The 72,089-nt window shown below is 32.1% G+C and overlaps 6 protein-coding genes across 6 annotated transcripts; 3 read left to right on the top strand and 3 right to left on the bottom strand.

The window, feature by feature from the left end:
* Positions 1-18,204: 18,204 nt before the first annotated feature.
* LOC131847938 (WD repeat-containing protein 36) lies at positions 18,205-26,802 on the bottom strand. Its single transcript, XM_059197666.1, has 8 exons — positions 25,683-26,802; positions 25,086-25,255; positions 23,759-23,995; positions 23,142-23,324; positions 22,486-22,681; positions 19,871-19,949; positions 19,369-19,531; positions 18,205-18,925 (listed from the first exon to the last, which is right to left on the bottom strand). Exons 1-8 carry the CDS (start codon positions 26,624-26,626, stop codon positions 18,222-18,224), a joined length of 2,676 nt encoding a protein of 891 aa, XP_059053649.1. The 5' UTR covers positions 26,627-26,802; the 3' UTR covers positions 18,205-18,221.
* An 810-nt stretch (positions 26,803-27,612) lies between these two features.
* On the top strand, positions 27,613-32,817 carry LOC131847951 (uncharacterized). Its single transcript, XM_059197680.1, has one exon. It carries the CDS (start codon positions 27,613-27,615, stop codon positions 32,815-32,817), a length of 5,205 nt encoding a protein of 1,734 aa, XP_059053663.1.
* Positions 32,818-33,669: 852 nt separating this feature from the next.
* LOC131847944 (splicing factor 3A subunit 3) lies at positions 33,670-41,800 on the bottom strand. The gene is made up of 11 exons (XM_059197672.1): positions 41,534-41,800; positions 41,328-41,375; positions 41,006-41,164; positions 39,458-39,530; positions 38,925-39,016; positions 36,583-36,804; positions 36,027-36,187; positions 35,560-35,688; positions 35,252-35,444; positions 34,269-34,470; positions 33,670-33,845 (listed from the first exon to the last, which is right to left on the bottom strand). The coding sequence occupies exons 1-11, from the start codon at positions 41,627-41,629 to the stop codon at positions 33,712-33,714; spliced, it is 1,509 nt and encodes a 502-aa protein (XP_059053655.1). The 5' UTR covers positions 41,630-41,800; the 3' UTR covers positions 33,670-33,711.
* A 451-nt stretch (positions 41,801-42,251) lies between these two features.
* LOC131847942 (glucosidase 2 subunit beta) lies at positions 42,252-44,450 on the top strand. Its single transcript, XM_059197671.1, has one exon. The coding sequence runs from the start codon at positions 42,350-42,352 to the stop codon at positions 43,925-43,927; it is 1,578 nt and encodes a 525-aa protein (XP_059053654.1). The 5' UTR covers positions 42,252-42,349; the 3' UTR covers positions 43,928-44,450.
* Positions 44,451-45,094: 644 nt separating this feature from the next.
* LOC131847945 (probable ATP-dependent RNA helicase pitchoune) lies at positions 45,095-57,520 on the top strand. The gene is made up of 9 exons (XM_059197673.1): positions 45,095-45,782; positions 46,515-46,664; positions 47,367-47,531; positions 52,461-52,596; positions 53,439-53,601; positions 54,001-54,153; positions 54,553-54,720; positions 55,359-55,536; positions 56,510-57,520. Exons 1-9 carry the CDS (start codon positions 45,533-45,535, stop codon positions 56,512-56,514), a joined length of 1,368 nt encoding a protein of 455 aa, XP_059053656.1. The 5' UTR covers positions 45,095-45,532; the 3' UTR covers positions 56,515-57,520.
* A 545-nt stretch (positions 57,521-58,065) lies between these two features.
* LOC131847940 (probable ATP-dependent RNA helicase pitchoune) lies at positions 58,066-65,511 on the bottom strand. Its single transcript, XM_059197668.1, has 11 exons — positions 65,294-65,511; positions 64,426-64,497; positions 64,211-64,342; positions 63,420-63,680; positions 61,662-61,811; positions 61,146-61,310; positions 60,796-60,937; positions 60,308-60,467; positions 59,885-60,037; positions 59,486-59,656; positions 58,066-58,433 (listed from the first exon to the last, which is right to left on the bottom strand). Exons 1-11 carry the CDS (start codon positions 65,397-65,399, stop codon positions 58,104-58,106), a joined length of 1,842 nt encoding a protein of 613 aa, XP_059053651.1. The 5' UTR covers positions 65,400-65,511; the 3' UTR covers positions 58,066-58,103.
* Between the last annotated feature and the right edge of the window lie 6,578 nt (positions 65,512-72,089).

Here is a 72,089-nt window from a genome sequence, read left to right as displayed (position 1 = left end):
TGATCACTTTTAAAACAGTTTCACGTAGTTATTGATGTAAAGAAAATTATATTTAAATCTTTTTTAAAGGAATGAATGTACAATTTCACAGAAAAATTGCTTTAATTGAGGCGGCCTTTCGTGCGGACAGAACCTTTAAAATTAATCTATGCAAACAATAGTTTTCAAATACGGCGAGCTAAAAAAACATGGTTATAGACATTCATTTAAAAAAATGTTCCCAGTGATACTACCCCGCCTACTACAATACAAACGACCCGCATACCTACCATTTTGACATAATTGTTATTGACATTTATTCAGTAGGCTTATCATGACGTCATATAGTCTAGGTATTGATACCCTAAAATAACGCTCCAATTATTTATTTTCATCACTTTACATTGCAGCACGTTTAGATTGTTTAGTTTTGTATTATTTTAATATTACATATATTTGTAAGACACAATATCTGCGTTCTGTCGTAAGAGGTAAGTAAAGTATATCGCTGTATATGTAATATGTATTTATCCATACCTGTCATGTATCATATGTAATTGTGCTAACAGTATACGCTAACGGGGTGTCAGTAGAGGATGTAATGTGTAAATATAATAAATGTAAGTGTAGGTCAATTGAACAGGACTGAATTACTACCTAACCTAACTTCATGCTCAACCGTCATCACACACACTGATGTCATACCAGCGTACACCGTTAGTGAAGACGAGTGGTCCATTCTATTATCATCCATGAAAAATAAATCCCATTTAGCTAAAAACTAACTAAAACAGAATAAAACATTTATTCTGTTCGTAGAAAAACAGTATTTTATAATAATTGAACGCTTTTTTTACTGTGGCACTTTATGAACGTAACTCGCAAAACCATGATTAATAATTTGTTGCTTGTTTGTATGAATTTATGCGCGCTAAACTCAGAAACGACTTGGTGCGGTTTTTATAAATGTAATTTGATATTTAGTATTAATCAAAAACAAGCACTTAAATTTAGTGCCTATATTTTATTCCAATCGTAGGCTACTTTCGTCATTTACAGAAAAGAAGCAAGAGTACCTATCTATCATCACTAAAATGCGTTTGTTTTAGTAATTTAAAACGTATACCTAACACAGTGCAGTATACATAAATAAAGTTTCATGACAAGTCTACCATTATCTGAAAATATATGCATTCTATTATGTAAATTAAAGGTTCGTTGTTTTTGGGTGAAGGGTTCTATTTAGCTTGCAATCCGCCCTCGTGTTTTCCTAGCACAATCCATTAGCACCGCACCAGTTATTACTTTGCTGTGTCCAACACAAAACTGACATTTGCACTCGTCGTATAACCACAATCCCATTGAAAAGCCGCGAGCTCTTTTCATACTGCCGGAACAAGTTGCATCTAGGTGTTATTGGACTGTTTAGAAACATCTACAAACAACTTTCTTCTCCAACAGTTACAGGTATATCGGTTATTTGGTAAAATATCGACAAATCTCGTATTTTTTAATCCATTTATATTTAACCTGTGATCAGTTCATTATCAATTGATTTAATATCAATTGATAATGAACTAATCACAGGTTGATTACCTTGAGAAAAATTTGTTAACTGACTATAAAATTGGACCTGCTCAATGAACAATATTTTTTGTATAACTGGACTGGCAAACAAACTAATGATAGTAAAAGCCTCGGCATTGATTTTCGTGGGATTTAATGCTGGGGCTTCTTATTATAAATGTTAATAACTGTAATTTTACTGTCATATCTCACACCCCAACTGAAACATAACCAATTAATCAAGTGCCTGTGTTGTTGAAATAAGTGAGATAGAACTGCCCATGCAATTGACTTGTACGAAATCTTCGTCACGTAACTAGTATCTTCGCCACTACTGATTGAATTCAACCATCCTTGTAGCAATCGATAGACAAATTACTGTAATACATTATTCGTACCAGAGACTAAATGTATTTTCTCTAAGTGAAATGTGCTGTGCTCACATTAATTTTGTTACTGTTCCTAGCCAGTCCTACAATCTCTAGTAACTATCTCATAACAAATAAATAGCACTTCAGCAATAACGCTCCATTTGCAATAAGATCATATAATATTAGTCACACATTATTTTATGCCCAATAACTTATACGACAGTATCAGAATTCTCTGAATTTAATGAAACAGTAAGTAAGCGTCTTACGCAAATATTATCTTTCTTGTTGCCTTCCAGGGCAGATACCTGGAAGGTAAGGTAAGGCTAAAATAAAATATAATATTACCGCTTGATGTTATTTTATAAACTCTTTTAATATTTATAATTTTTACCTCAAATACTTCCTCCTACGTAACGGTGCGGTCTTTGCTCCTTGTCTACGATTCTAAAAAGCATAAATCCATTATACAAATGGGCGAAAACTGCGCTGTATCAGCTTCATAATTTTCCCCTCACTCAATTCTTTACGTTGAAATACCGCACTGTTCTTTCTTATTTCAACATCAATCTTAAGCAATTCGATTTAAGGCACACAATTTCGACGAAATACCTATATTGTATCGACGAAAGAAATTCGTAATCTCTTAACGTTGCGTTGAATAATTAATGTCTTGTGTATTGAATAGCTTTACGTAATAGCAAAATAACAATATAAATATAATACTTGTAATAAGTTTGACAATAAAATATTATTACAAAAACGACATCTTATAGTAAAAATACCTATTCGTGTACATACTTTGTAGGAGAGAATCAATTGCTTTATAATTAGATTTATTTTATAAATACTTACTTATTTATTCTTTTTTGACTATACTATTCAGTAGTCATATATACGTAACGTATGGAATCGGTTAAAAATTATGATAATGATTAATATAATAAATACGATGCACAAAAGTCAACAGAATAATAATCTCAAATGATATCTACATATATCTAAAGCTTGTTCACAGTAAAAGAAAAAAATAGCAACGTATTTGAATGAAAACGCAAACGAATAAATCTAGTGTTACCACGATAGATTTATTCATTCCCAATAAAGCATATAAACAAACAGTAATTATAGCCAATTAACGATGAAACCGCATAGGCATGAGAACAACGCTCGTTTATATATCCAGCATAAATTTATAATGTTTTTTTAATGGTTGATTATGGTCTACATTAAGACATAGCTTTTTGACATATACCCAAGTATGTAACATGTACCTAATATATTCTTAAAAAATATTATTCAATATCTATAAATGTAATGTATTTATCGTTCTGTTTATATGTTGTTACATTTTGTTTATCATTAATTATATTTGCACAGCCAACAATTAGGTATTCTTCTTTCACTACCTATGATTGACAGGTAGAAAATGTCATATGGTCTACCAAATGTACTATATATCGTATTGTGTGCATTGAAGTTAAATATAAAAAAATGGATAGTGTATATTAGTACAGTAAATTATTACAAACACACATAGGTTTGACAGAATAGAATAGCTACATGAACCGTTATTTGCATGGGTTTGTAAATAAAAGCCTTACATAAAAGTAAGTAACAATATATGTTATAGAACAAAATGTTCCAGCAGTACCTAATCTAATATCACGTTTCAGAGATAAACTTATCTGCTATCAAAGTTAACGTTTTATATCACTCTAGCTTATGTCCTAGATACGTGACCCGTAAGAGATTTTGTAGACTGAAATGCTTACGCATAACCGCAATTTTTATTTCCTTTTGCTTATCGTGATATTGTCACAAACCCCTTATAATAGGGGGGAAGGTTTGGTAGTAACGTGAACTAGTGGCCCTATTTCTAGCAACGTACCATGTCAGGATCGGTGCTTCTTCGTGGTTAATTCCTGGTGAATTCATAGCAATGGACTTACACACCTTACAACATCCACATTCTATTCTCAACCAGTTCTTTACGTAAAACGTTAGCGCAGGCGGATACAACATTCCATCATCATCAATAAAAGAACCCTTACAATTACTCCCTATAATAACTTTTTAACAATTTCAAGAAATATTCCAATTTCTTCTTATTTCTTCGATGCAATACTATTTTATCTCTAACAGACGCGGTATGTGTATACAGTATCGGAGCTATAGTATGTACATAGGTGAATATCGGAATATATTTCACTCTACATAGGATAACAAAGTACTGGTAATATTTAAAAAAATAATGAACTTGATAGTTACAAAAAGACCGCAGTATCATTTAAAAATTCAAATCACCGCAATAAAAAAAATGTTTACCGGAGCTTTACTAAGTCGATGAGAGCGCACAATAAAAACGTTTCATTTATTCATAACCCGTGAAGTCCTAACTTGTTTATACGAACAGAAACAAAGCCGTTTCACAGTAAACGGGAACAACGGTGGCTAGTGGTTGCCGTTGCAAATCAAATTACAACTTTTACATTACGTCCGTTCCTAGATTCATTCAACAGATAAACTTGTGAGGCCTTTTGCACTTAAAAGTTCGCCTGGGGAAAACTGCGGCCACATTATATCGCTGAACGAATTGTTATTGTTTCTGAAGGAAACTTAAACTGACACAAATTATATTGGGACAAAACAAAACTGTTACTTCCGGTGTGAATACGCATCAATTCGTAGCTTCATTGACATGAAAAACAATTTTGGTTTTCTAAAGTAATATTAGTAAAATGAAAGATTTTTGTTTGTAACTGATAGACAAAAAAATACTTAATTGAATTTGAACATTAAATGATCTACACAATAAAGATATAATATGTATTATTGAAGGGTCTGTTTATAATCTTAAAATTAAAATTCAAAGTCGAACTCATTTATTCAGATTGGACATTGCAGTCTCTTTTTTATCATTATCCGTCCAGTTCGGCTAGCTACTTCAGTTGAGAAGAATTTATGTTTACACACAATAAAATCGTAAAATCGTGACGTAGCGAAAAGTATTTGTGTTTTATGCTTTCACGTACAAATAGCTGGAGGAATAAATGTGTATCAACATACGTATACCTACTTTGAAAAATACTCTCCGATAGCAAAAAATAACAAATTGTAGGTACTAATTATGGCAATACGCCTGTAATTATATTAATTTGTTTAAAACAGAAAAGTTTACAATAATCCCATCTAAATATGTAATTGATATCAACATATAAATAGGAATATGTATACTCTGACAGACTAACTTATAACAAGTGGTGGCTTTAGACAGAACAACACCTTGGAGATCAAAGGTAGGCAGTAATCTGTGCTAGCACAGAGACGGTCATTGCTATCTGTTGTCAGATCTCGCAATAAAGCAAAAATTGATTATTCTGGAACAAACCGTTGTTGGTTACATGAATTATAAATATGTAAACACAGAGCTTTTTCCTTTTTCCAGTTTGTTTTTTTTTCTACATCCGCGTTCTGTTTACACTTCCTGTATTTAAAAATTTAATCTAATAACCATTTAGTAACTACTGTCGGGTATTGGTTTATATATGTAGGTGCGAATGGTGACCTGTGGTTATTTTAGCCCATATTGAACTACATATATCAACATATTTTTTGAAAATTTCGTCTTCATCCCCGAGACTTTATTAAGTGAAACTAGCAAATACACACCGCTTTGGTTTTACGATTTTATTATATACACACATAAAAATCGAAATGTTTATATATACAAAATAAGGCAAATTATGAGTAATAGAGGTGCAATTAGAAAAGTAACATTTATTATTATGAAAAACAAAACTAGAATTTATTTATCTAAAAATATACAAATAATCTCACGAGTGTAATCCCTAGGGGTTTTCAGAGGGATTAATTAAATAATATCGTTATGGTAAACACAACACGCTCCACGCCAACCTCGATAATCTGATACAAATCATACGTACCATTGATACGTATCTCTGTAAAATATACAAATTATGTTAAATAATAACGTATTCGTGCCTTCAAACAGAATTCATGAAAATAATTTCCATGTGCACTTTTTATTATTAAAATTCAATCACACTCTTTCATTTATCTCTTTGTGAAACGCGCGTACCTACAGCTGGATTAAAGCCCTCTTATGGAATCATATTTTACCATTTCCACTTTCCAACTTTGTGTTTATATTGAATTAGGTACGCTGTAAATGTTTTTTTAGTAATCTAAAATTTCACTAACTATTTAAGCTTATTTTATATCTAGTATATTTTTTAACTTTTAATATAATGCTAATATTAGTACACTCTACAAAATGTACTATCGTACATTAAATATTTACTTATTATAATCACTATCATCATTCCAGTGCTTAATACAGAATATAAAGCTATTCCATATATCTACTCATAATCTGCACCTAACACAAGAATCGGATAAATATGTTGAAAATCCTACTACGCCGCCCTTACAATCGTGAACATTGTCTTGACATGTAATACCGAAAGTAATTTTCTGTGACTAATATTAATTTTAAAGATAATAAAAAAATGCCTCACCCTCGTTACCATGTTTCTTCCCACACGAGGGAATTCAAAACACCATTAATGTTACTCAGGGTAATCATGAATATTCCATTGGAAAACCCTTTTAAGAGATAACGTTCTACAAATGCTTTTAAAAAAATATTTCTAAATAATTTGCGTAAAAGCTGATTTTTTAAATTTCCTATTATAGGTACCTACGTGCAATCACGTAATTTTAAAATAAAAGACTAAAACTTTAAAGTTAGTTGATACAAAGTTAATGAATTAGATCAATAACAGCATTAAGTATGTAACTATGTAATATTATGTTATCTGTGGTAACTAAATATTTTTAAATGAAGTTAAATTTGCAGTTGCATTTTCAACTACTATGTAGAGTAATTTGAAGAGAAACCAAGAACTAGGTATATTGAGTTTTATGCAGTGGTCCTAGGAAAACAAACTATATATTACAGAAGTATAATAAAAACAGGTCGATTTAAAAATAAAATCTATTGTGAACAAGCATGAAAGAGTAAGATTAAATTCATCTTGAGAATGGAAATGAGTGTTAATAATTCTGATTTATGAGTAAATATTGTTTCCTCATATTTTCAGATTATCATACGTTGACATCAAAATAGCTGAATCATTTAGACTCATACGATAGGAATAGGTTTATCATTGAAAAGCAGTGAAATTCATTTTTATTTATGCTCATAAATCACAAAGTCACACCCAATTGTTGTCTATAAAATAGAACGTAACGGTAAGTGCTATTAAACTGTAACAACTTATCTGGTGTATTATTAAATATAATTTAATTTTAACTTTTCCAAATGATTTAAGTGAACAGAAATGCAAAAAAATAAATAAAAAGGAAGGCTTTATTGAACTTGTGGAAACGGAAAGTTTTCCAATTGATAATAATTTCCATTGTGATGCAACACAAAGGCGAACAGGAAAGTATGAAGTTCTGAAATAAATTCTTAATTTAAGAGCTGACTGAACGCTATCTGAAAGGAAAGTCGGGATTAGAAGAACAAAGACCACCGCTCAGCTCACTGTGAAGCTTAATTTTTTGTTGACTTCTGTTTCGCTCTTTACTGTTTGTGTAGATCGCGGACTCTGGGAAGTTTGTTAATGAACGCCACGCCAAAACCACTGTAGTAATTTGTTTAACAAAATTATTGATACAACCGAAAATTACCCCGTAGTATGTAGGTCAACTTTCTATGGGATTTTCATTTGTTTCATTTTACCTCACCCTTCAAGGAATTGTAAATATTGAACCATTACTGAATCAATCAATCAAATGATTAATCAAACCAATGAAACAAATAAAAATTTATATTATTTTGAGCTGAATTGAAAAATTATCATAGATACATAGATGGCATTCCTATTACTTTTCTTTGGAAAGCATTATTAGTATGAATATTTGAATAAATTTTCATTCTATATTCCAATTATATAAATATATATTGGGTCGACAAGTCCATAACTAAAAATATAAATAAACAAATAAATTTGTGAACAAAATGGGCATAGACATGGCATTAGCCAAATTAAGTCATCTTAATGTCGTGATAATTTTTTTAGTATGTCGTGTGTAAGGTTTTATTCAATTTAGTTGTATTTGAACCGTAAAAAGCCAATTAGAATATTTAGTTTCGGAGTGCAGTGCGGAAGCGCTACCGGCCGTAAATTTGAGTGGTTCCGTGTCGGCCGCCACCCGATTACGTACCGATTCCGAATGTACCTACTGACTGATATAACAAATGCATATAAACTACATACAGTTGTTGACCATGACTCAATATAAGAATAAACTGAAATAAATCAAAATACATAGATGATAAAGTACCTAACAGAATAAATAAAAAATGTCACCGAGTCTACAACCATTTTTAATTTTAAGAAGATATTCATTATAGTAATATAAATTCGCAAATCAAATACTTAAGCGGATTAGGTTACAATACCATCTTGTTGATGTCTTTAAACCTAACCCTTTTTATGAGAAAGAAATAAATTGACCAGATTTAATCAAACCTACATATGTAATATTTACGATTTTTTTCTACAAAAAATCTTTATACAAGATTGAAATAGAATACTAACAATGGTACTCTATGAATTAATAAGTAATGTTAATAAATAAATGTGTAAGAAATCTTTAGATTTATCTACAGACAGTTTTGATACTTTTTACTTTTATGTTATACTAGCTTTTGCCCGCGGCTTTGCTCGCGTTAATTTATGCCCTTAGGGGTGGAATTTATCAAAATCCCTTCTTAGGAGATGCCTACGTCATAGTAGCTTTATGCATGCAAAGTCTCAGCCCGATCGGTTTAAAATTGACAAAGTTTCATGCAAATTGTCATCCCATATTTTATCCCCTTGGGGGTAGAATTAATCAAAATCCTTTTTTAGCGGATTCTTACGTCATAACATCGACCTGCATTCCAAATTTCAGCCCGATCCGTCCAGTGGTTTGGGCTGTGCGTTGATAGATCACTATGTCAGTCACCTTTGAGTTATATATATTTAGATATACCTATATACTGACACCAGGGAATGTCTTGTTTTTATAGTTGTTTATATATACTATCTAGTTGTGTATATATATATATATATATATATATATAATAATTATTGAAATAATCTGTATATATTAGATTAGATTTCAAAATAACATTAAGTAAAATCTGAGTTTGTAAATTAGACAATATAATTTTATAACATTAGCATACTAGTGTAAATACGAACATCTGCTAATAGGTACTAGATACAAAAAAGCAAACAAATTCCCTTACCGCTCTCGCTTCTGATCATTTCTATCGTCAGAAGATCGTAAATGAAAAGCCCAACTTTTAATTAGTGGTATCTACTAAATTTGTATTCTGATAACTTTATCGCCCTACGCCTTTTTGTTAGTTAAGATTGGCTTTGTAGTGGTTTTGTATTCACTACTCCTAGTCTTTTGTCATTGTTGTTTGCATCGTAAAGGGATTTCGAATAACGTACCTACATTCTGTACATAGAGTACATACTTAAATATATTAGGAAAATATACCGTCTTTCCTAAAGTACATATGGCATTGTAAATGTAATAATGATTACATTAATTACTATTATAACATAAAGAAATATACTATTGTTATACCAGATGCGATAGTCAAAGATGACACACACATCAGATGTGAATTTGGTGGCGAATACAATACTTGACATTCCCACATATCGATGGCGAAATTTAAATCCATATAAATATTTATTAAAATAAAAATTGTACACTTTCCTTGGAAACCAAAGTCAGGAATAGTCAGTAGATCTTTATTGACCCAATTTTTACCGATATATCTACTAGCTTTAATAAATGAAAAATAATTCATACAACGTCATGTTGATATGTCTGCAAAACATGTTTCTATGCTTTAGCGTTCTGAAATTCCACTTAAATGTATATATATCTACACTAGTATTAAAAAGAAGAAAGATTCGTATTTTTGTATGTTTGTAAGGAATAAACTTAATAATGAATGAACCAACTTTAAAAATTCATACTCCATTAGAATGCTACATTCCTCGAGTATCATAGGCTATATTTCTTAGTAACTCGCAACTCATCCCGGCTTCGCACGAATGTGTTACAAATATTTAAATTTCTCCGCTTGTTCTATACTATTATATATTAAACGTATATTATACATACAACCTTTCTATTGAATCACTCTATGTCGGTATAGCTGAAAACTGCATTAAAATCAGCATGAAACCCTACTAAAACTTCAATAATTTGTCTGCGAAGACGGAAAGAGTCGCTAGTTTATAATAGAACACGATGAATTTACTTGGCATATAGCATATGTAGATACATATCATGTGCATATATATATCAAAACATCACACATATTATGTAATCTATTAGTTGTACCTAAATGGAAGATAGCTAAGCCTTCGGTCATCTTACTAATATATCACCTAAAGCTATGCAAATTACATTTCCGTCCGGCGTACGATGTAAACACAACATATATGTAGGTACATCCATAGTAGAGCTATATTAAAGTAGACAGATACTATCTAACCAATCTTGTCCCCATGTCTTACTGTATAATATTAATTTATTAAATTAATACAATTTAAAATTGTAGACACTTGGAACATATTTCGGATCGCTATTCATTTTAAGATTTTCGGATAAAATTAGTTTCCGATAGAATATTAATCCGAATGTGTGTTACATTTACACGTTATATGAAATTTTCGTTCCAAATTGATAAAAAAATATAGTAGATATATATTTTTTTCTCTTATTTCTTCCTTTAATACTTGAAGAATACCTATATGTAGATTGTGTAAAAAAATTAGGTCAAAATATAGTTAATCTAGAATACATACATACAGAATACTTTTCAGCTTAATTCATGCGGACAAAGCAGTTAGTTAGAGCATGTGAATCTTATAAATTCGACAGTATGTCTGTCGGTGTTTTACATTTACATTTTTAAGTTATAGCTTGTTTGATGGCGCAATGATTTTTAAGAGCACATCATGAATTGTTTATAAATTTACAGGATTAACATGAAAAAAATATGATTATTCATCCGTTCGCAAAAAGTCCCTTAGTCTTTTACGAGATTTTAACCAAGAGAAGAATTTCCCAGGAACACCACGCAAAAAACTGACAATTGAATTTTAAATATATTATTTATCGTTACATTTTACATTAAACTCATAAAATTGTTAACATTGTACAAGAACAACATATTATAGTTTTTCGAGAAAATCTATGCATTGAAGAATGAAGTAATGCAGAAACGGACGTACCTACGTTAAAAAAACATGTTTTATATCTATGGTAAATAGGTATTGTACATAAATAATTTACTAATAACATTCGCTCAAAAGGTACCTATTTACTTTGCGATTTACAAATATGCAATAGCCACTTTATTAACTTCAATGCTTAAGCTTGCCAAAGCATTCACGATGGCCAATATTTAATCTTAATTACATATATTCTGGTTGGACTACGGAGCACTATTATATATTCTGCTGTGGACCTTGGTTTGAATTTTTTAATTAAAATGGAACCGAACGTTTTCCCAAAAGAGTACATGTCAAAGTAAATTTCTCGGTAAAAACCTGTAAATATTGTCAACACATTTCAGGTAATTCCAAGACCTAATTCATATAGGCAGGTTAAGGTAATCTTTTCCAAGTTCGTTACCATAACTTTAACCTAATCATCATCCACTGTTGAACATCTCTTTATGTCACCATAAAGATCCATGTAGAGTCTGGACACCTTTATCATAAATTCCTTGAAACGTTTTTGATGTCGTAATTTTACCTCATAGAATATTATCTTACAGTACGATAGCTTGCACGGATGAATAGAGACTTTTATTAGAAGCGTAAGAATAGAGGATAAACAATAATCCCATTTAATTTACCAACTGTACTCTATTTCTTAGCGTCGTAATGTAATCAAGCATATAAAAATAAAATTGTATTACTATATTATTATAAATATACACTAAATGATAATCAGTTTATATGCACATATATATAGGTATTTTAAACTCGGAAGCTACACTTACCTATGTCTATTACAATACCTAATATAATTAAGTAGAAATAATTAAGCTGATGATACCTAAACACGCTTTTTCCTATACTGTTAAATATTATCAGGCCTAACAGCGATAGAAGATCGCTTTCTTGAAATAAGAAACTACCTGAAATCATTATAGAAAATCGCATTTATAGCATGATCGTATTACCATATAATCACTATTGGACAGTGCACTTAGACGCGAGACCGAGAGCCGCTCGCAGCTGTTACGTTTTCCCATTACCTAGTGGAATCTACGTCGAAGATTATGATTTTATAGCTAATATTGTATACTGTATTACATTGCTTCTAAATTATAATCTTCATTCTATTGCAGCGTAATCCGCTTAAGAAAATTACTTTTAAAGCTTAAATCCTAGGCAGCGGTATATTACAAAGACTTATCGTATTTTTTAAAAAAAAACCTAGCAAAGTTAAAAAAAAATTACCAAATTTTCACAAGGAAATAAGTAAAGAAATCTTTAACCTTAAAAAAATGAAATAGCGAAGACAGCTCTTATCAAACGTTCTCTCAAAGGCTCAATCCGCTTTTTATATTTATAGTAACAAAAAGGATGTTGATATGTACCCATCCCCGGCCCTGGCAGTTGCACGAAGCGGCTATCAGTGGGAGCTTTCCGATGGACAAGGTAAACTCTCCACTGTTTGTTTTTAATTAACCCAGAGTCAACAACCGGCATTGGCCCATACACTTTTCATTAAACAATTCTGTTGCACTAAATATTGATTCATGTTTGCTTAATGTAACATCGAGATCAAAGCAAAAAAGCGGGTCTTTCATTATAAATAAATCGATTTTAAAGGGTCAGTGAGGGATTTAAGAGAATATTACTTTTCTGACCCCATAAATGAACGAAAAGAACTTGTTGTATAGCTTTTTATTACTTGAAATGCATTGTTGAAATTGAACTGATCGGACTTCAATCTGAAAATTCTTATTCTGCCTAATGAATATCTAAATGGTGATATGGCAAAACATTTTCATATCTGTTAATAATTGCGTCTTCAATCAATTCAATCGACAGTAGGTCATTCAGTAGGATACTGAATGATGCATCGGTTTTATTGAACGTTTTGGCTATTAGGTTACTAATGTGATTAAGAATTATCTTATTTTGTGTTATTTGATAATATTTTATTAAACCATAAATAATTAATTTCTTTTATACTTCCGTTTTTTGGAAATGTAAACTTTTACTCTTTTAAAAGCCAAAAGTGTGTCTGTCTGTTTTTTATATATTCATAACGATTAAACAGATCTTAATGAAAGATATTATATATTGTAGATATTAATATGAGGCCAGACATAGGCCATCTGTTATCTCAAATTATGTGAGGGATCTGAAGATGTACCAGCAAAAATATTCTAAATAACACACAAAAATAACAATTAAATTGAGAACCTCATCCTTTTTTTGAAGTCGGTAAAATGGAGTAGTAGTAGTAGTATTATATCGGCTAGTACGTACATAATCTTTAATCCCACAATGCTAGGCTCTAAACTGCTGCACCGCCTAAATCGTCACAATAACGATAATAAGGTAATAAAGGCACAGGTAAGGAATAAATACTAACAGGTAAGTATTGAAATGGGACCGTCCGTTTAATATTGAACTTATATTCCCTAGTGGACAGCCGACCGCAGAATGTCTCCCAACCCACCCCCGCCACTTTGCGAAGATTCAGCTTTACAGTGAAAAAGTTAAATGGCCTGGAATAAAGCATCGGTAATAGAAAATGGACGACACTCTTCATTTCCCTGTTCGATATTCACACCAAATAATTTATCAGCATTAATGTCGAGTTCGTTTTTTGTTTTAAAATATCAGATAATAGGTACGTACCTACCTAAGATTTTATTTAATGGCCGCCATATCTTTATAGTTATAGTTATCTCTGGTAGCATTAAAAGAGGATGCACCCTATTGAGATCTTATAGCGCTAATTGAAAAAAAAAAACAATTTGGCATATAAAAATAGTATAGAGTGAGGTACGAACTTCTTAGCATTCCAGCATGGATTCACAATCCGGGTGCCGAGTTCATCGTGTTGTAGGGAAACTTCTGGAAGATCCCGAGACCTGTGACACGGGTGTAGGTTTAAGGAGCCTCTTTCTAAATTTTCCAATGTATATCAACACTCACCTTCATTACTCGTGTCGCACTTCCTGCCAACTAAACCCGATACGAAGTTTATAATGCTGATTTGGATACTCGTTTTAGTTGGTACTTACTGCCGATCTGAACATGCGAACGTCACGCATCTTGTTGGATAATTATTCATTATATATATTAGTAAAAACCACAAGTAAGAGAACATCATTTAGTAAGTACCTACCTACACATTTTAAGACTTGTTAATGAAAAGCATCATTGTTTGATTGGCTTGCTTCGCTTGCTCTGACTTCGTTCGTCCTCTAGGACTTGATTAATTAGACAGTTTCACAATTGTTCTAAAATTAAATTACTTAATATATAGGTACTTTGGATAATATTCTCATACGAAGTGAAACACATAAATCCTTCCCACTACGCAATTTGCGTAAATTGTTCACACTTAGATAGAAACGTCCTTTACATCTATGTTTCAAAATGAATTGTGAACATTTAACTTTTTTGTAATACTTCTCGTTCTCACACATGTAAAATTCTAATTTAACAAATCTGAGAACTAGAACTATTAGAATCTATATACACCGCACTTGTATATGTAGATACTAAATTTCAGTCAACTCTATCCAGTCCTTGAAACGTGATTGAATAACACACATCTAAACACCTTTAAGAAATTTCAATTTATAAATCACAGAATTAAATTCATTCATAGTACATTTCCATGTATCTCTACTTATCAGTTCTTTTTTATTCCAAGTTACATATGCGTATTCATTATTTACCTGTAATGTAATGTATATAGATACCATAAAATGTAAACAAATATTAGTACACCGCTCAATTTCAATACATCTAGGGGAGGTGGTGGCAAGATGGGGTACTTAAGCTTTAAAGGTCTGTAATATAAAAAATTACATAGTGAAACAATCATATTTATTTTTTAAATAACAACTAATTATTATTATTCTTATATTTGGTGTCATTAGGAACTTTAGGTAACACATTTGAGAGAAAAAAAAATAAAATAAAAAAAAGGTGTTTTGCCCCGTCTTGCCCCATGGTGCTGGTAAGATGGGGTACCCCCCTGAGGTAAGATGGGGTGATGAGAATGATCCTATGATCTCTGTAGAACAATGATTATTCGAGCTGGCAGAACACGTAGACATGGATGACTTCATCATCATCATCATCATCTTATTTCTACGCAGCTATTATGAGTCCATCTTCCACTTAATGAGCATGATATCCACCCTTCAATGGAAACGGAACAAACTTCATCACAATACATACATGGTGCTTCACTTTCATCTTCAGATGTTGAAACTCTTCATTGTTTTGCTGTTTTCGGTGATCGGCTATTCTTCTTTAATTTTTTATTTTGGTCTTTTGTAGGAGTTTTCTTCTGTTTTTTTTTATATTCATCTTTTCTCTTTTTAGTTTCTATTTTCTATAGTTTTTCTGTTCGGCTCTGTTTTTTTTGTGGGCGATGACTTCTAATTCTTTTTTGTAGGAGGCGACGTGATAATTGCTGTGTGTCCACGCTTTTTAGCAAACGAGAGAATTTCCTTAGGAAGCCTTAACTTTTCTCTCTATAAACCATTTTTTCATCCAAAACCGCTTGAACTCTTCGCTTCCCGCATGGATTCTTCGGATCACGACCGACGACGTTAATCGTAGAATCATTCTAAAAAGACAAACTCACAAAAACGAACTCATTTTTTGGAAAACAAACTAGAACCGAATTATTCTCATCAGTTACCCCATCTTGCCTGCAGAGCCCTTTTATATAAAAAAAAAAAAATAAAAACAAAACAGTCAATAATATTTAAAGAACACAATGACTACTTTTTTATAGATTAGTTTAGGCATCAATCACAACAACACCTCACCAGCTAACGTTATTTAACAAACCACAGTCACGTGTTAAGCCAGAAGAAAATGTGATAAGCAAATTGCAATAAAACACTTATTTTGCATATTTTCGACACTGTGCACTTGTGAACCACTAAACACACGGCGACTGATAAGTCTCATGGTGGCGCGTCGCACGATGATTGAAAGAGCGTGATTGATCAATTTGAACTGTAAATTTTGGTGGGTACCCCGTCTTACCCACTACCCCATCTTACCTCCATCTCCCCTACATAATGTAATAATAAATAAATAATAACAGCGTTGGTAACATTACTTTTTGTTCTATATATGATATAAAATATGAAGCAGGACAGCAGCAGGACATCGTAAAATACTGGTAGGTATATTCAATAATGAAATAAAAATTATCAGTCATACCTTCTTAAACAAGTTCAAAAAGATACACATACACACGTGGCAACTGCCATATGACATAAGTTATACGAGTACATATTATAACTACAATGCTGTGAGCGTCCCGGAAATTAACATTTTCTAAAGCGTTACCAATTGAAAGCGCTTACATATTGAAATGACTTTTCCAATGCTTTTGTTACCTACCTACATCTTTATATTGCATATGAATCAAACTTGCTGAGTTCAGGAAAAATGATACATATTAATAAAACGTCTTCGCTTTTACGTTATTTGCTTAACACTCGATCTAAGCTCAATAAAGGATCGCTAAAGATAAGGTGGAATTCGATAGATATTCATAATGCAAAGGAAGCACAATCAGATTTTCATTGGAGCTACCGAGGTCGACTGCGAAAGAGGGAGAAATGAATACTTATTGCGAAAATGAAGCGAGCCATTAATGAACGGAGCTCTGGCGAACCGATCGGTCGCGATTTAATTCCCTTGGAAAAGTATTCAATAAACGCCGCAAAGACCCTCTCGCGGATCATCCGCAAACAGGCGGAAGCCAATGAATAAGAAAAATTGCAGCGACTTGAATAAATATGAATTTTTAAAGGGCTCTCAGCTTATACTTTGTCTAAATAATTTCTTAGATGAATAATTTCATTACGTATAGTTTTAAAGTGGTATAGAACATTACCAGTAGGTATTAGATAAATTATTATTTTTGATATGAAACAATGGTAGACACCGTTCTTAACATAAAAAATAAGTACATATACGATAACTTAACAACTAAATGATTGTTATAGCTATTGTCCTGTGTCCTACGATTTCAGTCCATGTGTAGATACAAAATTTAGAAAAAGTAGTTTGAAGGTACAGAATATAGGTATATATATTATAGAAATCCGTAAATATTTCTACACATCACGAAAAATATTATTATATAAAAATACGACAGACAAGATTATTCGTATCGACTTTTATAAAAACCCACTTCTTCAATGTTCACAATAAGAAGGAATCATCTATTACGGTCTATTGTGAAGAGTGCTGCTACAATAACGTTTGGGTTTTTTCTTTATAAGATACTAAGGTATAATTTAAGCCGAAAAATGTTTTTCACCCCTGATTACATTAAGAAGTAGAACATGACAGGTGCTCCGTTTATAAAGAAACCTGCATAAATATGTGAGCCTGCATAAAAAGGTCTGCATAGAAATTCAACAACTATATAGAAAGCGCGATCAATAGGCCTACACACACAAACATCCGTTAAAAGTTTGCCTAATTTACTTTTTTAACTTTTATAACGATTGTTTACAATTACAAACATTTTCAGTCGATTTGTGATCAGTGCGTTTGTACAGCATTAAAATATCAGGAGTTTTTAATACTTAATATTATCTCGTTTATATATTATATATTACTGATTTTTATCAACCCGCCATCAAAGAGATTTTTTTAATACGATTGTACTTTTTTTTATGAATTACACTACAATATGAATCGAATACATTATGAATCGATTTAGACGACTTTTAAACCTTAACTCTTTACTTTCATATAAGTTAAGTAATACTTTTTTATTTTTACATATATCATTATTTATGATTTTAATTTTTATATTATTATTTATTTACTTATTGAAAATATTTATTGTAGACACAAATAACTTTATTAAACTATAAGCAAGAGACAAAATAAATAAAAATTAAAAGGGATATTAAAAATAAGTCAGAGTATTACACATCTTTTATTACATATCTTTCAAAGTTTTAACAACACAAATATTATACAGCAATTGATTCTCTAACTTAAGCCACGCTTGCGTGATAGTTTCTTCCACCGACGTCAAAGTATTCCGTAAGTCTTCGTTTTCAGATATAATTTTAGTATGTGTCTTTAAAAATAAACCCAGATACGCTTGTGCAAGTTCAAAATCTCTGTTAGTAGTCAACATTGTGTTTAACATAATAAGGAATTGATTCATCACTTCTATGGAACCCCCAGCGTCCGGCGCCATACTCGTCACTTCAACTTCAATAGCAGCTGGAGCGAGAGTTTTGAATTTGTCTATGCATTCTCTATAACCATCGTCACTATTGCAGCCTACTAATTTCTTACCAAATGCCGTTAAGGTAGACAAGGCATCAGGTATCAATAATTTTGTATCACTATTATTATTTCTTTCTTTATCTAAATCAAATTCCAGTTGTAGACTAGGTATCGTAGGCAAAAAGAATGGAGCCGATTTGGGTATAGTTAAAGATGTTTTGGGCTTGTTTTTCTTTTTAACGATGTCGAGTTGTAGAAGGTTTAGCCATTTAGACGTGGATTGATTTGACAGTGTTATTAATTCTTCACTAATTTGTTCAGGAGACTTGTATTCTAGTTCGTCGCCGATATCTAATACTCCTATGTCATCTATATCAGGTTTCTCTGGAGCTGTAGTTGGTAACCCTAAAATGTTAGTGAATAAGTAAAAACTATATTGTTTACCTCAAAGAAAAATAGAGTTAAGATAGAATAAAATATATTTAAAAAGAGATAAAACTTGTGCAATTAATTTACAACTAATGGTACCCCTATAGAACCTGACGACATATAATTGTAAAGTTAAACCTAAAAAAACGAATACATTATTTAATACGATTGAGGAAGTGGTCATGTAATAAAATAATAATATTTATTTGCTAATAGTACTTTAAGTAAAGTCACTATGGCGTTTATCGTAAATTTGAATCGATAAAGGTTGATTCGAAATTCGAAAAGTTGATTTTGGGCAATTTAAACTGCACTTTGGGATTTTATGACCGCGGGTACCTATAAAAGCACTAAGGTAATAATCTCTATAGATATAGAAATTGAGAAACTATAATAAGAAACTATAACTAAATACTTACGTAGAACTGGCACATCGATAGAAAGTCTATCGATGGGTTTTAAGAAGACTTTTTCATATAAAAGTCTGTTAGCCCACAGAAATACTCCTAATTCTCCAACATGAGTCGTGGCCAGAAAGTCCCCTGTTGGTGATATACTTAAAGAGGTGCAAGGGCGTTCGACCTACAAATGTGAATTAAACATAAAATACCCAAATAAAAAAGGGGTTATATACTTTCTAGAACAGCAGTAGAAACATTTGTCACATGGACTATCCATGTGACAAATGTTTCTACTGCTATTATTGTCAAACTGAAAATAACAAGTAAAACTGAAATACTTGAGTTAATTGAATAATTTATAACAGTGTACGATCAAATTTGCTGTTTAGGTTCGTACCACTTTCGACACAAACACAACAAAAGATACTGTAACGCATATAATATTCAAGGAGGGGCAGCAACTTTTCCCTGGATACCCCTCCAGGCGGGTACCCAGTTTAATACCTTATTGTTATCTTACCGAAAATATATCAACAAGCTGCGCACTCGGTATGTCCCAGGTACAAACAGTACAGTCCATAGATGTACTAATCAACCACCTGCGATCAAAAAAACACACGCTAATATTTTTGTTTAAGGAATAATAATCTCAGGACAATTCACAGCTCCAGCGCCAGCTAGACCCACATTAAGCTAGTGAAAGCTTGTGTTATGGGTACGAGATAACTGATACAAATACATAGATAATTTATTTTCGTAAATACATACGTATAATACGTAGAAAACAACCAGATCGATACAAACAATTGTGATCATGAATGCAAATGTTTGTGCCGCACGAGGAATCGAACCCCCGACCATCAGAGGTAAGGCGGTGTGCTAAACCGCTAGGCCGTCGATAGAAGATTACATACTATTGCTAATCTCAATAATGGCTTATTCAATTTCAATGCGATTTTGACCAATGTATTCTAGCAAGCTTTCAATAACATTTAGTGTTTGTTTTATTTTCATGGGTTTATAAAGTAAAAAAGTTATAAACTATTGGTATTTCTAATACCAGGGGTACGATGTCGCAGACTCAACTAGTCATTAATAAACCTGGTCGAGGAATAAATCATGAATTGCGGCTACTTTACTGCCGAATAAGAACTCATTCATTATAATCGATTGACAGGTAGACAGGAAACACTTCCTTTGAGACGGGTGCGAGCTTGTACATGGATGTTGAAATATACTAATATTTTTTATAACGTAACAACACCATTAATAACTGTACGATTGTTTTGTAGAGTACATGAAATCAATTAGGTACATTTTACTGACAAAATACGTTATTGATAGATTTTTTATGTAACTGGAATGGTGCAGACAGCTCCAAGGATAGTTTAAATCAGACTGAGTGCATGAGTACGTACATATATTACCACTACCATGGTACATAATTCTATGCCATTTTTGAGACCTAACGTGTCTGAAATTTCACTACCATATGATCCGATCACACTTCAAACGGAAACAGTTTAGCTAATAATCTAGTTTAGCTAAAAGTACGCTTGGTGGGAGAAATGAGGTACAGAGACAGAGATGCCCTTTTTTTATGGACTACACTAATGCTGCTGGCCACAGCTGGCCTTTACAGCTTCAGCGGACGATAGGGGGCGAGTGCAGATAGCACTCCAAAGCCGCGGAAGGACTTATGGAGCGGCTGAAGGCCAACTCCCGTCTGACGGATACGACTTTAGCCTGAGGGGTACTATTAAGGGTTCGAACCTCGGCTCAGGCCGTCATAATTTCGATCCCCGTTTGAATTAAACTTAAAATAATTAAAATAGACAAATCATAATTTGACGGCTACGGTGGTCTAGCGGTTTTGCACACCGCTTTACTTCCGGCGCAAAGGATTCCTCGCACGGTGCAAACATTTGTATTCATGAGTATAATTGTTTGTTTCAGTCTGGGTGTTGTCTATGTATATTAAGTACGTATTTACATAAAAATATAACTAAATATATATATACATATATTAGTTGTCTAGTACCCGTAACACAAAATCGGGTTACTATGGGACTAGATGGCGCAGTGTTAATTGTCCAGGGTTATTTATTTATAGTACTAATACTATGCAGAGCCAATCGAAACATTCGGTTCGTTTTAAAGGTACAAAATATTCAAAACAGATATTAGGTAAATGAATGAACAGAATTAATAATATTGTACAAAATAATTGCTAGGAAATAAGGGCAGCAATGTTAACTTCATATATTCGGAACGAAATCAAATTTTATTTACGCACGTGGGCACACATTGGGATGCACGCACGAACGCACATAGTACCCCACGTCATGAGTTATAAAGGTGTTTTGTTACACCTTCCGTAATACAATTACGACAAAAAGGTATTATCTGGTATCTCGAATGCTGAAACGCTACATGTGTTTTGTGATTAGTTTGAATTACAAGCGATGTATGTGGATTGTCAGAAACCTAGTCAAAGTTAGATAGTACAAAATTTGAAATTTTTTTCAGGGCTTTTTGAGAACTGGGTTGTTACCCTACATTTTGGTTCTCAGAGGGTATAATTATATCAGAAATATATTCTATGATGCCCATTGTACTGCCGTCAGATAGACTACTATCTTGTTTGCTAGTCGAAGACGTATATAAACTACCACATAATAAAAATGCCTATATTTTATATCAATAATTCCCAATACATGATATTATCAAAAAATGAGAATGCTAAAAACATTATTGTAAATACAATCTTCTTGTTACTGAATAATGAAAATATATGATTATTCCTATAAAAGAAACAAGCCTATTTATTGATGAAGGTAGGCAGTGAAATTACACGATAAGACGCATGACATCTTTATCCTCCGGACTGCATGTCTTAGATCTTAGATGTTCGGTCTTAGAAAAAAAAAACAAGCCCATTTTGTAATTCATGCAACGCATAAGTGGTATAATGGCCAACATATGATAACGTAAAGTCCGTAATGCTGATCATGTATATACGCGATTATTAACAGTTAACATCCTTTGAGTCGTCAGATTCATTTCAACTAAAGAACAAAATTAAGTTATTACTACTAAAAAAAATTACATGGAAACATATTTATAAAGACTTACCGACTCTGCGAATCGAAGTCAATATCGTTTATAATGTTAGTATGGCCTTCAAATTTCCTCACAACAGTAGTAGTATCTATATCTACTAGAGTAATTGAAAAATCTTCATTTGCGAGGGCCAATAAACCACTCTCTCTGTGACATTTAGTGATACTGACAGTTTCTTCTAACCTCATCACGTAATAGGGTGTCGTCGCTAAAAATTACATATTAATTTCATAATTTGGAATTGCATATAAGTATATAGATAAAAAGTATACAATATTAAACAAGCGTCATCCATTGGATCTTTTTTAAACCATTCATTATGATTTCAATAATAATAAAAATGTTTATTATGGCATCAATGACCCACTTGTTAGTAATAATTTTCCTGATCTACTATTAGTATGGACTTTATTATTTAATAGTAGTCTTAAAATTACAAGTTCTGCTGGTTGTACTTGTTAGGCAGATGAAAGAAAAAAAATCATATTCATTGCATATTTACTAGTTGTGTTATGAAATTATATATATGTAGTTATGTCATACTTGGCCAATTCATGATTTTTTTTCTTTGATTTTACTGATTGTGATGATTCCTTTATAATGTATAATGTTTAAAACGGACTTTCTCTATGATGTGCGTTCTATTGATCTTCATTTCAACTACATACCTGCCTTGAAGTACCAAAATTTAAGTGTATCGTCAGCGCCTGCTGTGATAACTCTTTGATTACAAAGATCTGTCTCTACACCTCGGACAGCACCCTTATGTGCTGGAATGTTGTTGGCACCATAATCGCCTCTGTGTATTCCAGATTGCATATTAAATTTATGTACAGAACCATTACTATATCCTAAAAACAAAGAGTAATCTTAATAATATTATAAACGCGAAAGTTTGTAAGTATGGATGTTTGTTTATCTTATACGCAAAACTAGTGATCGGATTTTGATGAAACGCCGTTTCCTTTCAACATTCATGTTTTTGTGATGATATACATCGGCTTACATGCTATTCTAGTCACATAAAAAAAAGATATTAATTTGTAATTGAAAAAGGTTTAGATTATATTACTAATATATTATGAGTAAAAATTTGTATTATCTATTATACTTTCAGAGTTTATTAAGACAAGAACCATATATAAGGTATTTTCATACCCCAGAAGTTTTATGATACCCCGCAAAGCAGTTTGATCTTGTTAGGAAGAGCCGCACAAAATCTTTGAGAAAGTCTATTTAATAAAAAAATGCGCAATAATAATTCTAATTATGCAATAAATCTTACCAATAATAACAAAATTTCCACAGTGTGTGACAATTAAGCAGGTAGCTTTTGTGCCTTTCTCAAGTCCTTTAGGCTTAAGTTTGTGGTCACCCATACAAGTCCTGTGATAAGACCATGTAGTAGCCAGAGCTATACCCGCATGTAGTGATGCAATGCTATCCCACTGTTTATCTCTTTGCATGCATGAACTTAATTTTTCTATAGGTGGTAAAGCATATTGGTCCACCTGCCACCTTTCTAAAATATAAAAAAATATAATTAGATAAAATCATGAGCACTTTAATATTATAATATAACTGTTGTTAATGGCTTATAACAGCGGTGGGCAGAGAGCTTTTTAATCAATAAACCAAATTAATTTTAAAAATTTTTAGGTTAGCCGCACATAACATAGCAGTTATTACTAATGTACTAAACTTTATTTGAAATAAAGATTACAATAGAAAAAATATAAAATTAATAAAAAGTAAAGATTTCCTATACAAATTTTAAAGGAAAAGTTCCTATTGCATGTTTGAACAAGCTGACAAGTTACTAACTCATCACAAAAAATATTTCTGTTTAGTATGTAAAAAATAGTACATTTTATTAGAATGTAATTATATCTACTTTCTAAATAGTAATTTTATAACAATGTATTGATGGGAGAAAGTAGGTACAATAAATTCAATTATAGTAATGCTTGGTGTACCACATAAACATTAACGGGCCACAAGCAGCACCCAGACCGCATGTTGTTCATCCCTGGTTTATAATACTCTGGTGCCCTCACCTGCACTAATGGTTTATGTTGGAGGGCACTAACAGAGGTTGATAAAATGAGTCATGTTAGCCCATTGTAGCCAATTCTGAAATTAACTTTAATAGTTTCCAGAGGGACTACTTGGAGGTCAACCTGAAGTGGTACATCACTAGCTATTGGGCCACCAGTCTTCATCACTAACGATCCCATCCATTCTAATACTGTAAATGTGGCCGTTATTTTTTCATGTGACTGTGACACATATATATAGAGAAAATGAAGACATGTTTCATATGCAAAAAGAGGGATGTCTCTAACATTTTGTTATATTATGTCCAACTGTCTATTGAGGCACTAAACTAAGAGAATTGGATAAGTCAATGAAAGCTCAACAGGTTACATTTAGTTTTATAATACCTAAAATTTCAAATACATAAAAGAGTCTGAAAATTATAAAAATAACAGTCTGTATAAAAAAAATTATATTTTAAATATATTATGTATTTATAATGTGTGTTGAGTATATTATTTCTTCATCTCTAAGGTTCAAATGACAATATTTAATTTTAGTTTTTAAATACTTACTTTTCTTTTTTGCTTTTTTTCTATCATATGATGCTTTACCCATGCTTTTATTTAATACTTCAGTAACAGTATTCATAATTTGAAGACTTTTGTCAGATCCAGCAGCAAGAAGATATTCTCCTGTAGGTTCACAGTGCTGCACCAATGTTGGAGGTAAAGAAAGTCCTCCTCTGAAAATTCAAAAACATAAATCCTTATACTTAAAAAAATTAATTCTACAGACTTCTCCATACCAAGTAGTAAATCAACTACACATATTTTATAGTAATTCGTTTCATTGTTAAGGTACCAAGAAGCTAACCAACCGTTGTCAGATTAGAGTCTTATTAAAATAATGCTAGTTAAATTATATTGATAATTCTTCTACAATCTAATGAACTTTCCAATAAAAAATATGCTAGCTGACTAAAAGTCACCAATGTGAAGATTTTTTATTACATTTTAATCTTTAACCAATAGACTAATTAATTGTGTTCATATTCACAATTTCTTGTTTTCAATCCTGATTTCAATTTTGATTAGTAAACAAGTAAAAACAATGAAAACAATAGAGCACCATTGATTAATAATTCATAAAACGTAAATAGTATACATTACCTAAATCTCAATAATCTTGCACCACCATCTGGCATATCAAATATCCACAACTTCAATGAATTATCTTCAGAATTAGTAACCATCAATGGTTCAGACATTAAACACTGAAGACCAGCTATTTCTGAGGAGTGAGCACTCTTAACTTGTGACAATACTCTCTTCTCCTCTAAGTCCCACATCACAATATGTCCAGCAGTGCTTCCTGTCACCATCATTGGAGCTCCATCTAACCGAAATGACAAACAGCTAACCTTTCCCCACTCATGAGAAAAATCAACAACTGTCTGATCATAACGCAAATTATGAAGATATATTTTGCCATTTGCCAGTGCTACAGCAACAACATCAACAGCCGGAGCAGGTTCTAAAACTTTTACTGGAGAATTCCAATTACTAAATGTGTACACCAATTTAGATGTACGGACATTCCATAATTGAAGCTGTCCTTGTTGACTGCCAAGCAATATCTTGTTTAAGTATGTCGGTGGATGACACAATGTGGTTATTTTGAATTGTTTTTTGTCGAAATTTAATTCTAAAAATTCCGATTCATTCTTTATATCAAATACTTTAAGAATATTGTCTTTGTCAACAGAAATCAAATGATTGGCGAATGGTAATAATATATGTACGGGTGCATTGTGTCCCTTATAAACATGATTCAATTCACAGCCACGTTTCCAGGCGTAAATATTATTCTCACTGGCAGAGTAAACATGGAAATTGTCTCCACTCATACATGTTATATGACCAGGGTGTACTCCGCTAACAGTTAACAGACGAAAATTGTTGCATCCGTATGTATGGAACCATTTGCCCACACTGGTACAAAGCAGGGTTTCACCTCGTCTTTTAATATATCTTGCAACAAATGGCACATGAGTGCTAACATAACCTAAAACTCTGGTCCCGGTGAATATACGACTACTCGATTGTTCCGGCATCTTAGAGCTTGTGTTATATTAACGTTTAAGTTCCTTAAGTAAGCATTCAGATTACACTTCACGAATAGTAACAATAATAACAATTAAACATTAATTTGGAGAGAAATTATCACATGTAACAAACAACAAGTAAACAAAACGTGACATCTGACAGATTTCACAGAATGACAGATGATATAGAATGATACAGAAATAATGCAATGAATGGTAGCTATCAATCAAATAAATAAATCAAATAAATGTAATACATAAAGGAAACTAAATTTTATTAACTTTTTTTTTTTGCTTTATTGGCCTGGAAATTTTGTTATTTTTTAAAGGGTGTTGGTGAGTCACTACGTAAGATTTTATAATAAACTACCCACACTCTGTTCATAATTGAAATCTAAAAGAGAGGCAATTCAAATATTACTATTTATAAACTTACTACTATTATATATATTATAAACAATTTTTGTACCAGAAAATTTTTTGGAAGAAGGATTCATAAATGATCACAATCACAACAATATCTTCTTTTATTATTTAATTAATTGAGAAATATGAAAACGGTTTTATTATTGAATACCGCATGTATTCTTATGTAGAATAAATACTATAACTATCACATGGTAAATTTATGTAACTATGATGAAACAATCAACCAATATCTTGAGTACCTAGTTATGCACACTATGTCCAGGCATGTGGCGGCGTAGTAGGCCGGGTCATTGGGCTCCGTAAAATAAAGTCGAGCGCTATGAAGGTTAGCTCATCCGTTATGGTTGCTGTTATGAAACCTCTTTTTAGTTTAATTTTTATATTTAAAAAGTAATGTATTATAAAATTATTATTGCAAAAAAGTGACATTATATTTTTCTTTCGGAATTTCCTAAAATATTTTATTTCTATATATAAATCCATTCGTCCTATGTACCTGCTGTCCCAGAACCTATTATCATATATCATATATCACAACATCATCGAATTATCCAATCCATCACATTATGGCGACCGTGAGCGAAATGGACCAGGTACAACTACAAAGGAAAGTGGTACGTCGTCGTTTTACTATGTGCGCTAAAAAAATAGAAGAATATCTAGACAAAAAAGATAAAGTTGGTATGTCTTCGGAGATAATAAATATTACTAAGATTTTCGACGAGCTAACGTTACTACAAAATAGATTGATGGATCTATGGTTGAATATGGAACAGCGAGACGAGAATTTTTTTGATAAGGATCTAGAATCTTCAGAAGCTTACAATAGTCAATTCTATTTATTGAAGCACAAGGTCAGTGAATATTGTAGTCATAACGTATCCCGCTCTTCGGCATCTGACACTGTAGTAAAAGCGGATAGTGATAGTGGAGAGACTTCTCAAAGACATCGTCGCCACTTTCGCCTTCCCAAACTCCAGTTGGCAGGATTTAACGGAGAGATAAAAAGCTGGATACCCTTCTGGACTCAGTTTAAGAGAATTGACGCTGATAGTGACATAGACGACGAAGATAAATTTCAATATCTCTTGCAAAGTATTGAGACAGGTTGTAGTGCCAGAGATCTAGTGGAAAGTTTTCCTCCGTCGGCCGAAAACTACCCTAAGGTGATACAGCAGCTCAAACAAAGGTATGCAAAAGACGAACTTATAATTGAACATTATGTTAGAGAGTTATTAAAATTAACTATTGTTCAAAGGAAAGATAACTGTAAGATGTCCACTCGTACTCTATATGATAAGTTAATGACACAAATTCTAGCTTTAGAGTCTCTTGGTGTCACGCAAGACAAATATGCCGCCTTTTTATTTCCAATGGTGGAGTCAGCGCTGCCAGAAGACATATTGCGAGCATGGAATAGGTATCAAATAAACGTCACTACTGATGATAAAGGTAAAAGTCAGTTGACACAATTGTTACATTTTGTTCGTAATGAAGTAGAATCTGAAGAAAAAATTAATTTATCACGAGGAGGCTTTGCAAACGTGGATCCAGTAATTCCTTCTGCCAGTTTTTTAACTACATCTATAAGGAATAAAGAAAAAACTATTGCACATACTAATAATGAAATAAGAGAATGTGTGTGGTGTGCAAAATCAACGCATAATAGTTCGGAATGCAAGACACCGATCAAATGGAATTTAGAGGAGCGAAAAGATTTTCTAAAAAAGAAGAATTCCTGTCTGATATGTCTTATAACTGGACATCATGCGAAGAAATGTAGGAAATATCCTAAATGCGTCATCTGTGAGAAGAGACATTACCCAATTATGTGCGTAGAATTACAAAAGTCAACAAAAAAGAGTGAAGATGAAAAGTCAATGCTCAAACAGTCGACAAAACAGAGTACTGTTCTATTGCAAACCGTCAAGTTACATTTATTTCACGAAGATCAAGTTGTTACAGTAAGAGCTCTACTAGATTCAGGTGCTCAACGCTCTTTTATTAGATCTGATGTAATTGACAAACTAAAGATTGTACCTACAGGCAATGAACACCTAAGGCACAATTTATTCGGAGGGGTAGTGACTAAATTAGAGAACCACAGATTATTTACGCTAAACTGTAAAAGTCTTGATAACAAATATAAACTACAAATAGAGGCACTCGAGCAAAAGACAATATGCGATAATTTGCCAAAGGTGAAACCAGGTATACTTTTGTCACAACTACAAGCAAAAGGTATAAATATTACTGATTGTGTTGATGAAGTGACTGAGATTTCTTTACTAATTGGTTCTGATGTTTTAGGTTCGCTGTACACTGGGCGATCAGAACATGTGAGTGATAATTTAGTGGCAATCGAGACGAAATTTGGTTGGGTAATTCAGGGACCTACTTCCGGTATGTATTCTATTTTTACTTCAGTACACGCTTGTTCATTTGATATTGATGACTTGTGGAAACTAGAATCCATAGGTATTAAAGATGAGGCGCAAGTAAAAAGTATTAGGAAACGCGAGGAAGAAGTCGAGAATTTCTTTCGAGAAACTATAGTCAGAAATGATGAGGATAGGTACGAAATTAAATTACCATGGAATGATACAGCTGATTTATTATCTCCTAATTATAATTTAGCTTTAAAACGTCTTCATTCAACTACCAATAAACTCAATAAACTAGGCTTATTGACAGCTTATGATGAAGTGTTTGGAGAATGGTTAGATAGTAATATAATTGAAGAAGTTGTAGATGATAATCCGCAAATTGGCCATTATTTACCTCATCAGGTCATTGTTAAAGACTCTAGCCTTACCACGAGAATTCGTCCGGTATTCGATGCGTCTGCAATTACTAAAGAAGGTGTTTGTCTTAATGCTTGTCTCGAAAAAGGAAGTAATCTTATAGAATTAATACCCAAATTACTTATTCAATTTAGGAAGGGCGCTATAGGTATTACTGCCGATATAAAGAAGGCTTTCCTACAAATATCTATTCATCCAGATGACCGTAAATTTCTTAAATTTTTGTGGTGGAATAATCCCAGTAGCGCAGATAGAAAACTAAAAGTTTTTAGGCATCGTCGCGTAGTATTTGGTATTACGACAAGCCCTTACCTCCTGTCAGCTACAATACTGTACCATCTTGAGAAATACGAATGTGAAACGGCCAGTCTATTGAAGAATAGTTTTTATGTTGATAACTGCATTGTTAGTGTGAATAATGAAGTCGAAATGGAGAAATTTATCAACGAAGCTTTAAATATTATGAATGAAGGTAAGTTTGAGTTACGTTGCTGGGTGACTGGTCCTACTCTAGATATAAATCAAACAGACACTTCTGTGTTAGGAGTAACTTGGAATTCACAAACAGACGAATTGTATTGTAAAGTTCCATTTTTAAAACAAATTGATAAAAAACTTACTAAACGAGTACTATTATCGATGGCTCAGAGCATTTTTGATCCAATTGGGTTTCTTTGTCCTACTACACTGATACCAAAATTGTTAATACAAAAGTGTTGGGAAAGGACAATGGACTGGGATAAGGAACTTACTCTCGAATTAGAAAAGTCTGCAAAAGAATGGCTCCAACAAGTATCATCAATTGAGAAATGTCGCATTCCACGAAGATTGAGCAAGTGTAACCTGTCTGATTGTAACAATACCATTCATACCTTCAGTGACGCAAGTCAATATGCTTATTCTGGTTGTGTCTTCTTGAGGTCAGAATATGCTGGTGTAGTAACAGTGCAACTTGTGCTTGCTAAAGCGAGGGTTACACCAGTAAAGCCCATCACTATGCCAAGACTGGAACTTATTGCAGCCTTATTAGCTACTCGATTATGTACAGAAGCAAAATATGCATTGCAATTAAACTGTAAAGAGTACTATTGGACTGATTCCAGCATTGTGTTAGCATGGATTAGACGGGGAATTGGTCTTAATGTTTTTGTGCACAATAGAGTTAAAGAGATTACAGATAGGAGTCACGTAGATGATTGGCATCATGTGCCTGGTGAACTCAATCCAGCTGATCTTCCATCAAGGGGTTGTAATGCTGAAAATCTTTTTAAAAGTCGTTGGTGGGAAGGTCCAGATTGGCTTAAGAAATCCCAAGAACTTTGGCCTTATTGTGAAGTACCTCCTGATGAAAGTGAAGTTAATAAAGAAATAAAGAAAACATGTTTAACTATCCAGGAAGTTTATAGATTTACTGACAGATTTCTTTATTTTGGAAAATACTCAAAAATTGTTAGAACTGTAGCATGGTGTTTAAGATTTAATAAATACGATTGTAATAGACAGAATAAGAAGGATATTACTGCAGAAGAGTATGAAAAAGCAGAAAATCGGTTATTATGTTTAATACAAAGAGAGACATATGGAGATATCGATGAAGTGAAAACAAGACTTAAGTTGGATATATTTAAAGACAGTAAGAATATTATTCGTGTAAAAACAAGATTAACACTAAGTGGTGATACAGAAAACTTCGTAACTCCGATGTTATTGCCTGGAACAAATTCAATAGTGAAGCGACTTGTTCATCAGAGCCATGTTCTTGGTCTTCATGCTGGAACTCAAACTCTAATTAATATATTAAGGGAAGAATATTGGATAGTTGGTATTAGAAAATTAGCAAAAACTGTCGTACGTGAATGCATTATATGTAAACGGCATAACGTTAAAGCTTGTACTGTACCTTTAGCCCCGTTACCTGCTGACCGCGTAACATGTGGAGTACCCTTTGAAATAACAGGAGTTGATCTAGCAGGACCGCTATATCTTAAATCAGGTGATAAGTGCTGGATAGTAGTATTTACTTGTGCTACTTACCGAGCCTTACATCTGGAATTATGTTCTTCACTTAGTACAGAAGAGTTCCTTTTATCCTTAAGGCGCTTCATTGCTAGAAGAGGTAGGCCCAGAATCATATATAGTGACAATGGCACTAATTTTCGAGGGACGAACAATATCTTATCGACCGTTAATTGGGATGACGTTTCTTCCAAAATATCAATCCAAAAAATATCATGGCACTTTATTCCACCTCAAGCGCCATGGTGGGGTGGATGGTGGGAGCGTATGGTTCGTACTATAAAAGAAATTTTGAGGAGAGTTTTAGGCAAAGCTGCTCTGTTAGAAAAAGAATTGTTTACTGTACTTTGCGAAACAGAAGCTGTCATTAATTCACGTCCTCTGACTTATATAGTAGATAGTACTGAAAATTTTAAAGCTCTCACTCCAGCTATGTTTCTTAAGGTAGGCAATACTTCTACGTTTGATTTAAACCAAGTTAAATCACCTAACCTTACTACTCGTTATAGTTATATCGAAAAAATTAATACAGATCTACAACAAAGATTTCGGTCAGAATATTTATCTTTACTAGTACAAAAGAATACTAAAAACGAGAACAATCTTCAACCTGGGGATATCGTGCTTATAGGTTCAGATGATTTGAAGCGCGTTAACTGGCCTTTAGGTCTCATTTTAGAGATATGTTTAGGTGTTGATAATGTCGGTAGGGTAGCACGTGTTAAAACAGCAAAGGGTGAACGTGTTCGTGCACTGCAACGTTTATTTCCTTTAGAGTTATCGAGGTTAGAGAGTATTCAGTTTCCACAGTCATCAGGGTCAAATGATAAAGTCGCAGATCCCGCTCTTGAGCCCGACAATCTTTTAACAAAGACAACACGTTCTGGTCGTCCTGTGAAACTGCCTCGACGTCTAAACCTGATTTATTTTTATTTTATTGTTGTTCTTTAGCATTGCGCACACGCAAGGTGGGGTGTATGTTATGAAACCTCTTTTTAGTTTAATTTTTATATTTAAAAAGTAATGTATTATAAAATTATTATTGCAAAAAAGTGACATTATATTTTTCTTTCGGAATTTCCTAAAATATTTTATTTCTATATATAAATCCATTCGTCCTATGTACCTGCTGTCCCAGAACCTATTATCATATATCATATATCACAACATCATCGAATTATCCAATCCATCACAGTTGCGAACGACTGGTCTGATTACGACTAATTTACTCTTATTTGTTACTTAACCAATTGGTGGTGTATTTCATATTTTGACTAATGAATTAGTGCTAGTTGGAAGCTTGTATTTACATACACATTTCAACTTAAAAACTAAATTATTTAAACGCAAGTTTCTTCATCGTTCTTCTTGTGATGAGAGCTTTCCCAAAGAGCGGTAGAATAAAGGAAATAAATGACGATATTTGAATAAAAGATTTTCTATTCTAGTTTCGAGCCAGGCTTTTCCTGTGTACGCTCGGTGCGAGACGAATGATAAAGGCTAGTGTTACATACAATACAATCTGGAATTATATAAACATATTGTACATATTTTACATGAAAAAAAAATTGATCAGAAGCAATTTTGGTCGGCGACGCCTTTGTATCTTGCATTGTATGCAACAAGCATGTAAGATAGGAAACGTGTCGCAGACGCGTAGTGTCGTGTCAGAAACTTGGTAAAAATATATATCATATATGCTAAGCATACTTGAATAAGATTTTAGCCACATGCAAATAGGTTCGTGTGAGGCAGTATATACTTAGGATACAGAAATAAAAAATAATTCGTAAAGATGTAAATTTTTTATTTATATTGTATTTTTGTACTATTATTGGAGTTTATTCACAAAAGCCCTTGACGTTTTAAATCTTCATAAGTCTTACGATTTACAACATTGCCCAGAGAATCTTCAAATTCCTCATCATTTTCTGCAACAAACCTCTCGTTTTCTTTCTGATGTTTAATTTTTTCCCATACTGTAATTAAAAACATGCAGAAGTTACAAAATTTTGGATGCCAGATTGTGTAATTATTTCGTTTATATAAAGTTTATTTTATAGGAAATCAATCAAATTTAATGATACAGCCATTTTCTTCAAGTGTTGTCATATTTAAACTTAAAACTCTTATAAATTTTGTTATAATTCAATATATAACAAATCAAGCTAAGAATACAAAAACATTATTATAATAAAAATGTAGTAAAGTTGTGGTAAAACTCAGTTAACTTTACCTTGCTTTTAAAGTTAAAAGAGTGCAAAAAATAGTTTCTAGAATCATAAAAATGTTAAATCAAAATGTGTGCCTGGAAACCATTTTTCATCACTGGAATACACAAATTATAAACAATACTTATTAAGTTATTAGTTTGTTATATTTACTATATTTGTTATACTTACATGCAAGTGCATCTTCAATTTGTGTGACATTAGCAAAATGAGCGGTATTAGGTATACCGAGACAACGCATGCCGTGTGCATGTCGCCACTCCGCAAAATGGCGCTGAAATGCCTTCGGCCCCTTATATGTATAGTTGCCACAAATCTCGCATGTGTAGCTAATGTTTAGGCCATGAAGCTTATACAACCAGTAAGGTATAGGCTGCAATAATAAACATAAACATATAATATCATTTTTATAGAGAATCTTACTTTGGACACAAACACTGTAATACTTTGTCACAATTACTTTACTGACAACACAAGGCTTCCAAATTATATCGGAGCTCTATTCATTGCCTAATGAAGCGTCGTTCAGAGGCAAAACACGTGTCGCAATATGCACATATATAATTTAAAAAAGATTATACACCCACCCATATTGTATAATATACCTATACTTTATTAATTTTGGGTTTTAAAAAAACATCCACTCATTATTTCAGAATAACCTATAAAAGTGGGTAATTAATATCAATTTACGATAGTGCCACAACCCTATTTAAAAAATGCAAAGACCTGGTAACATCGGTAATGTCAAATTTGTCTACGGGATTAAAAAACAGGCAATAGATTCAATAAATGTCGGAATTTGATCATTAATTAACGTAACGCTCCTTGTCCAGGTGATCTGGCAACCGCACTGAATATTTGTTGTCACACTTATGCTGATGTTAACGAAATTACACAAAATAAGACAAATACATTAAATAATGAAACATGCTTTTGCAAAATAACAATTAACTCGATGATATAACTCCAAATATATTTATATTTTACCAACACTTATCACATAGCTGAGCACTTACAATGTTGTGCTTATAAAGCTGTAGCTATACTTAACTATACACATGCATGTTGGTGGTTGGTGTTATTGGCAATTCCATGTTCAAAACTGATCTATAGATATAATTACGAGGGAAACTAGTGAGCATAATGTTTACCTTCCCATCCCATCCCAATGGTAAATTCTTTGGATTATATGGCACTTCATCATCATCAGAATCAACATCAACAGTAGCAGACGCGTCACTCTCATCACCGCTGTCATCGCGACGCTCTCCAGCCGCGCGAGCCGCCCTACGGGTTACATTTTCGATAGTGGCTGCACGTGTGCTGCTCACTACATTTGCGAATCTGTTAAAATAAGTTCATTTTCAATTATTAATTGTAAACAAATACTACTCCCTAATCAAGACATACATTATACAAAAAATGCATACACCAATATTCCAATTAATATATGATATACCTGTAAACTTGTGCTTCTATAGCAGAAATATCTTTGTGTCTCTGTTGAGTTGATGCCTTAGCTTTATTTCCACCTTTCTTAGCGACCAAAGACTTGTCCAAAGCTGTTTGACCTTTTGTACTAAATAATCTAGAAAAACAATATAAATTATAAATAAAAATTAAGCACCTTAATATTCTCTGAAATAAAATAAAATATTATTTGCTCCACACAAAATCCTAATTAACTGTGATAAAATAAGTATGGTATAGCTAAAAAAGGAATTATGACAATCAGACCCATATAAAAACTACAAAAACCATAAGTGCAATTAAATTTCTTCCCTTTTGTAGTTGATTTAAAGGCAATAAGATTAAGAGATTACTTAAGATTACCTCAGAGTAAAAGATGTAAACATAGAACAATTTACCCTAACTCTATTTTTATTTTACTAGAATTCATTACATATATAGGTATATATAATATACCTCTGTGCCCTCTCCTCCAAAGTCCCGCCGCACTTAAGACCCAGAGCCATAAGGGCGGACTTTAACCTATCCAGGCCAAGTGAAGCCAATTCTTCCCAAGACGAAAACGCCGACAGATCTAAGTGAGCGCCGACATTAGTCAAGGCACCGCCGGTTTCTTTCTGAAAATATTTTTAGTCTTTTTATTTCCAATTCTACAAATTAGTAACTAATCGACTAATAAACAGTTAGAAACTAGAATTAGAAGTTTTGAATTTTTCTATTGCTTTTGTAAATAGTGAATACATTATTTCCTATCCCCAGGAATTTAGGTATTTCTTATTAACACCTTATTGGAGATAACAACAAAAATCTAAATTCTTAGTAACAGGAATTACGACTTGTGGGACTAGGATGATGACTTAATTATCATATATATATATTTAGAACAGCAACTACTTAAGTTATATGTATTGGACAAATGATACTTTTATACCTAGCATACCTGCTCATACCATTATGTGATAACATAGAATTATATATATCATGTTACAACATCATTAAATTAAACACTTACTGGCCATCCAGGAAAGCTCCCAGTCTCCCACTGTTTGACAAATTCCTGATGAGCAGCAGCCATCTCTTGAGCTTGATCGAGCAGTGGCTTAACTCGACTGACAAAGTCCTTCAAGTAAGTCAACAAAGCCCGGATATAATTTCTGTACTCACTATTCTTGCGCTCCCTTGGAATGTCAAATAAATGGTCAAAAATACTGAGGTATGTTATGTAGTCCACTTTCTGTAAAACAGACAACAAAATTATTTACATAATTTTTTCTTAGAGATATTATATTAATACAATAAAGCTAAAATAAAATTTCTAAGCAAACAAATTCTTTTGTTATCTCATTGTGAAGCGTCATATATATCAATAATTTTAAAACAAAAGATATAAGGAGAGTGTTTACTAGGGTTCATTCCCGGGAATTCTCGGTTCGAGAATTCCCGGGAAAATCATGGGTTTTGTTCCCGGGAAATCAAGCTCGAGAAAAGTCGAGAACTCGAGAAATCATGTACCTATATAGAAATTAATTGCCCTTTGTTTTGTTGCGTGGCGGCGCAATAATTTAAGATATTATCGTTTTTGTTTTCTTTCATGTTAAATTTTTATGTTGTAGAAACTATTTATGTTTACATTGTTTTTTTTTATTTCTAAATAAGCAGCCAAAAATGGTGCTATCATTATAAATATAAGTCTGAATAATTAGGTCCTAAAAAATTGAAATTGGCGTTTTGTAAGGGAATAACCTGAAGCATTTTTTTTTTCAAAATATATCAAAATAAATAATATATAAAATATATTTATTTAATCAAAGTATGTACCATTTCTATTTATGCACTTTTGCCTTTTGTTTTTGCACTTTGGACTGCCCCATCGGAGTGTAATTTTTTCCCTTGCAAGAAGTTATCCAAATTTCGAAAAAAAATGGTAATCTGTTGGAGCAAGGTCCGGGAAGTACGGTGGTTGTCTTAGACATTCCAATTGAAGCTCTTCTAATTTGGTAACTGTCTGTTGTGCAGTATGTGGTCAAGCGTTCTTGGCGATTGACCAGCCTCGGTTGTTTAGCAGGTAGCTTTTCCATCCTGGTTTCTCAATTGCTGACAATACACATTTGCCGTAATCGTCTGGCCAGATTTAAGAAAGCCGAAGTGAACAACACCGGAAATAGTCCACCAAACGTTCACAAGTAACATTTTTTGAGCCAATTTTCGCTTGGGGCAGGATTTGGTTGGTTCGCCAGGGTTTAGCCATTGCAATGAGCGTTTCCGATTATCGTACAAGATCCACTTTCCACCACAGGAAATGATTTGATTTAAAATCCCTTCATTATTATGCCGGTTGATTAATGTAACGCAGCAGGCTACGCGCGTTTGTCGATTTACTCCATTGAATTCATGAGGGACCCACTTTTCAAGCTTTTTCACCTTCCCAATTTGCTAAAAGATTAAAATAGTTTTGTCACTAACACCGCAGCCTGCAGCTAAATCGGACGAGTTTGCGATGGATCCGCTTCCACAATAGCCTTCAATTCTTCATTATCAACCTTGGATTCCGGCCGCCCACGGAGATTGCTTTGCAGGTCGAAATTTCCAGAACGAAAACGTTGGAACCAAAAATGCACGTGTTTTCTTTTGCGAGACCACTGCCGTACACATCATTAATACTTCGAGCCGTTTAGCACCGTGTAGCACTGGTGCCACAGCGGAACTCGTACTCGTAAATAACGCGATATTTTAAGTTTTTTTCATTCATTCATTTTGTATGCTGTGAGTGACCCAAAGTGAATAGCTGTATAAATTTGGAAATGGAATTCCTAACCAAAGAGGAGATATTTGAGATCAAAGTGACCAGTACGACAAAACGCCAATTTCATATGTAAGGATCTAATATTATTTTTCTATTTAAAAAAAAAATTCATTATCTTAATGTTTTTAAATATACTCAATAAAAGTTTAATTTGATACTTTTATTTGAGAAGAAAACCACTGAATTTTTTGACGTTATTGGAACCAAATAATATGAGAAAACGTACGTAAATGTAAATTTCTCGACAACCCGAGAAGACCCGAGAAATTGACCTCGAGAATTCTCGAGACCCGAGAAATTGAAAAGCTCGAGAAATCATGAACCCTAGTGTTTACTAATAAATTGGTGATCCCAAGAGTCCTCACTACTTGAAGTAGTCTCTTTAAATGGGTAAATCTATAGGCTATCTACTAAAAGTTTCATATTTAGATAAGATCTCAATGGTATATCTATATCTCTATCTCAATGAATATTACATGAATTCATCAAATATAATGATAAATACTGAAAACATATGCAAAAATGGAAAGAAATATCAATACTTATCTTACCTCAATACCTTTTAGATTGATATATTTTTCATAGCATTCATGTAAGTCCAGATATTTTCCATAACCCTCTTCATCAGTAAACTCAACAGGTGCTGTAATGTAATACATCAATTTTAATTACTTTAGACAAAGTTAATATTATGTATCATAGTTTTGTATTATTGAATGTGGTAATAACTTATAAATGGACATAACATTAGCAACACAAAATACTTTGCCGCACTTCATGGCAACAATAGGTAAGATGGTTATACCAATTAAAAAAATAATGCATTTGCTCCATTGGTTATTTATCACCCACAGTAAGTGATGCTTGGATAGATACTACTACATAGATACTAGATAGTGTGATCTTTTGAGGTCATTTAGTTGTTGTTTATATGAATAGTCTTCACATGACAAGCAATCTTAGGTATATTTCAAGAATAAAGATTGCAATTCAAGTTTTTGAAATATCTAATTTAATTTTATGTAAATATTCTAAAAATTTACAATTACGAAAATTATTTTATTATAATCATTCAAATACTCACTTGTATAATCCTCTGCAGGATTTTCTCTTAGCTTTGCCAACTCTTCAAATTCTACAGACATTGGCACACATATCTGAAACATACATAATAGATACTGATGTTGATGATGTATAAAACACAATATGTATTATTTTTTAAACTTAAGTTCATATTGCATTGATATTTTATACCAAAGGGAATTGAATGAACTTATTATGTTCTCATTTTTGACTTCATTAGGAAGTCTTAAAATGTAAAAAAGTCTTCTTCATTTAGATTAAATTGCCAAGTAACTAGTACAAGAGCATCTTAGTGTGTGGTTGAGGTCATCTGTTTTCTTTTAAATGTGGTATTTCCAAGTATGATTTCAATTAAGGTAAAAACCATTTACTTCACTACTGTGTCATGGGGTAGTTCAATCTATCTAAACCTAACAATCATTTTTCCTTAAGGTAAAAGTAATATGGTTTAATTTTGGAGTGCAAATATTACTTCATCAATCTGTCATCCATTAGGTACTATAGACTAGTATAATAGTAGTATATTTGTTTATAATATGAGTTCAGATATAGCCTAGGAACAATTATTAATTCAAATAGCTTCCATATATCTGGATAAACTAATGTGCACAGTATTACAAGTAAACAATGATAGTGTATCAGCTATTGTAAGATTTAAATGTGGTGATATTTTGAGTCAACTGTAATGGTGTTACCTACAATTTGATTTAGCATACTTGGTGTGTACTACAGTGGTGAACGTAGTTGGTAATCATGTTCTAAGAATCTATTTAACTTCTTAAATTATTTTATCATTATTCATGTCATTATTTGTTGTAAATACTTCTTTTAGAATCTCACCACATCTTTGCTCCTTCATAATCTATTTACTTCACTTATTAACAATATTTGTTTTTAATTAACATTGTGCTATGTATGGTGTATATGGATTTGACTGTTTTCCACAGTGAGTATTACATATTGACTCATGGTGTTGGTTTATATTTTGTAAATAATGTTAAATCAACTCATTGTCAATTGTTTAAACAGTATGTTAATTCTGCTGCAGCCTTATTAAATGCCTTTTTGTAAGCTGGATGTTAACTAATATACCTCACCCAACAAATATGTATGTAAATGTAATATGTTTTCTATAATGTTTTCTTTTACATAATACAAAAAGTAAAGTAAGTTGTAATATATTTTTACAACTTAGTAAACTCAGTTGTAATATAATTTGTATGCCTGTCATAAATTTAGCATATAAGTAATTTATTGTACTATATATGGCCCTATGTGCGAATAAAGCATTAATAAATTAATAAATCAATTGTCTTTTGTCTCAGTCATACAATTTTAATTGAAGTCATTATTGTTTTTAATAATAAATAAAGTTTTTTAATTCCCACACATAGTTATAAAATATATTATGTATAAAATAACTGAATGAAATAAATATTGGCTTTTTTCTTTGAAAGTATAGTACAACTATAAAAAGTGTAAAGACAAAATTTTAAATACTATGTGTCAATAAATAGGATTCAAATTCTAAATAATACAAAGTCCTCACCTCATTGGGATGTTTCCTATGAAATTCTTTGATTTGTTTTAGTCTAGAATAAAATTCTTGAAACTCGTTGGGTCCTGACAATGCTGCAATTTCCTCTTTTCGAAGACTGTCTTTATCCTCATACAAATCTTTAAGTCTTATTGTAGATTCCACATATCTCTGTAAGAATAACATAATTTAAAAGTCATGATGTTAGAAATAAAACATTACAATATTCAATTCTTTTAAAACAAATACATACTATGTTATTTTTAAACTTAACCAATACGCTGTAATTATTTTATTCTGCATAAATAAAAACAATCAGATTAATAATACTTACATCGTGTAGATTTTTCAGACGATGGTCCCCGTTTATTGTTTCGCGATGCTAAAACAAAATGACAATTACAATACCATACATCATTATTATTATAATTCACATTTAGGTTTGAAAATATATTATAATTTATTTATTGTAGATGTACAGTTGTAACCACAAGAGTGTAAAGTTTATATATTATACATGTTAATAACTTTTCCACTTACTCCTGTCTTTTTATGCAAAATCTCCTTAACCATAGCATCCATTGTACGTTCCCTCTCTTCATGATAGCTTCTTTGCTGTTCTAGGATAGTTTCCATGTTTTGCAAATTAATAGAAAACGATATTTATGTCTAAAACTATCTGGGATCCGGCAAAACGATAAATTCAAATAAAAGATGGTTTTCTGTTAAGTTAAATATAAATAAGTAAACTCAATCACTTTAATTCAGAGAAAAGAAAACACAGCATATACCACAGAGTAAACAAAGTACTCCGCCAGCAAAGATAGACATTTCTGATTATAATGACTGTGGACTGACAATGACTGCCAGGAGCCTATTTTTCAAATTGTCTCCATAAAAAATTCAATTACTTCTTCGAATAAAAGTAAAACGTAGTGGATGCTAACGAATAATTATATCAGCCTTAAATTATCACATTAATGCACAAGACCAATTAAACTAAAATAAAATTATTCCAGTTACTAGTTGAAACTGTTTTAGGCCTGTATTAACTGATAAAGAACTGTACCCGTGAACTCATTTAATTAAATTTATTTTAAAACTTGTAAAATAAATTTGATTAATAATAATATATTAGGTTCCATGATGACCATTTAATGTCGTAATATAGATATTTTCTCCACAGATCAGAATGATAACAAGTTGTCATTAATGACATTACACGTCATTTTACCACAATTTCCTTTCAAATTGTCATATTTCCTCCGTCATTTTAGTCTACATACACTTCATATTCACTACGTTGCTTTTTCTAGTAATTATTAGTGACCGGTCTTTAATTTAACAACTAAAATCATGAATATGTATTTCAATTCGAGTAATCTATTGCATTCAGTCCTACTCATTGTAAGTTCCTTTGTAGTATACGTACAATCCGACGTTCCAAGACCCCGTGGTGTGTCTTTATCTAAAGCATCGTTGTATTCGCCGACTAAAGACTTTACGTGTTTCGATGGGACTGTTACAATACCCTTTAGTTATGTGAATGACGATTACTGTGACTGTTTCGATGGAAGTGATGAGCCGGGTACAGCGGCATGTTTGAATGGAGTATTTCATTGTACAAATGCAGGTCATCGGGCCCAAAATATTCCAAGTTCACGGGTTAACGACGGAGTTTGTGATTGCTGCGATGGTACCGATGAGTATGCTGCACCAAACATCTGTGTGAATACATGTGAAGAACTTGGAAAAGAGGCAAGAGCTGAAGCACAGAGATTAACAGAATTGCATAAAGCTGGTAGTCATTTAAGGCAAGAACTCATAGAGAAAGGAAATAAAAAGAGAAGTGAAATGGCTGAACAATTAACACAGTTAGAAAAAGATAAGGCGGATGCTGAGAAAATTAAGGCAGAAAAAGAGTCACTTAAAAATGAAATTGAAAGTAAAGAGAATGATGCTCTTAAAGTATATAGAGAGGTAGAGGAAATTGAGAGACAAAAGAAAGCTGAAGAAGAAAAGGAGATATCAAGAAAAGAGTCATTAGAGCAATTTGAAAGATTTGATTCTAATAATGATGGGTTATTAACTTCAGATGAGATTTCAACAGCAAATGTTTTTGATAAGAACAAAGATGGGCAGGTTGATGAGGAGGAAATAAAATATTTCTTTGGAGACAGTGAAAGTGTTGATAAGGATTCATTTGTTACTACAACTTGGCCGTTATTGAAGCCATTATTAATGATGGAACAAGGTATGTTTACTCCCATGCAAGATGAAGAAGAATCTGATCCTGATCCCGATGAGGAAACTAACCAAGATGTGGATAATGAAGATCCAGGATCAGAAGATGACACTGCAGATTCAGACCTGCGGGTTGATGATACTGAAGAACATGAAATTGAGGCAGATACACCCAATAAATATGATGAAGAAACTCAAAAATTAATTGAAGAAGCCACAGAAGCCCGAAGACAATTCAGTGATGCTGAAAGAACTGTTAGAGAAATAGATTCAAATATAAGAAACATTCAACAGAATTTAGAAAAGGATTATGGCTTGCAGCAAGAGTTTGCAACACTGGATGGTCAGTGCTTTGAATATGAAGATAAGGAGTATGTTTATAAACTATGTATGTTCCAAAAGGTAACACAAAAATCAAAGAACAGTGGGTCTGAGATTGGGCTTGGAAATTGGGGTGAATGGGCTGGTGACAATAACAACAAATATTCTGTGATGAAGTATACCAATGGAATTGCCTGCTGGAATGGACCCAACAGATTGACTGTTGTTAATGTGCAATGTGGATTAGACACTAAATTGTTGTCAGTCACTGAACCATACCGGTGTGAATATAAAATAGATCTTAGCACACCAGCTGCTTGTGATGAGTCAAACACAGCACAACAGCAGTCTGCACATGATGAACTATAAAGTGTTCACATTTTCACATCTCACTGTGAGGTATTAATAATAATATTAAGTTATTAAGAATCAGTCATTTATTTAGGCAGTTTTTCACTACGGTAGTAATTTCACAATACATGAATGAATTCTGAAATTTTATACCTAGTATTTTTCTGATGATAATGATGTAGTATAAGTAGGAAATAACTTATGTATAAAAATAGAGAAATTATTCAAAAAGATTTGGCTGTTATTTTCTTATCACTTTATTTCTGATACTGTTTAATATCCATCAATGTTTTAAAGACTGATATCTAACACTATAACTTTTTGTTGAAACATTCCTGAACTGAAGGCTGTTTTATTTCAAATACGAGGTTAAAAATTATGTGAACAAAACATTGCGTAATTAATAAAATTGTTTTTTTTTATTAAATAATAGTTTTAATTTTGTACTCATATATGTATAGTAGTGACATACTGTAACTGTTACATGGAACAGTACTTATTTAATCGTAAAGTCGATAACACAAATACATGTAAAAGCACCAACAAAAAAGGCAGCTTGGGAATTATATCTCAATTCCATTATAAAATTTTATTCATTTTTATTTAATTTATGTTATTTTAAAGTAGCAAACAATGGTTATTTCAATATTACAACACACTCCAATTTTATTTATGTACATAGTCTAGCTAATTGGCCCGGCTTCGCCCGGGTGTACATGTATTAAACCTTCCTCTTGAATCACTCTATCTATTAAAAAAGAACGCTTCAAAATGCGTTGCGTAGTTTTAAACAACTTTATTTGTATCAAAATATATACTTAAAATCGTATTTTACTCTACCTCCATGTTCGCAATGTAGACTTCGTAATCGCTGCGTTAATTTAAAAATACTTATGTTGAATTTTGTAGCTTATAAATACTGTATAATACAATTTAGTAACAAAGAAAATGTTACTATGATATTTAGGAAGACGAATTTTAAACTTTCAAAAACAATATCTCAGTTATTGCGGTTCATTACAAAAACTGAGATTAAAACTAACGTGTAGTTAGCTGGTATGAAGCAATACAAGTGCAAACATATTTTAAATATACACACTATTAGAATCTTAAAAAATTTAAATAATATCTTACTTCACAGGAAACCGTAATGATACGTATCATGTATCTGAGATTCATCGTAATCCTCTAGTAGTAAATTAGTGGATACCCCATCAAAATCCGTTAACTGGTTTACACAGAAACAAACAATAATAATATCAGAAATAGTTTAATATTTTTATAAACTAACATCCCATTAAAATATTTATAGAAAAGTATTTAATGTACAAATAAACCTAGGGAGCTTTATTATAGTGTAGATTACTGTTCCATCGTTACCATTTACACTTTTTTCAGTTGTCTTAAAAAAATTCCACCACGTCAGTCAATTGAGATTGAATATAACGTGGAACTAAACGCATTTGTTATTGCTGTCATGTGACTTCTGTCATCAATTTGTCATTGTCTTTTACACAGACTACTGAAATGGAAATAAAAACTAAAATAAACCACAAGATAGGTTACATTTTGTATGGTATCCAAATTTAATTTAATTTATTTAGTTAAGTACTTATTAAAGAAATGGATTCCGAAGAAATAATATCGCAATGCAATTTCTCTATGTTAGAAGGCAAGATTCATTCACAACTATTAATGGCTGTATTAAAATTGGGGTTTAATAAACCCACTAGAATTCAGGCTGAATCTTTACCCTATCTACTACTTGGCAATGATTTAATAGGAGCAGCGAAGACCGGCAGTGGAAAAACATTAGCTTTTCTTATTCCTGCTATCGATCGACTAATAAAATTAGGGTTTAATAGAAAACGCGGTAAGTACAGGTTATAGGGTCTAATATACATATTTTATACTCGATTTCCAAATACGTATTAATTATTATTTTTGTTATTATTTAGGTTTATTATATAACCTTTACAGTAGTAGTACACGATTAGTAACAGTCTTAGTTTTAGTTTATTTTGGTATCAGATAAGAGTTTCGCATAATAATATAATGTAATATATAATTCTGGCAAGATATGTGGATATATTATTTACTTGAAACCTTAATTTACTTATAATTTATGCACGGAACATATCACTAAGTGGACAAATCTTTATTACATTTCTTTAGGCAAATACAATGTATTATTACTTAATTCATTCAATTATTACTAAACAAATGGACAGACATACTGTCTGTTATCACCAGATGTGATAGAGGCATTTCTATTATTGAATATGACACTTGACATTTACCTACATTTAGCATTTGGTATTTAATTAATTCAACATGCCAGAATCTTCTGTCTCTTGAATTTAGTTTTGATTGGATATTAATGTCCAGGTGAAAATACTTTTTCTGTTGATTTATAATTCTAACTAAAAGAAAGAAATATAAATTGACAAGAAAAGTTTTTTTCGTATCAGCCTGATTTGAAGTCATGATGATGTGGCTTTAATTCAGGATAGTAAACCACTGGACATTGACTCTCTGAATTTGATCCACCATTTTAAAATGGGTAGATAAAAGATGTCAAATACAAATAAATTCTTATTTATAGGTCCTGGCTGCATAATAATATCACCAACAAGAGAATTAGCATTACAGACAAATGAAGTCCTCAAAAACCTGCTAAAAGATATTCCTATATCACATTGTTTAATAGTTGGAGGAGAAAAAAAAACAAAAGACATAAAAACATTAAAGAAAGGTAATTAATGAAAATTTTGTTACAGAATTTTTAGTTATTTCTTGTAAAATGACTTTTAATCCTACCAATAAGTATAATTATACTGTTTCATACAGGAATATTGTGTTAGTTCAATAAAGTTTAAGACGATTAAATTTTTAAATTGTTTGTTGATCTACTTACCTGAAGTAGAAAGGTTACATACTTATTGTGATATATTCTAATATTTTATTTTATCATTTCAAAAATATCATTCTATATATGAATCATGATGAATGATTGTTCTATTAGGCACATTGATTGAAGTAGAAAAAGTATAATCCATCACATTTAAAATAAGTATTGTTGCTAAGTAACTGCAATCGGAACGAAGTAAATTATATTTACAACTGTATACGTAATCCACTGAATATCTCTATCATGTTCTAGTGCCTGGTAAATTAGCAAAACAGAACAGTATTTCTATCTCTGGATTTCTTTATGACATTTGTCTGAACATGGTAATTTGTTATTCTTATTTATATTGGGAAATTAATTATGTTTCAATAAATTAAATTAAATTTAATTAATTTAATTATTGAATACAGTTTTGTAATAGAATTCTTAAGCTTAATTTGTCACTGCTGCCTCCATATCTTTTTTTTTTAATTCTTTAAGAATTTATATTATAGTATATAAAATGTAATTACTATACAAGTACTATATTTTATTACTTTATTTCAGGTGCCAACATTATTGTTAGTACACCAGGTCGTCTGTGGGATCATTTGCAAAACAATGAGAATCTAAACTGTGATAACTTAAAATGTTTAGTACTTGATGAAGCTGATAAATTGTTGGAAGCAGGTTTTGAGCGACATATCAGTGGAATTATAAATTTGTTGCCGAGTAAGTATGCTGTGGGTATATGTATATTATAAGTAAAAATATTTGAAACATTTTACTTTAATTACTTCTGAGTAACAGAAATAATAAAATAACAATTATTTTATTTTTTATTTTTATCCTCCAATCGGCTTACCAAGCCTTTAACAGATTGGTTGTGGGACTGTTGACGGGAGAGAATTATACCTCCAGTGAGGAAACTGTCTCATCGGTGAATAAGATCCCATGCATGGAGTCTCTTAAGCCTTCTGCATTGCAATGGGTCTCGTAGTGCTGTTGCAAGGATATTGGTATGCTATAGGGGCCTATACAATCTCTGAATACTCTTGTTCTGTGGTCTATTTCTTCTCTGATTGTTCTCATTCCTGTGTACTCATGCAATTCTGTTGTTCTAATGAATAGAGGTGCAGCAGTTATGGTTTTGAGTGCTTTATTCTGAAACCGTTGCAAAAACTCTATGTTGGAATTCTTTGCTGATCCCCATAACTCGATTCTGTATGTCCAGATTGGCTTTATTATGGTTTTATAAATGAGTATCTTATTTTCCATGGTTACATATGATCCTCTGCCTGTCAGCCAGTTCAGGTTTCTGAGCTGTGCATTCAATTCAACGCGTTTTTTTTGGATGTGTGTTTTCCACGTTTGCTTCCTATCAAGATGTATGCCCAAATATTTTGCCGAGTCTTGATGGGGTAAAATGTCATCTCCAAGTTTAATCGGTGGCCAGTTGTCTTTTCTCAGGGTAAAGGTGACATGTACTGATTTGCTGGAGCTCACTTTAATGCGTCACTTTTCCATCCATTCATGTACCTTATTCAGTAATGTTCGGATTTTCATTGTTGCAAAGTGCGGCAGTGTTATCGGCAAACGTAGCAGATAATATATTATCCCATGTTGGTATGTCTGACAGTGTACATAAGATACAGAATGGGACCCAAGGTGGAACCCTGCGGTACTCGGGCTTTTATATCTTGAAAGGTAGAGTAGGTGTCATTGATTTTGACTCTAAACAATCTGTCCTTTAAATAAGATTTTAAAAGTATGTAAAAGTTGTGTGGAAGGTGTTTCTTCAGTTTGAATAGCAGTCCCGGGTGCCAAACCTTGTCAAATGCTTGTAAATAGCAGAGCAGTATTACTTCTTCTCTAGAGCTTCTCTTATTTTGTTGACAACTCTATTGACTTGTTCAATTGTTGAATGGCCAACTCTGAATCCAAACTGATGTTGAGGGATAATTTCTTTTTCATTTAATACCTGTGTTAGCCTTCGTAAAATTATCTTCTCAAATAATTTCGATAAGGTTGGAAAGTAGGCTTATTGGTCTGTACGAAGACACAAGGTGAGGAGGTTTGCCAGGCTTGGGAATCATGACTATCTCTGAAACTTTCCATAGCTTTGGCACATGTCCAATCCTAATTATACTATTGAAGAGTTGTGTTATACCTACTATACCTTTTTTAGGAAGCTGTTGGAGAACTTCAGCTGTAATCAGGCAGAAGCCAGGGGCTTTATTTAATTCCAAGTTATTTATTTCTTTTTGGACTTCTCGTGGAGAGCAGCTTTTAATTGGAAGAGATAATTGGGAGTCAGCCCTAAGATAGTCAAGTATCTCTTTTTCGGCTTCTTCATCACTGCTATTTGGAGTAAAGACCTCATTTAGGAACTGTCCGAATGCTTCAGCACGTTGTTTGTCAGTTCTAGCCCAAGTATTATCCCTAGTTTTGATGGGGTGTTTCGAAACCTGTGGAGCCATTTTGCTACTTTTAACCATTTTCCAGAGTACGTTTTTAGCTTGTGAATCCCCAAGGTTAGCCAATTTATTTTGTAGGGTCTCTTCCTCAATCTTTTTAAGGTATTTTTTTAGGTCTGCAGCTGCTGTATTAAACGCTTTTTTGGCTTGGCTATGTCGACTACAATGCCACACCCTTCTAAGTCGTCTTTTTTCCAGGATTTTATATTTTATATCCCTGGGTATATTCTTACTACCATGTTTCAATGTGGTAGCTGGTGTGCTTTTCCATGCTGCTATTTGTATTAAGTTTGTTAATGTCATTGCGTAACCCTCTATGTCATCTTCCGTTTTAAGTGGTACTTTCATGTCGAGGTTTTCGTTTAGGTAGTCTCTGAATGCCTTCCAATCAGTTCTTTTAGTGTAGAGGCGCTCCTTAACTGGTCTTTCAATAATTGTGGTACTTATTGTGGCAATTACAGGCGTGTGATCTGAGCTACTGTCAAGACAACTCTCCACCTTTAAATAGTTGTTTGACAATCCTTTATACACAAAGAAGTCCAGAAGATCGGGTATTTTTTGTGGGTCTGTTGGCCAGTGACCTACATATACTAAGCACAGGTGAACCCACATGGTTCACCTGTGCTTAGTATATGTAGGTTATTTTTATCTATACTTTTTTTCATTTCGCGGCCCCTAGGTACGGTCAGTCGTGATCCCCAGTGAACGTTTTTGGCGTTCCAATCGCCTCCACATAAAAACCTATCTCCAAGAGTTTTGAAGTAGTTAGTGACTGCTTCTTCTTTTAATTTATGTTTTGGTGGACAGTATACAGCTGGTACAGCCATAGATCCTCTTTTATCCTGTAGCATTATTGTAGTTGCTTGTATTGGTTCCGTTTTATACTCCTGAAGGATATCGTGCTTGATGTGCTTCTTAATAATTATGGCTGTGCCCGCATGAGCTGTTCCATCGGGGTGGGATGTCGAATATATGCTATAATTTTTTAACCCTTGGTTGTATTGTATTAAGTATGCTTCAGATACAAGGAGTATATCAACATTCTCGTATTCCAATAGAGTTTCCACATCATACTTGTGCGTGACCAGCCCGTTTGTGTTCCAGGTTACTAATTTCAGAGTAGCCATTTCAATGAACAAGTTTGTTGATAACTGTTGTGAGAAGATTCATCATTGTTGACATTTGTTCTAATAGTTTATCTAGCTTTAAAGCTTGTTGTGTGAGTAATATTTCTAAATTATTGTTATGTGTTGCGGGTGCATTATGCATTTTTAAGATATCTGCATAGGATTTTGTTTCTGTGACATATTTATTAGTGTCTCTTGATCTCTCATTGTTTTGATATTGTAGTTGACGTTCAGTCGATTTATTTGATTTTTCTTCATTATTTCGTTTATTCTGTGTATTTACGATGTATGGTTTTGGTCTACTTGATTTCCTAGACAGAATTTCTTTATAGACCTCGCATCCTTTGTAGTTAGCGGGGTGCGCACCTTCACACAATGCACAGGTGGCGGCGGTGTTTCGGTCCTTTTTTGGACAATCCGATGTTTTGTGATCTTGTGCACACTTTACACACCTGAATGGCCGCATATAATAGTTTTTTGAATGTCCATACTGCTGACATCTTTGGCATTGAGGTATTGTGTTTCTTTTCTTAGGCTCTTCAATTACAATAATTTGATTATTAATCGATTTTATTGATTTAGCTGCACCGTTATTTGGGCCAGGCGTGAGGTTAACGAAGAAAGTTGATGTCGGCTTTATTTCGGGACCATACTTAATGTTGATAATTTCCCCTTGGAATTTATTTCCGGTTTTTTCGACTTCCTCGATTATAGCTCTATGCGGAGTTGTATGATGGAGCTTCTTTATTACTAATCGGCAACAGCGTTGATCCTTTCTGTTAAATATGGGCCTATAGGCCCTTTTCACGAACTAGGCTTATAATTTTCTTGTAAGCTTAAATATCTAAGGAATTTATTCTTAATTGATTTTTATTTATAATTTTAATTATATAATCATTTTTATCTGCAACAGTGTTAATTAATTCAATTAATTTGTTTATGTCCTCTATGCCATATAAAATAATAGGTGTAGGTTTGTTTGGATGTTTCTGTTTGGGTTCATGTTCGTCGTCTGTCAGGTCAATCTGCAGCGTGCTGTACCTGTTGGTGGTTTTGATTGTCTCAGGCGATGGCGATTGTGATAACTTTTTTCGTTTGTTAGCACCAGCTATTGGAACTCTTTGCCATTCAGGAGGACAAGGTGTGTTTTTAGTCAGTTCATTAGTCGGTGTTAGGCTTTTCTTTTCTTTTGTTGAGGGAGCTGTGATAGAAGTTTCAATTTGCGGTTTATTTCCGAGAGATTGACTTTTTTGACTATTCACAAACAAGCTTGGGTGGAAAGCCTGTTGAACAAATCCTTTTCCAGTAGCATTCACTGACAGTCATCCATGCCTGGTTACTCACCTCTATGTAGTCTTCGGTAGCTAATTTCACACTCCCTGGCCCGGGTACCAGAGAGCGCCGGGGGTTAGCCGGTTCGCATGACATATCACATTCATTATTTTCCATGTATTCATAAGAGAGAGGTGGGAGCATAGTAGCAGACGTTTCCCAAGCATCTGCCCTCGAACTTTTAGAGGTTATTTAGTTCCTCTTGGTTCTCGATCACCATTTTTATGGGATAATTTACCGCCGCCCGTGACTCGGCGACTTCGTTGACGAATTTTTATTTATGACTGACATGATGTTAAATAGGTATATTTCGTCGTTCTCAGCCAACTTTTTTCATCCGGGCTTGGGACCGGCATCGGGAGAGTTAAATAACAAGTGGGCTTTTTTTTAGAAGTGAAGAATGTTTAGAAATGGAAGATAATCCAATTAAATTGGGATGATAAATTTAATATAATCCTGATTACTATAGTGTGTGAAGTGTATCAGTTTAGACACATTTGTTGATTTAGCCATTACTTTATGAATAAAATAATATGTTAAGTCACCAGTGTTATAATATTTTATTAACTTATATATATATATAGTAGTAGTATATAATATCATAATTATTTATAAAATAAGCTATCTCTAAACATAGTATACATGTCATTTAATGGTGTCTGTAATATGGATTAATAAATTGATGTTTTCAATATGTAACAGGTGAATCTGTTTTTTTTTTGCAGAAACCAGACAAACAATGTTATTTAGTGCAACAATTGATAATAAGGTAGAGAATCTTGCGCGACTGGCACTCAGAAGTGACCCTGTGCTGATATCTATACAAGATAAACAATCTACTGTTACAGGGTTGCAACAGGGGTAATTATTCATAATACATATTACTGTTGCTCTATATATATATATATATATTATTTGTAATATGGATTAGGTGTAAATATTTACTTTTAAGTTTTGTTTGATATTGATAATTTTACTTCTAAAGTGTTTATTGTATATATTTATATATATATACATACATAGATATAATTAGTGTTAACAATCAACTGCCGCGAAATTAATATAATATCTAAAGATTATTAATTTTCTTTAAATTTATAATTTTAGAACACTTCTTTTTATATGTTATTTTTTTATATACATATTGGATTATTGTTTTACCATGGTTTGCAGCTACACGGTGGACTGTATGGGTGTTTAAATCATGAAAAGCTGTATTGATAATTTATTTACCGGTTATACGTCAGTCCATCGATTCGTTCAAACAAATATATCAAATATGCTTGAATGAAAAGTTTAATTATCAACATGTATTGCTTACGCTATATTGAATGTGACGGCCTCATTAGTTTCGCGGTTTAGCAGACTGCTTTACTTCCGATGGTCGTGGGTTCGATTCTTCGCACGGTACAAATATTAGTATTCATGAATATAAATGTTTTTATTGGTCTGGGTGTTTTCTATGTATTAGTACACATAGAAAACACCTAGACCAATAAAAACAATTATATTCATATTATGTAGTTACAAAAAAATCTAAGTATTTATATCAGTTGTTTAGTACCACTAACACAAGTTCTCCTTACCGTGGGAGTAGATGGCGCTGTGTTAATTGTCCAATATTATTTATTTATTAAATATATGTTTGTTGATTAGCTATATTAATTTTATTGAAAAACATTAAATAGAACGTTATATTTCAGATATTGCATATGCCCATTAGAATACAGGATTCCATGGCTATATAAAATGTTAAAGAAAACTAAAAAGCTCAAAGTTATGGTTTTCTTCTCCTCATGTAAGTCTGTGGATTTCCACTATGAATTTTTTAAAGCACATTGTGGAGCATCTGTTTTAAAAATACATGTAAGACTTCATTTTGTTTTTAAAATATTGTTAATTTTCTCCTTTGTCATTGGTTTATTTACTTTTAATTAAGTTATCTACTAATCTCTTAACCTTTTGGTACGTTTATAACATCTATTGATGAGACTGTATCTATTTTTTGTACTAAACTAATTGAAACTATTTTCTATATTATCATAAATATATATTATATTATTATCTACCTACCCTACAAGATATCTGTATCAAGAGTATGTGTGAGTTGACTCTTGTTTCTGATTTTCTATTTAGTTATCTTCATTACGGAGAAAGGGATTGTTGCAATAGCTATGTATTCTATCAGGACCTCCACGCGGTCCCAAAAATATACTAGGTTAATAAAGCTATTAAGACATAACCTTGTATATAATATTTTTTTAGGGTAAACAAACACAGTCGGAAAGGAAAAAAGCATTTAAGAATTTTGTTGAGGCCAAACAAATAGCATTATTTTGTACAGATGTTGCAGCAAGAGGATTAGATATTCCATGTGTGGATTGGATTGTTCAGTATGATCCACCGACTGATCCGAAAGTAAATATGATTACTATCGTTTATATTTATTATTGTTTTTTGCTAAATATGGCATATATCTTAGAATATAAAACTCGATTAGATTTTGTAAAAAGTAGTCAGCGTAAGTACCTCAGTTTCCCCTATTTTAGCCGCTAAGCAGCTAGTTTTGTAAGCCGCTACCGGTGTGAAATGAGTTAAGGCACATTATAATAGTGTCACATGATAATGGAATACCCATAGTGTATGTTACCACCTACCCATAGATAGGGCGTCAGTTTGTTTCAAATTACATAAAAAAAATTGTACTTAGTCAAACTACAATTAAAATCTTTTGTAAGATACGAATTCTCTCTGAAAATGCAGTAACAAGTATAATATTGTAAGTACTTTAGTTAGTAATAATTATTTACTTTCTAGGAATATATTCATAGAGTTGGTCGTACTGCTAGAGGATTAAATACAAAAGGCAATGCAGTTATAGTTCTCAGACCAGAAGAAGAGGATTTTGTAAATTTCTTACGTAAAGAAAAGATTTATTTAGATAAGTATAGTTATTGTGATCCCCAATTAGAAGTACAAGAAAAGGTGAGCCTAATTATTATTAATTAATAAATAAGTACATATACATAGATACAAGTTAGTATTACGAGAGTATTACGACATTGTACTGCTAAATCAAAATAAATACAATCTAATGAACTCGGCCTCTGTGGTCTAGTGGTTTAGCACACTGCTTTACTTCTGATAGTTGCGAGTGCGATTACTCTCACAGTGCAAAAATTTGTATTCCTGAGTATGATTATTTGCATTGTTCTGGGTGTTTTCTATGTATAATAAGTTTATGTAAAAAAAAACAATATTTCTAAGAGTTATTTAGGAACCATAACAAGATCTGCTTAGCTTGAAAACAGTTGGTGCTGTCGCAATTGTATTGCGTAATATTATTATGACACAGTTTTTAAAATAATTTTCTAACTATGTACTTCAGATCGTATGCAGGTACCAAAAAATCTGTGCTAGCTAGAATGTCTGTGTTAGTCATTTGTAATAAAAAAAATGGCATATTAATACTCGTGAAATGTGACGTCATGAACTCCTCTCTCCTTTTCGCATATTGCATAATTCGTCATTTCCTCCCTCCCCCGCCCAGTGACATATGGCTTAAATGCATAATATGTGAATGGCTTCTAATTATCATTTATTAATTTAATATAACTTTACAGTTAGAAGACGAAATACTTAAGAATGGCGTCATGAAAAAACTAGCAAGGCAAGCATTCCTCTCTTATCTTAGATGTTACAAATGTCATCCATTAAAGATGATTTTCAACATCAAAACATTGAATTTGAAGATGACGGCGAAAGCTTTTGGGTTTCGAGAGAAACCCGACGTTGATTTTTGTATCCTTTTATGAATTTCAGTATACATATGACAAGGAAAATTTACTAGTCATACGAGTAGTGCTCATAGTTTACGTTTTGCAATATACGTAATGTTGTGTTTAAGTAAAAACAGAACAATAGGCATACATTTCCCAAAAGGGTTCACAGAGAAATCAAAAGCGAACAAATTTCAAATTAATACAAAATTTATAAAAAGAATGGTGGAAAAGCTGCCAGCAATACGTATATATGCATAAAAGGGATACAGAGTATATTTGTATAGTATAACTATACAGTCCATGTACCTAATTTTGAAATAAATAATTTAGTATTTTTTTCAAATTAACAAACATATTAAATATACGACACAGTTAATAATAATGTACTTCTAGTAAGTACTATTACTAAACAATCAAGCCAAGTGATAATACATACACGAAGACATGAACTAATAGCTAATGCTTAAACGAGGAAAACTTTACTGTAAACATTTTCTATTGTTCTGTAAACATTGAATTTCCAGTTTAGTTAATATCTATTAAATATACGGATTTGATTGTTCAATTTCACATGCAAATGTATCTACTTTTAATCGTATCGTTTTACAGTTCCCCATTTGTGTTACAGAGCGGCGTATTACCTAGTGCTTTACTCACCTGAATTACGACCAAGAGGTCGTGAGTTCAAATATGGTCGAGACAAAAAAAAAACTTTGTGTCAATTTGTGTCTGACCGACTCTCCGGTGAAAGTAACACCGATATCAAACCAAAACTAAACTTCAAAACGACAGTAGGCTCGCGCGTTCCAACTTTGGATTCAAAATATACTAAAGTAAAAGAAATGTGGTCATGGTAAGTGTTGCCCTCACCTCAACATCGATAGTTGACAATGCCTCTGACAACCCTTTGTGGAATGACCGTCGAGGTGCTACATGTGTATATTGTTTTGTTATTATGGATATATTCAACAATTTCCTTAATTTATATACAGTATAATAAAATGAAGCAATACTAAACCTTTTGAGAGAATTGAACCGACAAGCGACAGCTTACTGTTTACTCATAAATCATTACATCGTTATCAGCCAAAAATAAATCAAGTATTATATAATAGTGACAGATATTAATATATAAGCATGCATTGATAATTAACATTGTATGCTGTTTATTGACAATATTATAATACTGATAAGTAAATCTTTGGTAGTTTTTATTACAAATTTTAATTCAAAAGTCAAACGTCAAAGTTATCTGAAGTTGTTAGTCATATCTTAAATCGTATATTATAAAAGCAAAATATTTGTATTTTGATGATATTGCTCGTTTTCACTAATGTCCACCTATGTTGAGGAGCTGCTTAATGTCAGCTTAAGGGTCCCCTAGAATGAAGATCGTATTCACTAACATTCCTAAGTCCTTAAGGATTTCTTATATTTTAGGACCTCCATGTATGATATATTTTATTGAAATAAGTGTTATTTAAATCCATAAAGAAGTTCATTTCTTTATGGATTTATATTGATACCAGATGTTCGTTCAAAGGCGAGACAGGTGTCGCATGAGTGTAGATTCAATTACGGTTACAAGTTGATCACCAATAGATAAGGTCATACCGTTTCCATTCAGTTGGTCAAGTTTCTGTACTAAATATTTGTGATCTCACACATTAAGTACCTCAATATTTTACTCCCTTGGCAATTCTTCGTGATAAATCGTGTGTGATATTAATTTTACAAAATGCGATGTGAGAGTTTTGTGTGTTCACTTATCAGTTATTTTATTTACCTTTCACGAGGTCGTAGGTCGTGTTGTAGATCCATTAGTAAAGTGAAAATAATCAATTACACGCCATTAAATTATTGTTGTTCTAGTAATTAGTGCACATTACACATAATCTAATCATCATATAATATAATAGCCTATTAACTTTCTATAGCTGGGTACGGGAGCCTGAGGTTCTACCTCAGGATTTATCTATTAATCGATTAAAATAAATACAAAATTTCATCTAAATCTAAGCCGTAGGTGACAAATATTCCTACAGAAGAATTATATATATTAAGATTAGCCTGCTAATATCACGATTGGTCAGTTTGCTTGTAAGGTCTAATTACAAGTTTTCTTTCTCTTCTGTTATATGTATAATGTTCCTGTCTCCATTTCTTACATATTAATAGGTTTTTCTGTTTGTAATTTATCACGATGGTTTCCAGGGGAAACCGCGTGGAGGTCAACCTTACATAATATGTTACTATTAATATGAGATTTTTATTATTGATGATAAACATACCAATAATATATTCTACAAATATTAGTTGGAATTGGCGACGGGGAATATAGAGAGTATGTGGCATTTGAATAGGTTAAGTAATTGATGCAGCCAAATACATCTTACACAGCTCTTATTTACAGAAAAGGTATTACTTTCAAATTCTAAGTTGTGGTATATAAATAAATGTTCCATGCTTGTGTTAAATCCTCATGTGTTTTAGTTATATTACATTTTGTTTTGTTATTTTAAAGGGATTTTTAAATAATATACCAGACCAAATTATTAAATTAATGTTTTATTCAATAACATAAATTCAACTTATAGAACGTTGATTCCCACCCTTTTGCCTATAAATTTTTGTTTTTTCTGCTTTCTTTTTATGATTGTTCGGAGCGTTGAGGGATTTGAAGTATCCGTAACCACCGCCACCTTTCCTTTTCGATGGTGGACCTTTATTAGCTACCTTCAGTTCTACAGCTGGTGGTACTGTGAAACCAAAGGATTTTGAGACCTTTGCCAAATCAATTGTGTCAATGTCGAATATTGTCTTGAGGTGGTGCGAGTCATAAGCCCTTAAATAACTCTTGAACGCTTCTTTCGCGGACTGATTCAGGAAGTAATTTCTTGATATTAATTTCTCCAACTGCAATTAAAAAAAATTTTTAGGTATTGTTTTCTTTCAGACCGAGGTAGAGTTTCAACACGTAATTATTAATCATATGTATACTGTCAATAAGTCATCTTCGTGGGTGCCTCAGTCTTACCTAATTGAGCCGCCAAGCACTTACTTTTATAAGCTCTGTTTGTGTGTCATGTAATATTCTAACCGTAATTCAAATACAGACACATCTATGGGTATGTATATTATATTTCTAGATTAAGCAGTTTAATTACAGGACAAGAGGTGCGACATCTTAGTCCGCTGGAGGTCAGCCGTCACCTTGTTACCATTCCATTTACATTAGAAGAGAAAAACACTGACAGTGTCTGTCAGTGTTCTTCTATAGCAGGTGGCATACTTAGGCTTATGGCCTTGTACAAGTATTTTAAATTAAATTAATTAGTATTAAATAAGCCCCTTGGCATTTAATCAGCGAAATGTTAACAAAAACGTATATTGCCTCTTAATTAATTATCGCTACAGTTTCATTCAACAGATAAACCAATGTTTTGTATAGACGAAAATAAACTCAAGCTAACATTGTTGCACGTGTTATCTTAAAGTAAGATAATTGTAATTTCACATACATATAACAAAAAACAATCGTATGACATAATTAACGGGTTTTTACTAGATTATTTATTTGAGTGCAGATTAAAACTCTTGCCACGATGTAACATCCTGATGATATGGCGGTAATAAACAAGCTGAAGAGTTTTATGAATTATGCATAGCATATTAACATGAAAAACTTAATTTTTACCATACGGCAAATGGCATACAGAATTCAAAGACAAAATACTTTATTTATCGAACATCTTTTTGTTTTATATCAAATCAATATTTTTTATGACTATACCTACCTTACCTAATTCAGTTGAGAAGAACAAGTAAGAAACTGTAAAAATGTACTTCACATTGAGTAGTATAAAAAAATACAAAAGAAAATCTTATCGGAAAACATAAAAATAACGGACATATCAACGTGACCTGCGGGATTTTTATTAAATAAAATAATGATTAGGTAAACAAACCTGTAGTTGTATATCAGCCACTTTGTTCCAAGAGAATTCAAACTCGTTAAGTGTAACTTTTGATTGTTTCAAATAACGCAGGAAGCCGAGTTCTTCAGGACGTAAGAATAGTAAAGCATGACCGCTAGTTCCGAGGCCTCTGGCTGTTCTCCCAACTCTATGGATGTATTCCTATAAGAAAAATTATTACAAGTTTTATTTTCAAGGATAGACAACCTGGTTATAATCCATTATTAATAACACTAACAAAAATCATCAACATTAATTAAACAAATATAAATAAGAAATCCATTTGAAAACAATAGTTAATTGAAGTTGTATCATAGCGAAATTGATAATGCCCAAGGGTTATTCAACTTAAATTATTATATTCACAAAATAACAATTTCATGATTTTACCTTCGGATCATCTGGTGGGTCATATTGTACAATCCAATCAACAGCAGGAATATCAAGCCCTCGAGCGGCTACATCAGTGCATAGTAGTATTCCAGATTCTGCATTGCAGAATTGAAAGAATGTTGTCGTGCGCTTTGTTTGTTGTTGTTTACCCTTAAATTATAATAGAAGAATATAGTTTCTTTGTCATTTATTTTATTGAAATAAGAAAGAGATTAATTAATTAATTAATTAAGATAAAAAAATAATGAACTATTTACATCAAAAATATTTTTATAATTAAGCATATTATTTTATAGTTCCAGAAGAAATTTAAAGTAGGTCTAAACTTTACATGCAAATTAAGTAATTCAGTATAGCTAACACAATGAAATACTGTGGTGTGGTTAAGTATTGAAATAAATTAATTTGTGTTATACTTACATGTATAGACATTACAGGTAGATCAATATAGTTAAATAATTCATGATGGTATTTAACTGACATGCAAGTTGAAAGAAAGACCATAACTTTCTTCTTCCTGTTCTTTTTTAGGAATGTGAAGAGAACCATCATTCGTTTTTCTGATGGACACACAATATACCTAAAATTAACATAATATTTATAAATTTACTTATGACAAAGTACAAAGACATTTTTCATGGAAACTAGAAGTTATTTTATGACATCTGTGGTCCTGTATATTAGACAGTTACCATTTTTCGTCACGTGGGCCATTATCTGTTTCGAATTTCTATAATTAAATCTAACCTATAGCAGTTGCTTTAATAATATGTTTAAGTATTAGTCACTTTTATCAGAAATTATGTTTTTAAAATAGTAATCAGTTTTTTAATATCGGTAAAGGTTTTACTCTAAGAAGTAGTACAGAGTTTTTTACTATAACAAAATAATGCAAACATTCAACATACCCTTGCTCCAATGAATCAACAGTGGCTTGTTCCCTGTGGTCATCAACACCAACATACACTGGTTCATGTTTCACAGCAAGAGCAGTCAACGCTTCTGTCTTCTTAGTTTGTGTTGCACTGAACAACATTGTTTGACGTCGTTCTAAAATAAATATTTCCATGTAAACACTAGCTGAATTAGTCATTTTAGGTAATTTTAGTATATTTATTAACATCGGACATTTCACCCTCTCATAATTTTTATCACTATACAAATGTTGATAGGTAGCACAAATGTAGGTTAGCATATAATTTACTACTACACTTCTAAAATCACATTTAAAGGAAAGTATAATTACTCAATGGCTTACTTGGCAATAACTTGATGATTTGTTTAACTTCCTCTTCAAAACCAATTTCCAATATCCTATCAGCTTCGTCAATGACAAGGCATTGAAGGTTTTTGTATAGAAAATCTGGTGTGTTCTGCAAATGGTCTAGCAGTCGACCTGGAGTTGCTACTAAAATGTTGATACCTGTTGAACAAATTTTTATTTTCTATAAATTATACCTATATTTTTTTCAATCGATGAAGTAATGCATAACTAGTTGTATTATGGTAAGAAGCTAATATAAGAGCTGTAATATTTTTGGGATTAGTAGTCGTGGTCAACTAAAATTTTTAAACAGTTTGAAAGGAGAGGTAGACCATCATAAAAATCGACTGAATTATATACCATGTCATATTACTATAAATTAATAAAAGCTTTACTTAGCTCGAAGCTAGATGGGATTGTGAGTTATCCTAGGTTGTTACTATTACTCATAATAATTATATATTTATAATAGTTGCGATAATGCAAATATTTGCATTAATTTCAATTTACCTTTTGATAATTTCTGAGCTTCTGTACTTCTATTAGCACCACCCATCACCAAACCATAAGTATGATGGTGGTGTTTCATTAATTCCATCAACACTCCAAATGTCTGCATTGACAACTCTCTTGTAGGAGAGAGTATAATCACGCCCGTACCTACAAACAATTAATATATGCTTTATAATGAAAATTAAATGCAACAAATTATGTATATTTCAGTGGTGTCATGATCAGATATCCATTCTGTATTCATAAAACAACTCAGACAAGCTCCTCAATCTCCAGTATTCATGTGACATCAACTATAAATGTACCTCAACAGTTTTCACTGGAGATTCTATTTATCGATGATCTCAAATAAATACCTTTGTGGATGTATGGAGTTGTGTTTCATATTCGCCTTTTTATCATCATTTCACATTTTTCAACTACAATCCTACTGATATTACTTAGATACGCTAGTATTAAAATAGTTCGTAATGTACTTTAAAACTTTTAATTTTAAATTCAAGAAGTAAGAAATTTAAATCTTCTTAATACATGTGTCTTGTCTGGGACAATGCAGGTATTGAAATAGATGGAAAAAAACTCAATCATTTACGATTCGCTGATGATTTGGTACTCATGACAGATAGCCCAGAAACTCTACAAATGATGCTTGAACTTATAAAAGTGAGTAAAGAAGTCGGGTTAACAATAAATAAGACAAAAACTAAAATAATGACCAACAAAAATGAAGTACCAATCAAATTAGAAAAAGAACATATAGATTATGTAACATCATATATTTACCTTGGACAACTCATCTCAATAAAAGACCAAATGGAACAGGAAATAGAAAGAAGAGTTACAAGTGCATGGAAAAGATACTGGTCATTGAAAACTATAATGAAAAGCAAACAATACCCCATTAACTTAAAAAAGAAACTTTTTAATACCTGTATCTTACCAATACTAACATACGGATGCCAAACATGGGCAATGACCAAGAAAAATATGCAAAAACTTGTAACATGCCAAAGGAGTATGGAGAGAAGCATGTTGGGTTATAACAGGAGAGATAGAAAGAGAGCGATGGACATAAGAGTTATCACAGGTTGGGATGAAGTTACAACTAAAATAAAAAGGTTGAAGTGGAAATGGACAGGTCACACACTAAGGGGAAATATGAGATGGACGAAAACTGTAACTGAGTGGATTCCCCGTCATAAAACGAAACGAAAAAGAGGAAGACAGTACTAGAGATGGTCTGATGACCTTAGAAAGATTGCCGGCCCACTGTGGCTCCGATTGGCAAAAGATAGGAACACATGGAAAACACTGGAGGAGGCCTTTGTGTCTAAAGGACACGTTGACTCAGAGACTGATGTGCAGAATTAGAAGTAACATAAAATGTATATATAACTAATATTTCTTTTATATTTTAAACTTTTAATCAAATATTACGATAGCTTGTATAATTTTGTGTCAATTAATAAAGACTTTGAATTTGAATTTGAATTTGAATACATGTGTCTACATGTTGCATTTAGGAACTGATTTTATTTATTGTGTTTTAAAAAGGTTCTAGGAAAATATTTTTTTTTACTTTTTAAACAAGCAGTAATGGTAAATTTACATTCTTATGTAAAGTCAGTAAAGTAAATAATAAAACTATGATGAAACTATATATAAAAGCTATATTATATATAAAAAAGGTTCTATATTAAGACATAAATAGTATACATGTGTCTCAATTATATTTTTGGTGTCAATGAAACTTACCATTTCTGGGCTTAAACTTGAGTTTATAAATTAAATCAATAGCAGGTATGAGGAAGGCAAGTGTTTTCCCTGATCCTGTTCTTGCTGCACCAACCAGATCTCGCCCTTCGAGCAATGGTGGAATTGCCTTTGCTTGAATTTCTGTCATAGTGGTGAAGCCCATATCTCTAATACCCATAAGTGTGGCTTCACAAACTTTGCTCTCCAAAGAGGAAAATTTCTGATCTGATAGTATGCCGAGACACAAACTAGAACCAGGTACTGAAAAAGAAACCATCGCAGTTTGTTAGTATATATAATAATATTATAAAGAAATAAAGTTAATCACTTTAGTTTTTTAGGGTAATCAGATCTACTTCTGATCCTATTTTGAAAAATGTTTTAGTGTTGTATCTAGTATGCTACATAATACCATACTGCATTTAACAGGCAGGGAAAATTATATGCAGAGAAAGTTGCGCAGGTCAGTGTCAGTATGTTTTATATATCAAAAATTGAGAGTTGGTATCTATTATATATACAAATATATGGTATATATAAAATTAAATACATAAATGGTTATAAAATGCAGATTTGATGCAGACAATAAATTTTTTGAAGTATTATTAAATAGAATATAGTACTGCTTACTGTATTTCTAATAATACAATTAAAAAAATATATAAATGAGGACTATTAATTTTTATTTTAACATTTCCTACAAATTACTTTTTACTATGCAAGGTATTCACTACAATGACAAGGGGCATATTTGTTGTACTCTAAATAATGAATATTGTTTTTATACATACATTGATTGTCTTCATTGTCAGGTTTACTTTGAATTTCATTATCAGAATCCTCCTGGTCACTACCTACATCTGTATTATCACTCTCTGGTTCCACTTCTTTCTTAATTTCAACTTTTCCTTTTTTTCGTTTTTCTATAAAAAAAATAGCAATAAAATACACTTATTATTCTATTACCATGTCTATTTAATATTTCAATTAATTATGTATTACTTACTTTTAGGAATAGGTTTTTCATTTGTTTCATTTGTCTCAAGTGGGCGCTTTTTCTCTTCAGACGGTTCTGCTTCTAGAAATGATTAAAAGGATAATACAACAAAGTACTACTCTATATTAACCATACACAATGTATGACTATGGTGTGGTAAGTGTTGTTACTGTTTAGTAAATTATGATATGAAGACTGCATACATACAAACATACACACCCTAGATTTAATGCTAGTGGCATTAATATTCTTAAACTTAACAATTTATTTTACATAATATTCTAACAATTCCGATCATAGTGTGTTCCACTCAATGTTAATACCTTATTAACATCTGTATTCATAAGTATGATTGATTGTATCAGCCTGGCTGTTCCCTGTGGGTATTATGAATGTATTTATAAAAAAATCTAAGTTAAGTCAGTTGTCTGTTACCCGTAACACAGGTTCTGCTTATATTGGGACTAGATGGCCATTATGTGGATTGCCTAAGGATATTGTTATTGTTATATATTACTATATCTTGACCCTCCAGAATAACTCATAAATACCACGGGTATAATATGTTTATGTGCCACGGTCACAAGTGTGTGTATGATCACAAGTTTCGTCAGATGTCCATTTGACTGTAAGTTATTCGTCATCTGACACCAGTTCGCATGTTTTTATAACTACAAGCTGGCGACTAAAAAATGAGGTAAAATAAGACATCTACTTTTAGTAATTTATTATTTAAACTAAATATAGATAAATGATGTTGTAGTTTAATTATTAAGTTAATCACACCATATTTAAGTGAGTATGTATAATTTTGATTATTGTATATAATATAATCCGTTTTTACCATTTACAAAACTTAATGAGGTTATGAATGTACCTGTAACATGGTTGGCCACATTGTTTGATTTAAGACTTGTAAGTTTAGCTTTTTTCTTCTCCCTTTTTTTAATTTTCCTCATCAATATTTTGTCTGGTGTAGGCATTTCGTTTTGTTTATTATTTAATACAAAAGCAACAAACGTGGAAAATTCACATTTATACACTATTTTTTTAATCTATTACGTTTCACAGATATTGTCTATTATATACTTTTTAATTTATTATGTTTTACGGCTCTAGATACAAGTCCTTTTGAGCATAACCTTAACTTTTAGTGTTGCCTGTTAAACCGCTATCTTTTCTTCCATTCGTATAAAAGTCCTCTAAAACTGCTGGTATTTAATAAAAATCTCCTAATAATGAAATGTGTATTATCAATCCTTATAAATTATGGTATTTTTTAATATCCCAGGACAATATTGTAATAAATTCCGTTTTTTTTATACTTGATGGGTCAATAAATCTGATGGTTTATTTCTGCAAGGCCTTGTCAAAAATCTCCACAAACCAATTATATTCTTTTCCTTTCACAAATTCCACTCTATTATTCTTACCAAATTTCTCCTTCGTCCCCATTCCGTATATATAATAGTAGATTACCTATAATAGTAATAGTACATAGTGAGATAGTAACTGGGACATTATTTTTATTGCTATGTTATATATTTTACATACATGGAATTTATCAAATCCATAGGGTGAAAAAAAAAACTATGTTTGAATTTTAATCCCAAATTATAAACTTAATTTTCAATTTAGTTCAGATATTCATGAAATAAATTCATTTATGCAATCTTATAAGAAAGTGAAAGTGATTGTGTCGGCTACGTATTTCAAAAAAATATCGTTTTAACTTACTCTTTGTGACAGTCATATTACTATTATTATATTAAGGGAACTGGATAATTAATTACTATGCCACTTGAGAATATTACAAACAAACTTACATTCGTTTCGTACAGTACCTATATGGTATCGTATAGTTAATTACTGTATAAAAGTCCAAAAAGCAGATTTTATAAGACTTATTATGTAAAATTAAAAAAATCACTTGATCTTTCCGATAAGAAAACCCCAGGATACTACAATAAAGAAAACGTGGTCAAAACACCTTGATTTTCTTTATTTTATCGTAGAATAATTATTTAATAACAATGTTTTAAAAGTTCAATGTGGTCAATATAATACCTATATATTGTTTAGAAGAACCTACGAAGAAGTGGCTATGTAGGTATTGCAGCGCGGTGGTTATACTCATCACTGTAGGGTTAGATATGGATGTTGTGATGGGGTGTCGCTACATAATATATTATTTTTTGTAGTATGTAGGTAGTGAGTATAACGGTGAAATAATTGTACCTAATATTTACTGTATCAATTCAAATCAAATTTATTTGCACTAAACAGGTTTACATTGGTTGTTATTGTAATATAATGTCCCATTATGTTTTGCCTCATTAGGCATGTAAAATATATAAATATTAAATATTATTTAGTATAATATTGTCATCGGAGAATTATAAATACATATTATTATTATTACATTATCATTCATTTTAAAACTCGTTTACGGAGTAAAAACATTTGTCGAGTATAACCAATTATTTAATTTATATGTCAATCGTCCTCGTGGAAGAGTCTTTATATTATCTGGTATTTTATTAGAAATTATTATCGCCGTAGGGAAGACATTATTTCTGACCATAGTTAATTTCGTTCCATGTATATACAGCTTCGTTCCTACTGTAGATCTTTGACTTCTTTGGCTCATTTCTTTATTTTTAGGAAATCTGGATTTTAAATTACAAATAACACTATTTGTTTAATATACATTCCAGTTAAGGTCATTAATCTATGTTTTTAAATAGTTGGTTTGCACGAGTCCTATAGTGGAGTCCGCAGATAGCCCTAATGTATTATTTCTGAATTTTAAGGACTTTATCTGTTTTGTTCCATTTCCCCATAGCATCAGACCGTACTGTAGTGTTGATGTGACATACCCGTAATACGCATTTAACGCTACTTCCAGTGATGCAACTTCTTTAAGACGTCGTAAGGCGAAAACGAATCGATTTAATTTGTTACATACTTTATTAATATGTACCTCCCAATTAAAATTTTGATCCAACCATACGCCAAGGAATTTAATAGATGACACTTCTATCTGTTTATCATTGAATTTAATATCTAATGTTAGATTATAATATCTAATGTAGGCTTTAGTGGTACGAAATTGCATATATTTTGTTTTCTCAAAATTGACAGTATATTAGATATTAGTAAATTTATTGGATATATGTGCTATATGGCTTATAAGTAACGCGTTTATTCGACGCGGAGTCGCGACGTAGACTGATTTTACATTAAACTTAAATCTATGTTAGTGGAGACGTAAACTAATAGAAGGCTCTTAAGTGTTGACAGAAATATTACAAGTGTAGGCACAGTACTTTTACTTACATTACTATAAATCCTTTGAGGGTCTAATTCTACAGTACGAACATAAAAATATTATACTATTCTATTCTAATCTAATAACTAAATCCACATCATTAATTAGCTCTATTCAGTGAACTATGGTATTTTGATACGTCAGCTACTAGTGCTGCCTTACGTACGTATATAGGTAAGGAAGGTCTGGAGACTATGGGTCCCATTGTTACCAAAGTATACTTTTGCCTATTGTATTTAATTCTCCACGATTTGACCATATGAAAGACACCTACTCACTTCCAGTCCCGCCAGCTTAATCCGTACGTATACCTAATAGTAACGGGACAGTGTACCAATTGGTATCTGGTCGGCCGGGCCTCCACACTAAGTGCCAATTGACTCAGGTGAGTACAATCAGCTATATACATATATGCACATCCTATCCTTCGCCACTAGGGCCCCGGTAGCGTCTTCGATAAGCGTAGGTTGCATGGTATCATTAAAAAAGTAAGGTATAATAATAGCAGTTACCTATGTTGTTTTATAATGAACACGTGTTCCAATAAGTACATTGTACATAGGAAGCGGTAAAGTATTGTATTGAAACTAATATTAACAACGTAAGTAGGTACATAGCCGCGACATCACAGTCCTATTAAAGTCTTAATTGCTTCCCCGTTCCCTAATTACTCCGTCCGTGCTTGTGTCCCGGTGTTCTCTTATCAATTATGAGAGTACGTCCTTTACGAGATTACATACCAGTCGTACCCATTTCCGATTGCAAAGTTTGTTGTATGGTACACTACGTACAGAATATAATGGCGTCACTAATTGCGGTTCCAATATCTGGCTAAGTAATTGCAATGTTTAGCATCATCAGGTACTTGTGCACTACAGGAATTTGTGCATATATTGTAATAATACTAATATTATGTATTGTTACAATATATGCACAAATTATTTTCAAAGGAGCATTCTGCATAAAGTTTGGACAACATGAATTGTTCTCTTACAAATTGATCGTTATAGATACATCTGCCTCTTCTCTCCACTGTATGGTTTGTAGTACGGACCTAGTTACCGGTTGTTATAATCATTAACCGTTCCTAGCTTTAACTTCATGGAATAAAGCCGAAAAGATAAACACAAACATAAATTCATTAGTTTTCAGTACCCATGCATGCTTTTATAGACGGCATAACTCGCTCCGTAAATTATCTAAGCTACGAGCGCTTTCAAAACTTTTAATGGAGTCAATTTGGCTTCGCATTCAAAACACCTAACGTACACCTACTTATGGAGAAGCAAACCAGGTAAACACGATTTATACTAACATTAGCGCCTAGCTTTTTATATATGAGTCAATATATCCTAAAAGTATATTGTTTTTCCAATGTGTACAGCTGTCAAAGAGCTCATTTCCGTTAGCAGCCATAGATTCAGCATTGAACAAGCATGTTATAATGTCCAGGAAAGTTCCACTTTATTCAGTCTCATTATTTATGAATAGGTACATAAAAGGTGGTCGTAGTTTTTCTCGTGTGCCAGTATTTACGTCTGTACGATATTGACGATTTTTCCTCTTTTATTTCCAATGCCAGCACGTACATTCGCTATGTATAGTATTTGCTACACACCTTTCTGAAAATTCGTTCAAGTGCAAAGCATATACGAGTAGAACGGAAAGAGGGAGTGCATGTTTTAATCGAAATGTAAAGAAAAAAAAAATTGAAACGACCCGTGGCAGTCACGGGAGTAGTTTTGAAAGTGTGCCAAATAGTAGTTAAAGTTTACCGATCTCAACGTTGGTTAGTTACCTACTTAGTGTAAAATACTTTTCTTGAGCGCTGCTGAAAATATGTAGTCAAGTCAGCTTGTAATAAAGATCGATTAGTTTATAAACGCTTTATTATAAAAATATAAAAAATATTATGTTGTTAGTTAGTGAAAATATTTATTTTCTATAAACTAACTTCATAGATATAAAATGAATGTAAACAGGTATATGTTTAATATACCTACTTTAGTTAGGTTTACTCCGTTAGTCAAAACAGTAAAGTTATCAAATGGCATGCCTATTACATATCGCCATCTAGTCCTAAACAAGGCAAGGTTTGATTATGACTATTAAATAACTGATAGATAACTTAATAATTTCTTTTGTGATTGAATAGAATACAAAATATTATCAATATTATTGAAACAATATCAAGATCATGTAAAACAATTAAAAGAAATATCGGTATTGATAAACAGTAGAATAGATATACAGTAGAATCAATAATAAATATAAGAGGTACTATATGTAGTTCAATATTCGGAAATCGAATACCGTTAACAATCGGGTTGAAGGCAGTTAAGAACTTTTAATGGAGCAATTTGGAGGTGTATTGAAAACAGCCGCCTTGCGGAAGCGACAGAATTGGACTTGGTGCAAGCAAGCTTCACTTCAACCTATTTAGAAAATTCAAATGTAATTTCGCATAGAAAGTAAGTAAAATTTATATTTTTAAATAAAATAAAAAATTCATTTGGAATTTAGGGATACAACCTAAATAATAGGCAAAATATTTTGAATACGCTATAAAAGGTGTGCACGTTATTAAATCTGTGGATTTTTTAATACTATTATTTTATTATTTATTTCAGGATACTAAAGCCATGTTATAAATACCTTATAGACTAACATACATATGAATTAATATGATATAACAAATATATTAATATGTCTGAGTGGTCACGGCACGTATTATTAGATATTACTACTTATCAATATGTAAAATACATGTAAAATTATTTATATTAAACAAATATTAGTTATTTTCAATTACTACATCAAATTTAAAAACAAAGTAGTCTCTTTTTAAATGATGACTGAATAATAAACGTAACTACTTATATAACTTTCTATATATATATATACACTAGTATCTAATTGCATACATGAATAAGTACAAAATAGTGTAACTAAAGCAATACTAAAGTCTATTTAATATGTAAAGCATTCTCGTCCACTAACAAAGTTAAAATAATCTGATATTCAAATACGAGTGATGAGTGCTGTGACAGTGCAGAGGGAATTTTCACTAACAACTTAAACCAACTTCCCAGATTATGACGTTCCATGGGAATCCCTGGATAGACTCGAATGTTACCTATGTCAACATTTAATATTGTAGACCGTACGTATTCTGCGCCGAGGCGGAGGCAGTTTTGCATGAAGCTATAACTAAATGCGGTCCATTAAAAGTTCTGACAACATTCAGATCCCGAAATTTAGTCTTAGCTAACAATCTGGAGATTTGTAACTTTCTATATTGATGTAAGTATGTATGCATGTTCAATAAATATAGCTATCAGATGGATCTATATCTATAGAGATAGATAATAGTAAAGCATTATTTCTTTTAAACGCGTAAGTAGGTATATATAAAGTTTATACATTTTGTAATAATTTTATTTATTGTACAGTCATCGATTAAGTAGTTACATCTGCATAGATAATGGTTCGTGCGATAAAAAAGATTTGGGTTAGGTATACGAACTTCAACACACAATGCCATTATGTTGTATTATTTGTTATTTGCTGGATAAATATACTCTGCTTATATAAATGTTACAATATTAAGGTCTCAACTGCAATTTTATTAGATGTGGTCTTTATAATATTAAACCAAATTAAGGTTTACGAAGAGCAAAATGAACGTGTAGGTACTAATGGGAAAGATACAAACTGTACGAAGAGGTTGTATCGCTGGAATTTCGACGTTGAACTAAGTGCATAAAGTACGTATTTCTATGTTATGATTGACCAGATATATCAAGAGCCCGTCTGGCGGTTTTGCAGAGAACTTCGAACGCAGCGGTCTGGACGCCTTCCCTCGGGATATGGTATGGTTCGTGTCTTAATGCTGACTAATGCATAAATAAAATTTATGTATTTTAAAAGAACGAGCCAGCATTAGTTCAATTATTAAAAAAGAAGTTCTCTCGTAGCCTTGAAATAAAATCTTTTGTATATAATATTAAGTAATACTGTAATGAAGAAAGATTTGATTCTTTGTCTGTAATAGATAGGCCAAAAAATTCCTTGACCGCTTTTAAAATTCTTTCAGGTAAACGAACGTGAAAAGTAGTTACTAAAAAATTGAGATCGTTACAACAATAGTATTCCTATTTAGTCAAACTCAAGCGGATCTCACGTAATATTATAAATGTAAAAACAAGTTTGTTTGTTTTTATATTCTGGCGCTTTATATATATATATGAATGAAATCAAGTCATTTATACACTCACAGTCGCCACAGAACCTGTATACCCAACCAATTTGTCCCATTTGGTTTGCATTCAGTAGTCACAGG

This window comes from Achroia grisella, unplaced genomic scaffold (assembly GCF_030625045.1).
Source record: "Achroia grisella isolate CSIRO2021 unplaced genomic scaffold, CSIRO_AGI_Agris_v1 utg544, whole genome shotgun sequence".
Taxonomy (NCBI): domain Eukaryota; kingdom Metazoa; phylum Arthropoda; class Insecta; order Lepidoptera; family Pyralidae; genus Achroia; species Achroia grisella.
The sequence above is the reverse complement of the archived record's forward strand: the minus strand, read 5'-3'. Positions and strand labels throughout refer to the sequence as shown.

What these genes read in the sequence shown, in the direction of transcription:
- LOC131847938 (XM_059197666.1), bottom strand. Translation starts at nt 26,626, where the DNA reads ATGCCGGAACAATCGAGTAGTCGTATATTCACCGGGACCAGAGTTTTA. An exon ending in GCAAGATTATTGAGATTTAG is followed by an intron (nt 25,256 to 25,682) that starts GTAATGTATACT and finishes TTGAATTTTCAG; the next exon opens with AGGAGGACTTTCTTTACCTC. An exon ending in TGGAAATTTTGTTATTATTG is followed by an intron (nt 23,325 to 23,758) that starts GTAAGATTTATT and finishes CTTTGTTTTTAG; the next exon opens with GATATAGTAATGGTTCTGTA.
- LOC131847951 (XM_059197680.1), top strand. Translation starts at nt 27,613, where the DNA reads ATGGCGACCGTGAGCGAAATGGACCAGGTACAACTACAAAGGAAAGTG.
- LOC131847944 (XM_059197672.1), bottom strand. Translation starts at nt 41,629, where the DNA reads ATGGAAACTATCCTAGAACAGCAAAGAAGCTATCATGAAGAGAGGGAA. An exon ending in GTCTGAAAAATCTACACGAT is followed by an intron (nt 41,165 to 41,327) that starts GTAAGTATTATT and finishes TTATTCTTACAG; the next exon opens with AGATATGTGGAATCTACAAT. An exon ending in GGAGCTTTCCTGGATGGCCA is followed by an intron (nt 36,188 to 36,582) that starts GTAAGTGTTTAA and finishes AAATATTTTCAG; the next exon opens with AAAGAAACCGGCGGTGCCTT.
- LOC131847942 (XM_059197671.1), top strand. Translation starts at nt 42,350, where the DNA reads ATGAATATGTATTTCAATTCGAGTAATCTATTGCATTCAGTCCTACTC.
- LOC131847945 (XM_059197673.1), top strand. Translation starts at nt 45,533, where the DNA reads ATGGATTCCGAAGAAATAATATCGCAATGCAATTTCTCTATGTTAGAA. An exon ending in CATAAAAACATTAAAGAAAG is followed by an intron (nt 46,665 to 47,366) that starts GTAATTAATGAA and finishes ACTTTATTTCAG; the next exon opens with GTGCCAACATTATTGTTAGT. An exon ending in GTTACAGGGTTGCAACAGGG is followed by an intron (nt 52,597 to 53,438) that starts GTAATTATTCAT and finishes GTTATATTTCAG; the next exon opens with ATATTGCATATGCCCATTAG.
- LOC131847940 (XM_059197668.1), bottom strand. Translation starts at nt 65,399, where the DNA reads ATGCCTACACCAGACAAAATATTGATGAGGAAAATTAAAAAAAGGGAG. An exon ending in GTTGATTCATTGGAGCAAGG is followed by an intron (nt 60,468 to 60,795) that starts GTATGTTGAATG and finishes TGTTAATTTTAG; the next exon opens with GTATATTGTGTGTCCATCAG. An exon ending in ACCCACCAGATGATCCGAAG is followed by an intron (nt 59,657 to 59,884) that starts GTAAAATCATGA and finishes TTTTTCTTATAG; the next exon opens with GAATACATCCATAGAGTTGG.